Below are 72089 nucleotides of genomic sequence, written 5' to 3'. Positions count from 1 at the left end.
AATAACTTTTCTTTATAATGATTCGGAAAAGTAAAAATCTATCGAAATTTTATTTATGCAGCATTATGCACCATTATCCCAAATGAGAATTAATACTTATGTAAGTATATGGGTCCGCTAAAGCTAAATCAGCATTTCTGATGAAAAAATCGTACTAGCTCTAAACACCTATAAATAAATGTAAAGATCTGAAAAACAACCAGAAGCCGAGTAAATTTATGCGAAAAGAACTTTTTCTCGCTAATTTCAAACTGTTAAAGCTTATGACTTTATTATGGAATAAAAAACGATAAAATAATTATTTTTTACACCTCTCTCACTGTTTTTGAAGCACGCATAAAAACAAATTTAAAATTAGGTTTTTATTTGGTTGTAAAGAAAATATTTTTTGTTTTTCCACCTACCCCGATGGTTCCATTAAGCTCATTAAAAAAATAATTATTAGTGGTCCCATGTTTATAATTATTCAGCACATCATTTAAGAAAAAAACATAAATTACTGTTGTGTCAACTTCGTTCATTTCTATTAATAATTATTCGAATGTATTTTTTATACAAATTCATTGTTATAATATTTTATAAATGTTTCACCCAGTACAATCAGTAACAACTGCTGAGTAATTGAAAGAAAAGTGCGTACTTTTTCCTGCGGATCATTTTACTTTATCGAGCGATATTCGGTCAAGAGAACAGAACGGAAACTTGTCGTCTAAATGGTTGAAATCTCAAACTTTTTGCTCGAAATAGAAATTTTCAATATGATCGATGTTTATCGTCAGTATCCTTGAGAATTTCACGGCCGTTTCTAGTCATTAACGCACCAACAGGTAGTTGTTATTGCAGTAGAAAGTTTAATAAAAGCGTGGTCACTAATAGACTATTGGTGAGTAATTTTAATATGCTCTTACCGATGTCCAATAGAACAAAATTAATATCTTAGGTGATATTCTGGCATTTCTTGCACCTTAAAGAGCCATTTATTGAGAAAAGTTAGTAAAATATATATTTACAAATATATTTTCTATGATTTTCTACAACATTTTCCTATTTTTCTGGCAACATGATGATACGGTGTTTGAAAGAATGATTTTGGTTTGAAAATAATTCAATCATTAATCCATTTTCACACTTATACTTTTCACAGTATGTCTAAACCGTGTGCCAGTCAATCATTGCTGCATTGGTCGGGACAAAAGATAGTCAGAAGGCGCTATGTTAGGTGAGTACACTAACCATGGCAGAACTTTTTGTTCCTAGTTAAGCTGAGTTAGTTTACCCTTGAAACTTATTACAAGATGTGGCATAGTCATGCAATAGAATGACTTTGTATCTGTTATTCGCTATTGTGGGTCTTGTGTTGTAACAATGCGTCGTTCTTTTCTTCAAGTCGGTAGACAGGAACAATAACAGTTTAATTCGGTTTTAGCGACTTACACTACCTGTATACACTACACTGTATTGCTGATTTTACCACATGAACAACAAGATTTTATAGTTGATATTTTCGTAGTAAAATAATTTTTTATCGCCAGTCCCAATACGCTACAGAAAGGTGGTGCGAAATGGTATACTCAGTCAATTCATGTGGTAGCCATTTTCTCTCTTTTCGGATATCTGCTACTGTAATACATACAATAAGTTTTGAAATTCATTGTAAATCAACTTTGGTTCCACCTGGCCGTTCTCTCATAAAGTAATAAATGATTTGTTACAAGAAATATAAAGAACCAATACCTTTGCATCCAAATCATATGTTTACAGACGCTTCTTATATGTATTTGGCCAGATATTGTCAGGCTTGGTTGGTGCAGTGGCCGAGTTCGAATTCTGCTGGGACATGGTCATTTGTGATTATATATAAATGTTAAAATGATTCCAGTCATTCCAGTAACCAGGCTGGATAAGACCGGATGTCTTCTGGGATAATTTCTGAATTGCGCACTCGCCAGGCGGTAGATTGTGGTTGGGATTCCACATTAAGCAGTAGATATAGTCTAGATAAATTCTAGTCGGCAAAAAGAATACTCTAAAATATTGCAAAAAAACTATTAATTTAATTTAATCATTGTAATTTCAGTTAGCATAAATCTAGTTTATTATTAGAAAATTCAAAGATTTCAATATGGTAATGAATATTCTGAACTTAAGTTAAATGTTTTCAGTTAAAGAAATATTTATCAAATATAATCTTAAAAAAAGAAAAATATATTATTAATATTCATCATAACTAATAAAAAAATGATAATAATGAAAAAAATAGAAATAAACATAAAAGGAAATAAAAAAAATCAGATATCGGATGTCATCACCCTTAATAAATTGGAACCATAATAACAGAGTGCGTGTCAGCAGGGAAAAAAAGAATATCAAAATAGCTAGACGAAGGAAGCAGGATTTGTATGAACAAATTTAAATAAATTGTTTCTTTAAACAAATATGTTGAGGTTCTGTTGCAAAAGCAAAGTCTTCTTAAGAGGATGGCCAAACGATGGCAAAGTGAAGGATACACTGTTGGGGATCGACTGGGAAATTCTGCAGCATCCAGCATATTCATCAGATATGGTGCATTCCAATTACGACACGTTCAGATCAATGCAGCTTGGCTTACTGGCACACGGTTTTGAAGTGCAAAAATGGTATTGCTGCCATACTAACATGACAATTCTTGGCATGGTATTGACAACATGGCAAAAGATAGGAAAATATTGTGCAAAATATTATAGTTATTACAGATGGTACCAATTTTTCTCAATAAACGTTACTATAATACATAATAAACGTAAAAATATATAATACAGACAGCTAATATCCATTAAAACCTATACCGAGGAAAATTTTTAGGTCTAAAATGTTTGTGTAATATGCGTTACAAATAAATAAATTCCAATAAAACAAAATGCGTCCAAATCAAGTGACAAAATATATAAACAAATATTTTAAGCTCTATTATCTTTGGATTTGGTCGACGCGCTACCAGCTCTAACTTTTATACGGTAGGTTATTCGCCGATTTCGTCATAAATCAACTACGAAAGTGTAACTTTTAAAACCAAAATCTGGCAACGTAGTACCCAAAAATGCAGGCAGGCAATTTTGAATTGGAAATAAATTAACAAAATTCGAGAATAACAAAAATCATATGTCTTCTTTGTTTACAAGATATTTAGAATTTTGAAATCAGCTTTTGATTTAGATTGATATCTGGTGAACAGAGAACAGCTAAGAATAATTGTTCTTTCTTAAGGACTGATAGATTAGATAGATAAATTAGCATCCTATCTAGACTTGTTTATTTATTATTCTTACAATATATGATTAGGTGAGAAACATGGATACAAGATAAAGATTATCTGAATATATAAATCAGGTAATAAAAATAAGCAGCTGTTAAAATGAAACTAACTACATAATTTATATAGACGGAACTCAGGAAAACTAGAAGAAATTACGAAATATTAGCAGTACGTCTTTAAATATTTTAAAGCATTGATAAATAACAAGGTTTTTAACGATGAATGTTATGATATATGTGACTATATGACTATTTATTATTTGAAATTTGTATCAATTAACTTAATTTTTTACTTTATAGGCATACATTTCGAAAAATCAATAGTTAATTGAATGCTTGTAAATAAATTTTAACTTCATAGGATATTTTGGCGAAATCTTTCACGATGTCCAACATGTAGATGATGCTACGTTTAACATAGCATCATGTTTTATTCGCTATGCTAAGAGATAAGGTAAATTGCAGGGGTCAGTTACATTTCTGTACATAATTATTACCATTAATTTCTAAACTGTCTTACTATATTTGTACTGCCTATTTCCATCGTTATAGGTCTAGAACAAGGGTGTTCGAAGCAAGTATCATCGACATTTGAACAAACTTCAGAAAGTAATGGTAAAGTTTGTATTCATTCAGCCAGTATCCCCTTTCTGCTTATTCTTACTGTTAACTACTTGACTCTATAACTTCAGTCCAGATGTTTACATCTCAGGTTATTTAGTAAAACTTTTTAAAAAAGAAATTAAGTGTGATTTTTGTTAACATACAATTATGAATAAATCTTGTATATATACAAATGAATAAAGTACTAACGGAGAGATGGAAGAAATAATTTTGATTTCCAATGAACCAATTTTTTTGCTTATTGTTTTATATATATTTATATTATATTTATATTTTATTATACATATATATTTATGTTTATAATATATTTATATTTTGTAGATATATTTACATTATAAATTTATATTTATTGTTATAGATTATATTTATATTTACTTATTTTTAAATATTATATTTAATTGAATTTAATTTAATAAATTTGTTTCAGAAAAAAATTTATTTGTTTTTATTTAAATTTCATTGGTCAATTAAACATGACGTCAAGGCTGCCAGGTGCCAAACGTAACTAATGAGCCAAACAAATGTCTCCACAGTAAAATATTCTTCTTACAGGTGCCTATAATGGAGACATAAATTCACCAGTCAAATTACTTGAGTGGCCCATTATGGCTCCGTCTGGAAGTTGGGCAAAGAAAAACTTTACGCCAGAGTCTCCTATTGAGTTGCATCTCTATTACTCTATGATTAATATACATTTTTGAATTGTGATAAGTAGATTACCTAATTATGTTCGCTTTTGTTTCAATATTCATGCTAAAGCCAAATATAAATTTCAAAGTTGTTTTATTCGTATATTCTATACGTATATTCTATGTCTGTTTGTAATATACAAACATATATTACTTCATTATTTATTCTAAATTTATGTTTATAACATAAAAGTAAAGAGAGATTATGTATACTTATATTTGGTGCTTTAAAGTGGTTTCAGTTTTGAAAGTATTCTGTCATGTGATACTTTGTTATATTGTTCAGTGGGGTAATAATTTACAGTTTTTATTAAATACCATTTAGAAAAGAATTCGAAAAATTTTCGAGATACTTATTTTAATATATTTTAATACACAGATATTTACTATTTTAATTAATTTTAAATGTTAAATAAATTTATATTGATCTTGTATTGAATATGAATATGAAGAGTTTTAGTAAGATATCATTTAAAAATTATTCTCTTATATACTGTGTGACGAGGTAAATATGATCAACTTAATTTATGATGGAATTTCGATCACAGGGCGATCACGGTATCATACTTCGAGACATTTATGATACATTTATGAATGAATCGTTTACTATCGATACATAAATTGCTACTGTAAAGCTTCGCTGCTAAGATCTGTTATAGAACTTTCTTATACAGAATCAGACGCACAATAAATTTTCATATTTTATGTGGAATTCATATATATATATATATATATATTTATATATATATATATATAAACACAAGTTTTATGATTTCGTTAATTCAATTTAAACTCATAATGGTGTCGATCTTCCATTGACCATCTGCCTGGACTCATTTAGTTTCATTAATAAGGTAATTGAACTGCTGTTATTTGACTGTTTCTTTTCGCGTTTAATTGCAAACGTTCTTTCTATGTTTCAGGAAATGGGTTATACACTATATGATTTCTAATTATGATTTTGCTTCGTATTGATATGCAGATTTGGTGAATTGTGTTTCTGAATAATAAACGTAAGTTAACATTATTAGTCTGTGTATTATTTAATTTTTTATATTAACATTTTAGAATTTCTTTACTATATTAGTTAACTTAAAAAGCTCTATTTTTATTTGATCGTTGAACGTTGGTTCTGTAGGATGTTCTTTGTTATTAACATTACAATCACAAAACCGAAAATTAGGAAATGATGAGGCAGTATTACCATAAGTTTATAAAAGTGTTTGATGAGCTTTGGATGCAGATATCTTCCAATCAAACAACAAAATTGATATTCAATCAATCAATTCAATTCAGTGGTCTGTATATACTGTTACAGAGTTAGCTCTTTATATTGATACTTTGTATTTTCACCAATATATATCATCAGCTGCTCAAAATATCCATAAGTACTTAATAATGTATAATTTAATTTTTACACCGTTCATTCTTGTCTCCTTTATCAATCTGCAAATTTACTTCGTATTCAGTCTTCTTAGCTCACTCTTAAAAACTGACGAAGAGTAATTAACTATGTTCTCATTGGAGCTGCGGAAATGAAAAACATCATCCGAGACGAGTAGTTTGGATTTCGAACCAATCGCTCGATAATCCGTCAAGATGCAAGACTGATAACTAACCGCTCTTTTTATAAAGCTAACCGCACTTTTTATAAAAAGAAACTAGGTCGGTCTCAACCCACATAGAGTAAAGACGTGGTTTCTCTTTCTCAAAAATAATTCTCTAGAAATAATACAAAACGTACATCTGTATTTTATTACGGTCAACTTTTAGTTAACAGCCTAAAAGAGTTCCCAAGTACACGTTACTGCGATATGGTCAACCTAAAGTGACAACCTTACAGCAATAGAACAGTGAGAATAAGAACTCTTGTAAAAATAGATACAAATATTAAAACAAAATGGATCCAATTGCACTTATGTTGCACGTTATTAGCAACTAATAAGCTGTCAAACCAAAATTTATTGGAACTAAGTAATGAGCTTGCAGCTATGCGATTGCATATAGAAGGTCCGTCACAAAACATCCAGCAGACACCGAGAAAATTAAGAGAAGAGTATTTCACCGACGAGGACGAACTAGAACGAGAAGTAGGCGAACAACCTGAATGGGCAGAAGTAAATAATAATAATAAGAGAAAAATGTCCGAGATGACCTTCCCTACTGGTAAGAAAATGTCAAGAAAATTTAGTACTGAACATAAAAAAAGAAGCAAGAAAATAAAATTCCTCTGCCTCCCCCGATTAACGATAGCAATATGCTATATAATAACGTATGCAATAGCTAACTGATCAGAGTTCAAACCTCTGTCAAATAAATAATATTAACAATAATTGTACAAAAAAAAAACCGATTATAGAAGTATAAACATCAACATTCAAATGAGACAAAATAATGAGACGAAGGATAATCCATTCAATAAATTTGAATTTCACAAATATCAATTAAAAAGTGTTAAGTTGTACAGAGTAGTTATCAGGGAACTGCCGTTAAAAAGAAGTCAGGACGATATTAACGATCGAACTAGAGGCTCACGGACATGAAATCGCGTTCGTTACTTCTTTAGTGAAAAAAAAACTATAAACTCGAATAGCAAAAAACTTATTAGGGCTTTCCTGCTGTTTTACGTCGATTTAGTACAAAATGGGAACAACAAAACCATTTATGATGTAACATCACTACATAGTATAAAACAAAGTCGCCTTTTCTGTCCCTATATCCCTATGTGCGCTTAAATCTTTAAAACTACGCAACGGATTTTGATGCGGTTTTCTTCAATAGATAGAGTGATTCAAGAGGAAGGTTTATATGTATAATACATGCATAATATACTAAGGCAACATTGCTAATTTTAGAGGTTTCTAACGTGATGTCGTAAATTAACCTATTTTTTTAGGCTTATTTAGCAATTAGCAAAAACGCTGCCTAACCCTCCGAGTTAGATCAAATTAATGTACTACAGTATTGTACACCATAAAAAGGCCTACAAAAAAGTCCGAGATGGTATATGTTTATCTTTTAGGGATAACCCACATTAACCATTTTTATTGTTTACTTTTTACGTGAGAAAATGGCTTATTTACGAAGCCATTTTAAGCAATATGGCATTAATCCTTATCTAATTAAGTACCTTAAATACAGTGTGCAATTAATATAGATCAATATGGTTCTTAATAAGATAAATCTTCATAGTAAGTATAGGGGAAGAGAAATTGTTTTACTCCAAATTTAATGCGTGCAGGCCAAGGACAGTAATGAATGAACCAAAAATACTGGATCGATTTTAATCATGTTTTCATTGAGTGACATAGGCATATATATTTTATGCCCGTGCAAAGTCGGAGCGGGCCGCTATGTTTTTATATACAACGTTCATATTTTTTCTGTAGTGTATTTAATTTAGTATCAGCATTGCACCCGTGCGAAGCCGGGGCGGGTCCCTAGTATCTAATAAATTATTAAATAAACAAACTGCTAACAGCTTCGACAACGTCTGCAGGGAACTGACATGTATGAAGTGTGCTAGTCAACATCACGTTACTCAACGTAGAAAGCAACGCAATAACGTAGCAACATGAGCATCATGCAACGGAAAAGAACACCCTGCCATTTATAATGGGTGTGTAGTAAACCAGAAATAAATATAAGAACTTCGGCCAAATAAATTGACGGCTGTACAGCTATTAAGACAAGTCATCTGCCTTTGAAACTAAAGAACTGGAAGAACTAGCAATTCCAACGGCAAAATATATCTGCGACTAAAATATAAAGATAAACAAATTAGAGTAAAAAAGCAGGAATCTGTAATCAACAAGCCAACCATTGTCGGCATGATGAAATTGCTGAGTGAATTTCAAACTGAAATGCGACACAATTTCAGCAAACAGGGCAGAAAAACTAGGTGGAATTAGAAAATCTCCAAAAGAAGAAAATCAAAAATAAATATTTCGTTTTAAGAATAATTGAATAGAAGATGAAATAACTACGGAATGAATGAAAAAAGAAAATATGGAACATAAATATGTACTTATGTGTATGTGTAAATACGTAATTAATTCTGAGAATAAAAAACATAAATATAAATATTTTAAAATACAAGGTTATAATGCAAAATGGACAGTACACTCCAGGGAACTTGCCTGAGGTGGAGCAGTCCTAAGTCCTATGGTGCATTATTGAAGAGGACCTTAATGTTAAACGCACAGTCTGGGTTTTACGATTAATAACACCTGGAAAAGAAAACGAATTACTTTCAGCAATAAATATCACTAATTTTATCATTCAGAGCATGAACCCACTTACTGGCCCACCGACAGTAACAAAGTGCCAGACCCACTGGACTCTTAAATTTCGAAAGGCACCTCGTTAAATCAAATAATATGTCCAAGGCTGTAGAAAAAATAGAAAAAGTAGCGGTCAACAAGATCCACAAATGGACTAGAGTCTAGAAAATACAGCTTAATAACTCCAAATCTGCCTGTGTTAATTTTGTGTTGTGGCGAGATGACAAAAAATTACTTCAATCAGAACCAGCCAAATACCTTCGAATATATCTCGATGACAGACTGGTAATCCAACGCACCCAAAACAAAGTTCTACGGTTAATTATCAATGCTTATCGCTACATAAACGAAGAACTGTACGGTGACTTCGAAATCAATTGATCACACGAAGTGATCTAATATTTCACATTAAGACATGAAATAAGTTTGCTAAATCACAGCAAGTGGACAAAACGGAAATCAGAAAATTGAAGAGAACCAAACCACACGAACTTCTTTAGTCTATAAGTGTATTCTTAACTTTAGCTTAAGTCGATTAGTTTTATTTTAATTTACGAAAAACATACTAATGTATTAATCCCGTACTCGTCTTGCTTGTGTATTAATGCAAGTACAACAGAACAGTACTAATAAATTAAATACTAAATTAAAATTATACTAAGCATATCTAAGGTAGGTTGTAATTGATTAAAATAATGAAAAGGACCTCATGTAGGTCGTGTTCTTGGATTTGACTAAGGCCTTCGAGAAAGTGTGGTATTATAGTTTAAAATTCAAGGCCCTAAAGCCTGGCATTCCTAGTACTCTTGGAAATCCGATAGACTCATAGTTCGACAATTGGTTAATCCAAATCAATGTCGGTGATTATTTCTAAAGTAGTAGGTCCTGGCAGTTATACCACAAGTTTCACACTCAGTGCGGTGGAAGTAATTATCTGTTCCAATAGTATCTGAAAATTAATACACTAAAAACCCAAGCGACAGATTTCCACCATAAACGTTCCCTCAGGAAAACTCATTTACTTTTATCGAAGGAGCTCCCATCCGGTGATCACAAAAAGGTACATATCTTGGACTTATATTACGATCGCCGTCTAACCTGGCCCAACCACATCGAAATGTTACGCTGTATCGAGAGCATTGTTTCCTCTCTTGTGTAGATCGGATAAAGTACCAATCTCAATTAAAATCCTTATATAACAGTCTATTTTTTCATCCGTTCCGTTTTTCTGGTTTGGTCCTTATTCTTCAAACTTACCAGATTCAAAATACTGCAAGTGTTCCAAAACAAGATAACGAGGATGATTTTGTTTCGGAATTCGCAAACTCAATAGTTGAGACGTTCCTAAAGGGAACTTCCAACATCAATAATTAGTTAATTCGCTTCACTCCGACAGAGTTACCGTGGTCATGTTACGCTTAACGCGCGTCAAATCTGCCCGTGTTAATTTTGTGTTGTGGCGAAATGACAAAAAATTACTTCAATCAGAATCAGCCAAATACCTTCGAATATATCCCGATGACAGACTGGTAATCCAACGCACCCAAAACAAAGTTTTACTTTTAATTATCAATGCTTATCGCTACATAACAAACGAAGAGCTGTACGATGACCTTGAAATCAATTGGTCACACAAAGTGATCTAATATTTCGCATTAAGACATGAAATCAGTTTGCTAAATCACAGCAAGTGAACAAAACGGAAATCAGAAAATTGAAGCGAATCAAACTACACGAACTTATATAGTGTATAAGTGTATTCTTAACTTTAGCTTAAGTAGATTAGCTTTATTTTAATTTAGGAAAGACATACTAATGTATTAATCCCGTACTCGCCTTGCTTGTGTTTTAGTGCAAGTACAACAGAACAGTAGTAATGCATTAACATGTAAATTAAGATTGTACTAAGCATATCTAAGGTAAGTTGTAGTTGATTAAAATAATGAAAAGGACCCCATGGGGGCAGTGTTCTTGGATTTGACTAAGGCCTTCGAGAAAGTGTGGTATTATGGTTTAATATTCAAGGCCCTAAGGCTTGGCATTCCTAGTGCTCTTGTAAACCCGATGGAATCATAGTTCGATAATTGGTTATTCCAAATCAAAGGCGGTGATTATTTCTAAAGTAGTAGGTCCTGGCAATTATACCACAAGTTTCCCACTCAGTGTGGTGTTAGTGAATATCTATTCCTATAGTATCTGAAAATTGCTCACATTTTAGTATCTGAAAATTAATATATTAAAAACCCAAGCAATAGATTTCCACCGTAAACGTTCCCTCAGGAATACTTAATAACTTTTATCGAAGGAGCTCCCATCCGATGATCACAGAAAGGTACATATCTCGGACTTACATTACGATCGCCGTCTAACCTGGCCGAACCACATTGAAAGGTCACGCTGTATCGAGAGCACTGTTTCCTCTCTTGTGTAGATCGGATAAAATACCAATCTCATTTAATATCCCTATATAACAGGCAATTTTTCAATCCGTTCCGTTTTTCTGGCTTGGTCCTTATTCTTCAAACTTACCAGGATCAAAATACTGCAAGTGTTCCAAAATAAGATAACGAGGATAATTTTGAATATCCATATATATGTCATAGATTGAGAAAACTGGGATAACATTTGTTTCTGAATTCGCAAACTCAATAGTTGAGACGCTCCTAAAGGGAACTTTCAACATCAATAATTAGTTAATTCGCTTCACTCCGACAGAGTTACCGTGGTCATGTTACACTTAACAAGCGCCAAATCTGCCCGTGTCTTCGAGAAAGTGTGGTATTATAGTTTAAAATTCAAGGCCCTAAAGCCTGGCATTCCTAGTACTCTTGGAAACTCGATAGAATCATAGTTCGATAATTGGTTAATCCAAATCAAAGTCGATGATTATTTCTAAAGTAGTAGGTCCTGGCAGTTATACCACATGTTTCCCACTCAGTGCGGTGGTGTTGAATATCTATTCCAATAGTATCTGAAAATTGCTCAGATTTTAGTATCTGAAAATTAATACACTAAAAACCCAAGCGATAGATTTCCACCATAAACGTTCCCTCAGGAAAACCTATTTACTTTTATCGAAGGAGCTCCCATCCGGTGATCACAAAAACACTTGGACTTACATTACGATCGCCGTCTAACCTGGCCGAACCATATCGAAAGGTTACGCTGTATCGAGAGCACAGTCGTCCTCTCTTCTGTAGATTGGATAAAAGACCAATCTCAATTAAAATCCTTATATAACAGTCTATTTTTTCATCCGTTCCGTTTTTCTACTATATTCCTTGCCCTTGTTAAGTGTAACATTTGTTTCAGAATTCACAAACTCAATAAATGAAACGTTCCTAAAGGGAACTTCAATAATAAGTTAATTTGCCTCATTCCGATTGACCTACCGTGGTCATGTTACGCCATTTTGTAACAGTATACTGATTTGTAAATAAGAAATTGGGTTGGGTTTCCTACCAAAGTCCCGATTCCAAACCAACCCTAACAACAAGACTAAATAAATCAATATTCACACTATTTTATCCATATTTTTAGGAATTTTTTTATAAATATGTTGTCGATCAAATCAATAAGTCCTTCAAATAATCTGACATAAGTATAAAAAACAAATTTCCTACATGAAACAATTTGTCTTGCCTCGATTCATCATCAAACTTCGATCTAATAAAGCTTTCGGTAAAAACTCCCATCCTAACAGGTAAATTTCCGTTCGAAATGAAGTGGATCCTTTATTTGCGTATGATACAAATTTTCCGTGTAAACCTCATCAGTTTTTCGTCAATCGATGTTAATTGGTTTACGTCAAATTTTCCAATTTATTGCCAGCTTAATATTACGATAATTAAGGCAAGAAGTACGGATATTCCTTTAATTTTTGAAGAAAATAATTCAAAAAATTATTACTTTTTGTTAAACTGTGGAAAGCTATTAGCCTAATGAAATTTTTGGGGGAAAGAGTTAAAATATACATTAGATTTATAAATTAATTTTAACACTTGGTGTTACTCTGTATTAAATCGCAACCAACTCCATGTTGAAGTCTCACTAATAGTCTTCACTTTTAAGTATGTGTTATTCCGTCGAAATTTTTTTTTATTACTCTTCGTGAGTCCACAATCTGCCCTATTGGCAATAAGTATTTCTTCTGTCTATATTATATATACATGGCATGTAGAAAATCACCTCATTAAGCAATCTTCTGTATAAAATATTATCTTAATTAATTAGTTTTATTCTAAAGCTTATTCTAAAGTCTACATATGTCCAGTAATCAGATCAGGTGGTGTTAAACGTTTTAGTCTACGCACTTCACTATCACGTCGCATATTTAGCTGATTAGCGAGTACAATGGAATTCACTGACACTCTTTCGAAGTACTTCACACAAACATGTTGAATTACACTCGTTATATGTTCTAGAGGAATATCGCTTTGTATCACTTTATTTGAAATATAGTACGGAGCATCAACAATGGCACGCAACACCTTATTTTGGAACCGTTGAATGATGGATATATTAGATTTGCTAGCGGTACCCCATAGTTGGATTCTATATGTCCAAATGGGCTTGAGTATAGACTCATAGAGCAATACCTTGTTATCTAATGATAACATGGATTTGCGCCCCATGAGCCAATACATTTGATATAATTTTAATCCCAGTTGTTTCCGTTTAGCGAGTATGTGCTTCTTCCAGGTTAGGCGTCGATCTAAATGCATACCAAGATATTTAACATGCTCTGCTTGGGGGAGTTGACGATGATTGATATTCACTGGTGGACTTCTACGCAGGATAAACGTTATATGCGTGGATTTTGATTCATTGGCTTTAATGCGTTATATCTTCAACCATAATTGTATTTGCTCCAGGTGGGTTTGTAGGCTTATTGATGCTGTGACTGGATCTTCATGGGATGCTAAATTCCGTCGAAATGTGAATAATTTTTTTTCATTACGTTGGAAATATCTGTATTTGTTAGAAGTTTTACTTTTTATTTTAGATTGAATAAGAAGGTGGCTGAAGGTTAACGAATGCTATGTGAGGCTTATCTCAACCGTGGTCCATCGATTTCAACACGCGAATACTGGTGTCGGTGTTTTAAGTATGATGGTTTTGATACCGAAGATCCAGAATATCGGATTTAACATCTTCGATATTTTGTGCCCTATGAATTGAAACCAAGAGACATTGATAAGCGTTTGGTGATGTGCGAAATGCGTCAACGAAAAAATCGTAAAGATTTTTGCATCGTATTGTTACTCGTAATCCATCAGCTTCAATAACGAAGACGAATATATATGGCTCTGAATCAGTTAATGCTCTGTATTATGGGGTTGGCTTGGTAGGATATAATATGAGCTAAAACCTAGATAAAACTATTAATTGGAATTCTTTTATATACCTTTATTATAACTTAAAAAATTGCAGAGCCTAATGCAATAATATTTTAAATAATTGAAACACATGTGTAATAGAGTAACTTTAGGGGGGATGATGTATAAAATGGGCATCATATTTGTTTCAACGGTTAATTAGTTGACATGAAAACTGGTAATCTTATTGAGCAACCTCATATTAAATTGAAATATTAGTATTTTAAATAAAATAAATGAGAGTACGGCAACAAAGGCCAAAATCTAAAAAAAAAATTTAGAAATCTCCCTATACAGAAAAAGTAATTTCGGTGTTCATGTCATGTTCAATATTCTCAAAGCACATTTATTCGTAATATATTTCAAACACAAATATATATATATATATATATATATATATATAATACAGTACTATATATACCCGAACTATTTTCAATCATACGGATCGATCATATTTTATACACTAAACTTGAATAATAACTAATTGTGGTTGTACACAGTATTTTCGAGGTCCTACCTGAAATGTATACATTATATAATTAAAACAATAAGTGTCGGTATATTAGTCTGAAAACTAAGACTTTTTAATAAAATTTCGTTGTTCTATGTTTATTTATTTCACTCTTCGATCTCGTCCTTGCAGATAGCTCATGTTTGTTTCTCTTATATGGCATTCATTTACCTGTTGCTTTCCACTTTGCCTTATGTCCCATTATATACAAGCTACAATAGTTAGCATTGAAAAAACGACGCTGAAATAAACATAGGAACTGTATACTGTCCACCAAGATACAAAATAACACAAGAACAATGGAGAGATTTATTTTTTAAATTAGGCTCAACATTTATTATTGAAGGAGACTTTGGTATTAAACACTACAGCCTGGGGTTTACTACTCATAACACCTGGAAAATGAGACAAATTGCTTGCAGTAATAAATATTACTAATCATTTCTATTACTTAATTTTTTAATAAATTTTCATTGTTCTTTGCTTATTTATTTCACCCTTATATGGTTTTCATTTGTCCATTTCTTTCTACTTTTTCTTTTGTCCCATGTGGCCAATTAAAATTCCATGAATGAATACCTGAATTCCATTCCATGAAACATGTTAATATTCTTTGCAATATTAAAGTTAAATGCTAATTTACAAATTAACGTACTTATTACCTGCTATATTCGGTTAGTGCCTTGTTAAGAAATGCATTTACTAATAAAATCTGAAATTAATCATACGTAAATATCACTAGAATCTACAGAAAACTCTTAACAACCTTTAGAATTACCTATTTGCACAATGATATGCTATGTCTTCAGAACCATAACAATTAATAACAGTCCTTAAGCAAGAACACTTTTTCTTGTTTTCACCAGACATCGAATTAAATCATAAGCTGATTGCGAAAATCCAAAAGAAAATCTCTTGTAAGCAAAGAAAACTGACGTTTCTTGTTATTCTCGGATTTTGTTAATGTACGTTGGAATAGAATTTTTATATATGCCGAGTTTTTCTTTCACAGCAACCTTCCGATAAAACGGACACATGAATTTGTTTTCACTGCAAGAAATGTAAAATATAACTTTACGTAACCATACTGCTCCTAATAGTTTTTAATCGAAATTTGCCAAAACCTTTTAATAATTTCAATAATACGAGAATAATCGAAACTAACAATATTAAATTACAATACTTAAAATTAAATAACTCCCTTTAATAATGTTTTAGTCACCAGCTTTCCGTTTTAACATCGTTTCAAATGTGATATTTAAGAATATGTCTTCCGATTCTAAATTTCCTGCCGGCATTTAGCGGTAGATTAATAGATTCTGATTTTAAAAACTGCGCGTCCGTGGTTGGTTTACGTACAACAGAGACGGTGAATGTTCCACTATACCAGGTCAATTGGAAAGTCCCCGGCCTACCATAGTAAAACAATTTTTTTGCCAAAATTACTTTTTTTATTCAACATAATACCCTTCAAGGGTGATACACTAATTATAGCGACCCTCCAACTTTTCGATACCATTTTTGTAGTACGCTTTGTTATTGGCTTTAAAATAGGCCTCAGTTTCGACGACGACCTTTCATTCATTCTTCATTCGAGGAAAATTTCTTCCCAGTGAGCATTCTTTTAAGATCTGAGAACAGGAAATAGTCGATCACTGACTTGTGACACTGTGCATTGTCTTGGTGAAGAAACACTTTTTTTTCTTCAAATGTGCTGGTTTTTCGGGTATTTCGTCCTTCAAACGCTCTAATAACGCTACGAAATAGTCGGTGTTGATGGTCCTTCCTTTTTCAAGGTAGTCAATGAAAATTATTCCATGCGCATCCCAAAATATAGACGCTATAACCTTGCCAGCCGACTGTTATGTTTTCCCACGTTTTTTTTTTCATACTATTGGACTTAGGAGGGCCATGTTTCATCCATTGTCACATATCTATGCAAAAACTCGGGTTTATTACATTTGAGCATCTTCAAACACTGTTCCGAATCATCAACCCGTCGTTGTTTTTGGCCAAAAGTAAGCTCGCGCGGTACCCACTTTGCACAGAACTTTCTCATACTCAAATATTCATGAATGATATGATGTACACGTTCAGCTGATATCTTTAGAGTGTCTGCTCTTTTATTAAATTTCAATTTACGGTCATTCAAAATCATTTTGTGGATGTTTTCGTCGGTAACAACCTGTTTTGGGCGTCCACTGCGTTCACAATCTTCGGTGCTCATTTCACCACGTCTAAACTTAGCATACCAATCCTTGATGGATTCCAGTATCCGGAAACTCGGTATCAAGCCAAGTTTTTGCTTCAACTGTATTTTTTCCCATCAGAAATCAATATTTTACCAACACGCGAAATTCCTTTTTATCCATTTTTTTTCACAATAACAAAAGTTGCTTCACTAAAAATGCTATAATTCACAAACTAATAAAACGACAGGAAAAAATATATGGATCTAATTCTAGTAGCGCCATCTATATCAGGCCGGGGACTTTTCAATTGACCTCAAAGTGTCGGAGCTGGCAGCACGTTGTCCAGAGCCTAACATATTTATTTAATAATTTTTTATAAATGTATTTATTTATAGTCTTTTTTTAGCCATTTTCGCGGCATTTTCTGCCTCCGATCTGACGTCTATTCCTGGTTGCTTGATTTAAGCGTTTTTTTTTTTATTGGAATGTATTTATCTGTAGCGCATATTACACAAAAATATTAGGCCTAAAAATTCTTCCTCCGTATAAGCTTTAACTGTGCCAAATTTCAAGCCCCACGTTGCTCAGGTTTTCCTTTAAAAGGGAGGCCAAATTTTCGCTAAGTCGATTAATATATAGATTAATGTGGAACCCAAATATCAAGTTCTTTTTTGGCTTTAAAATATGACAGTCTATCTCGAATGAAAATAAGTATACTTGATTCTTACACTAACGTACACTCATACTTATCATCATGAACATCACAATTTTATTATTGTTATTATTATTATTAGATAGTTATATTATTTCATTTCCATACTGTGATAATATTTATTCGAAGAAGAACACTTACGAAAAAGACTTGCCTATCTCAACATCTCAGAAAGTAAATTTAATTTATATTAAGTCGTCTTGTACATTAACATATTTTCATTTACCTTTTAGGCCTAGGTTTTTTTCCATATTTACTTAAAAAACATCTTTTACGTAACAATAAAAATCACGAATGTCCCAATTAAGTTATTTCTTTTTTTGTTAAAGATATTTTAAAAGGTTTTACTTTAAAAGGTCCATTTCAGTGATTGGTGTAATAGATTTTTCCCCTAATGGAAACCACTTTAGTTTTTCGTTAGTCCAACATTAATTTCGTCGAGTCTGGTTTTGTTATTATTGCTAGCAAACATAAAAGATATTTAAAGCCAGATCTCTTTCTATCTCTCTGGTTTATTAGGATATATTGTTGTTTGTTTTTAGGCTATTATTTCGGTAATCAAACTGGCCGTATAGTTTTTATTAGTGGTCATTTATGGTAGTCATATTGAGGGTGTGGAGATATAGAAGTTAGATATAAAATTTAGACTCATAACTAATTAATAGTAGTATTTCTGTTTACATTTCTATATAATAATCGGCTTATCTTTTTTATCCAAAAGTATAAACTTATGCTGAAAAAAAATCCGACATATGCGAAAATTGCATACCAACGTAAATTAACAAAATTGGAGAACAAAAAGAATCGTCCATCTTCTGTGTTTACAAAATATTTAGAATTTTGAAATTTGCTTTCAATTTTATTAGATGTGTGGTGAACAGAGAAGAGTTAAGAAAATTTTTTTTTACTTGGGGACTAATAGAAATTAATATGATTCTGGAGAAAGTTTATTATAATATTAGAGGTAATTCTAAAAGTTATCATTAATAAAGTATATAAATAATTCAAGTTTCAAAGAATATCAATAACTACAAAATAGCTTCATAGAATTTTAATTCCTCATTTGTTGTTGAATTGTTAATTCCCACATGGTATATAAGAAAAAGTAGAAAGCAGTAGATTAACGAATGCCATATAAGGCAAATTTAAGATGCAAGGACAATATTCCAGATTTACATAAATTACATAATATAATAGCTTGAAATATATAAATCTGACCAGAAAAAATACAGGTATGATTTTAAACACCCAAGAGATTGTATATTGAATAAATAAGTAAAAAATAATGCAATTTTATTTAAAAATTTAGCTAACAAAATTATTCTTTAATCAACCTGCTGTATTTATTGTTTCCGCGATATGTATTTTAGGTAAGATATATAGATAAAGATAAAGACGATATGAAAATATAAATGAAGTAATTAAAACTTGCAGCTGTTAGAATGAAACTAACCACAAAATTTGCATAGATAGTATATATAGAATAACTAGAAGAAATTAAGAATTATGATAGTAAATTTGTAAACATTTTAGAGAATTGAATATTGAATTTTGTATCAATTATTTATATCAACGTATCAATTTTTTTCTTTAGTTACTTTATAGAGCTGTATTTTGAAAAAAACTATAATTAATTTATTAGTTGAAAATACATTCCTATAATATAAATAATTTGTGAAAAATAAATTACCTAATTTTGTTCATTATTGTTTTAATGTACATCTTAAAGTCAAATATCAAGTTCAAAATTATTTTATTCTTATATTCTCTATTCTAATATACAAATACGTATTACTTAAATTTTTATTTCATATTTTTATTTATAACATAAATGTGCATAAAGATCATGTTGGTGGTCTGAAGTTGTTACAGTACTAACAATTTTCTTACTTTTACTGATACTATACGATAATGGTAAATAGTGTAGTAATTTAAATTTATCAATACTTTCTTGATAATTGAAACTTAATGGAAACTGAATTTAATTAAATACCATAAAAAAAGTTAGTCAATGATAGTTCTTGATATGGTTATTTTAATATGTTTTAAAATACAGACATTTATTATTTTAATTAATGCATCATTAATGTAACAAATATATTTCTGATCTTATATTGATAATATTGCGAAAACAAGTTTTAGTAACATATCATTTTTATACGATTCATTTTGCTCTATTATGAGATAAACATTATTAACCTAATAGAAAAGACAAATGGAAAAAAACAATAGTTAACCAATAAAGAATTTTTGTGCAGATTTTTCTAAATTTTCACATATTATTGAATATGCTCGTTCTCGTTTAAAAGGTATGATTCATATGATAACATTTAAATATTATGATTGTTTTGATATGTTTAAATTTTAATACGCTCTCAGTCGCTTAGTTTTTTTCACAATCGATGTCATGTAATCACTTCCATTAATTCTTTCTCTTAAGTCAGAATAACCCGATGCTTTTAAAAATTAATAGATTTGCATCATCCCTAAATTCCTTAAAATTAAATAACTAAAATAGAATTGTCTTAATTGCCTCAAATCTCACACAGAAAAATTGAAAAAAATTATGCCTGTACAAAATCGCCAATATTTCATTTTAACTTACAATATTCGTCTTAAATTATCTTACTTGACTGAACTAATCTTCTTTTACTAAGAAATAGAGGCTTATATATCATGTACATCCTTATTTGGAGATACTGAAAATTCTACTATAAAACTGCAGTTGACTGCAGTTGAGGCTGAAATTATTTAAACAAAACCATGTAAAAGCTAATGTGGAGCAGGCAGCCAAAGGTTGTTCCTCCTCATGCCTTCGTATTATTTTATATTATTCAGGAGAGGTTGCAAGCTAATTGACCAAGAAACTACTCAAGGTATATGCATCCTCCTCTGAATCCCTGTCAAACTTTGTTATTCTAATTATACCTTTTCTGTACGCTTGTCTGTACGCAGCATTATGCAGCATGCTGCGAAACAAAAAAGAAAGAAATAACAACAAAAGAATAAAACGAATAACGAAGGAAGAATGAAAGACAACGAATGGGTTTGTTGGGATATTTTTAGTTCTCTTTGGATGGTTTGACAACGGCCAACAAATATTTCTTGGCATTGTAAAAGATATGAATGGAACCGACGAATGCGGTGTGGACGATAGGTAATAGAATATCAACAGCCAACGAATGAACGGATGCTAAAGACAGTGAAGGTAGTGTAAAGTGAAGGCCGTGTTGTTGTTTTTGAGTAGTTAAACATGACTTTGTTAAACAGTTGTTTTTATTAATGGACTCATATAGAGAAAAGCCTCGTCACTGGAATATTAACTTAAAACAAAAACGAATGATAATTGGGTAGAAATTGATATAAAAGAAAAACAGATATAAAAAAGAAGATGGAATCTTTATGGACTTCATTTAGAACAGAAATACAAATATGTGAAGATAGCAACAGGTCAGGTTCGAGTATTGAGGAGATCTATAGATCAAAATGGTTCGCTTTTGCAAAAATGATCTTCGCGACAAGTTTACTACTCGTGTAAATCCACGATATTATGGTAAGAACACATACCATTTGAGTTGTTTTTAAACATAGCAACAAATTGGTATTTATTTAGAGTATAAATATATTTTCAAAAATTAATAAATAATATAGTTCTGTACTAAGGCATAACATAAATAAAATCGAACTTAAAGTATATATGGTTACGCATACATATTTTGCCAAGCACTTGGCTTATTGCTGCAAAATATCCTGCAAATTCAGTTCGTACTTTTTCATTAGCAGGGACACTTCTTCGTAATACGTTCCTTAATAGTAACTATGACGTTAAAGGTTCCGTTAAGTCTTCTATGTGCCAAGTGCTTTGTGTGACAATTCCAATATTATCTCGATCAAAACTACCTCGAGGTGAACACATATCTCTAGATATTTTGTTTTTTCCTTACGAAATTGTGTAAATACGCACATTTCATTATAACCGTACTGGCTTGTTCTGGCTGGTGAGACATCGTTTTCCTCAATACCCTGAAGACTGATGATACAATTATAATACATTTTCCACGATTATTCTCGCCCAATCGGTAATTAAAAACTCGTTTTTCTTACACAGATTCGTGATTTCCTGGGTACGGTTTCATAATGTGCTTTTGAAGGGGAAATGCATTATCGGCCACAATTACGAAAGGAAAATTTATTTTGGGGTAGGGAAGCACAGTATCTTTTATCAAATGTAATTCTTTATCTTGTAATTGTTTGTAATATGGAGTATTTCTAGAGACACCACCCTCGGAAATTCTCCCTTGGCATCCTGCATTAACATATATAAAACAGTAGTCTGCATCTACCATCCCTACTAGGACAATATTATAATGAGATTTACATTTGAAGTAGTCACTACCCCCTTGTATTGGATTTTGTCCAACACAATGTTTTCCATTCAACACGCCAATGTATTACTAAAAATTCCAATTCGTATTAAATGTTTCTGCAATTCGTCTCAATTGCGTCGTATCTGAATGAACGTGAAATCACAAAATATTTAACAATTACATTATATACATTAAACAATTAATGGAGTAGTCACTTTGCAAGTAAAGGAAGTTGGAAAATATGTTAAGAATAAACATAGATGTTATAGATCATATGCGAAGAGCATTGTTGAACATTTAATTAGCAATATTTTCTTTGAGGCAGATACGTGAATATACGAAAAATGTTAATCTAATTGCCAACGTTTTACAACGCCAACGCATTCACAATTTTCACGTTCTGCTTTCACGTCACCATTATTTCATTTTAACTTTCTTGATTGGTTTTAAATTATCTTACTTGACTGGCATAATCTTCTTTTACTGAAGAAAAGAGTCTTATACATCATGTATATCATTATTTGGAGATAGTGAATATTCTACTATAAAACTGCAGTTGAACTGTAGTAGAGGCTAAAATTATTACGTCATGCCTTCGTATTTTTTATATTCTTCTGGGAGAGATTGCGTGCTAATTGACCAAGACCCTCCTTCTAGGTATATGTATCTTCCTCTGAATCTCCATTAAACTTACTATTATTTTAATTATATCTTTTCTGTACGCTTGTCTCTACGCAGCATTATGCATTATGCTGCGAAAGAAAAAAGAAAGAAATAACAACGAAAGAATAAAACAAAGAACGAATAAAGAATGAAACACAACGAATGGGTTTGTTGGGATATTTTTTGTTCTGTTTGGACGGTTTGACAACGACCAACAAAGGTTTGTTAGCATTGCAAAAGAAATGAGTGTAATCGACGAATGCGGTGTGGACGGTAGGTAATAGATAAAAAGCCGTGTTGTTGTTTTTGAGTAGTTAAACACGGCTTTGTTAAACAGTTGATTATTGTTTTATTGATAAACTTATATAGAGAAAAGCCTCGTTACTGTAATATTAACTTAAAACAGAAACGAATGATAATTGGGCAGAAATTTGTATAAAGGAAAAACAGATACAAAAAAGAAGATAGAAGACTTCACTTAGAAGAGAATTACAAACATGTGAAGATAGTAACAGATCAGGTACGAGTACTGAGGAGATTTATAAATCAAAGAGTTGTTTTTAAACTTAGCAACAAATGTATTTGTATTTATTTAGAATATAAATATATTTTTAAAAATTAATAATTGATAGTATTGTATACATACATATTTTGCCAAGGCCTTTTGACCTATTGTTGCAAAATATTCTGCAAATTTAGTTCGTACTTGTTCATTGTCAATGGCTTCTTCCTGGTATGTTTCTTAATGGCAAATATGACGTTCAAGGTTCCGTTAAATCTTCTATACGCCTAGTACCTTGTGTGACAATTCCATTATTATCTCGATCAAAACTACCTCGAGGTGAATACATATCTCTAGACATTTTATTTTTCCTGGCTTGTTCTGGCTGATGAAGCATCGTTTTGCTCAATACTTTGGAGACTGATGAAATAATTCCAAATGCATTTTCCACGATTATTCTCGCCCTATTCAATCGGTAATTAAAAATTCGTTTTTCTGATCTAGATTCATGATTTCCTGGGTATGGTTTCATAATATGCTCTTGAAGGGGAAATGCATTAGCGGCCACCATTACGAAAGGAAATTTCATTTTGCGGTAGAGAAGCACATCATTTATTAGCAATGTAATTCTTTATATTGTAGTTGTTTGTAATATGGAGTATTTATAGAAATACAACCGTCGGAAATTCAGTCAGTAGTCTGCGTCTACTATCCCTATTAGGACGATATTATAATGGGATTTACAATTGAACTAGTCACTACCCCCTTGTTGGATTTTGTACAACACAATGTTTTCCATTCAACGCGCCAATGCATTACCAAAAATTCCATTTCGTATTATATTTTAGGGTAAATGATGTGGCTCGGTGAATGGAGGTAAATCGAAATGAAACAGTGGTGTTTACATGATGTGACCGTTATTTATTGACAATATAAAAAATGAGAAAAATACAAAGATAAAAAGGATGGCAGCGGAGTTACCTGTTGACGAGGCTTGGGCAGTCGATGGTGGCACGTCTTAACCGAACGAGGGTTGAGTACTGAATGACCGAAATACCCTTCAGTAATATCCCAGATAAACGTCTCGGGGTTGCCGCCAGCTATTCGGTGTCGGGTTCCAATTGGCACCCCGCCCGTGTTCAACATCTGGGATTATATTTCTGGGTATTTTCTAGACCGTTATTCCACGATGTAAAATTCGACATGCCTCAATTCGCTACAATACTCCCCTGCCAGAATTTTACATAAAATTACTTCAACAAAAATACAAAAATGTTTGCAAAAAATATCAAATACAAAAAAAAACATATACCAAACAAAATGTGCTGTGTAAACTGGGCTTTGAAAAAATATGATAGTTCGAAACGGTTGTGATCTGGTACGGCTGTTGATATCTTCCGGTCCTACAGATACCGTTGCATCATCGTCGCTTTGGCACTTGAATGTGGTCCATCGACGACGTTGAAAACAAGCTATTCTTCAGACAGGGCTCCCGTAATCGACGCTGTGGGAGGATCGACTGTTCGACGACGTGGTAGCTTATTTTCTTCGACGACGAGACGTTAGCAATTCTGGTACTTCGGCGAAGACATGACGAGTCTACGGTGACTGCAATCGGTACCTAGCTTCTGGAGCTGCTCTGTGACTAATCCGTAGTCACATACGTTAGGTTAATTCATAAAAAACAAATAACGACGGTATCCGACCGAAGCTGCCCAAAGCCTTTTAAATCAAAATATCTGCCATTATGACGGAGACGGCGAGCGAAGGAAGACATTATGATTTAAACATAGCGCCGAAAGAAATGTTTAGCCGAGACGCTGATGATTAAGCAGTGACGTAAAAATATTCCAAAAGATTGTGAAATAAAATTTTGACAAAAAAAAATTTAAAAAAACGAATTGGAAATAATGAAATTAATCGGAATAAAATGAAAATGAATCTAGAAGGTAAAATTGAAAAGGAATCGAATTAAAAATATTTAAAATTTTGAAACAAAAAAAAATATAACGGCCACGTAAAATACATACCAAACACCATGTTCCACGTACCCTCCATTCACGAGTCCAAACCCAATTTTCCGAAAGATCACGTCGGGGTCACCACTTTAGGGTAAAATGATGTGGCTCGGTGAATGGAGGTAAATCGAAATGAAACAGTGGTGTTTACATGATGTGACCGTTATTTATTGACAATATAAAAAATGAGAAAAATACAAAGATAAAAAGGATGGCAGCGGAGTTACCTGAAGACGAGGCTTGGGCAGTCGATGGTGGCACGTCTTAACCAAACGAGGGTTGAGCACTGAATGACCGAAATACCCTTCAGTAATATCCCAGATAAACGTCTCGGGGTTGCCGCCAGCTATTCGGTGTCGGGTTCCAATTGGCACCCCGCCCGTGTTCAACATCTGGGATTATATTTCTGGGTATTTTCTAGACCGTTATTCCACGATGTAAAATTCGACATGCCTCAATTCGCTACAATATGTTTCTGCAATTTGTCTCTATTGCGGCGTATCTGAATGAACCTGAAATGAAAAATTAAGTTACAATTACATTATATACATTAAACAATTAATGGAATAGTCACTTTACAAGTAAATCTTTGTATTAACTCCTATTCACACTTCATCACCGAAATATATTAATATTAGTGTACCATGGTTAATATGTTTTTTTAATACTTGACGTTTCCTTAGGATTCTTCAACTGGGGACATGATGATTGAAGCTGAAATTAATAGTGGCACTCAAGAAAGCGCCCCCAATGAAACGAAACCAAGTACAAGAAAAAAATTTAAATCGTCGAAGAAGGCAAAGAGAAACAAAATCTTCCAATACGGAGATCTAAGGAAACATAAAATATTCTACAAGAAACTTTAAAAAGAAGAAATCAAAAGTATATTAGCTCTCCACATTTGGAGAATATGTTGCCAATAAACATAGATGTTATGGTTCATATGCGAAGAGCATTTTTGAATATTTAATTAGCAATATTATGTTTGGGGCAGATACGGGAATATATAAAACATATTAATCTAATTGCCAATGTTTTACCACTCCAACGCATTCAACATTTTCACGTTTTGCTTTCACGTCACCAACGTGTTCGAGTACAACATCTCCTATTCAACAATGGATTTCCTCAATAACTCCAACTCCAATTTTGTATTGATAAATGAACAAATTCTCAACAAATCGACTATTGTTCATAATAATCAATACACGCCCATTCTAAATCGCACATTACGGGACTCCGCTCAGAAATTATCAAGCCATCAAACATGTCTCAATATTTTTCATTTCTCAATATAATCCTATAGTTCAAATCATGAGGACGAATGAGGAAGAATATTTATCTAAACTGTATGCCCTAAACTGTATTTTGTTATAAATTCATTTACGATAAATTCTTACATAATTCGTACAATAATATTTTTAAAACGTGTTTTTTTTCCTAACATCATTAACAAAAAAATAAATCGTTTGTGTTAATAGTCCCCATCATCGGTCAATAAATAGCATGCGACTAATTATTTCTAACTCTTCTCTAATTTTTATACTTACTTTGATGAGTCTCCAGACTGTAAAAATCGTAGGGTGATGGCTAATCGCTCCTTCGTTGAAATAGCTTCACCATAATTTGTATTTTGTTTAGCTATTTCAGGTCCATTATCATTTAATAACCATTCAAATTATTTTGCAGGCATTCTACAAAAGTTATCGAACAAAACATGTTCCGTTTCTACTTGTAAATCGGGCATCCACTCGAGATATTTCTATTTTTAAATAATATCGTCGTTTACTACCTTCGTTAGCGTTTTAGTTTCTTTCTTGTTTCTTCTTCATTGATAATTATCATTGTAGCACTAGCAATAACAACGTCCATTCGCACATTGTTAGTTGTTACAAGCTACACAATAATCGCCGCCACCGTTAATAACTACGGATCAAGCCCAACCAACGTTCGCTTCTAACAGTTAATGCAATATGTACGTTTCATCGAAGGCCAACGAATGTTTGGTAACACTAATTAAAAAGCAATTTATGATATTCATTAATTATACTTAACTTATTATATTTCCAAATTTTACGTTATATACGATAATATAAGTTCGGCCTATTTTTAACTTTTTGTTTATTGGTTACTAAAATTGATTGGAGAAAATGTTATTTCAGATTTTTTGCATGTTCTTAAAAGCAATTTGTTTTAATTTATTTTAAACACTACTTTGATCAATGGCCTTTGATCAGTGACTAACTCTAGATCATCATTACTATAAAACATCTGAGATTTCTGCGTGAAAATCTGAACCAAGAGATTTTTCCATAGACCCTACCAGGGCTGCATCAAAACCTTTATCTAGTGTTGTGATCTAGTAGCGCAATGATGGAATTATATTATTATTGACCAATTATCTACTGTATTTCTGTGCTTTTTTCTTTTTGGAATTAAAAAAAATATATGACAAAAATTACCTTCTGGAATCTTCACTTTCTTCGACCTGCATCATTATATCTACAGTGCTCTGAAACTGTTACCTTTCAAAGCCTTAAAGTTTTTTTAACGTTACTCTGAATGTAAAAACTGTAAATGTAAACCTGTACTTTAAATTTTAAAATAACAAACAAAATAGCTTTTTAATAAACAAAATTAAAAATAGATTTAATGTAAAAATTCTATTTTAAAGGCCACCTAACGTTTGTGAAATAATAATTTCATTATAAAAGCGTCAAAGATAGTCATAGATAAAGGTTTTTGTGCAAATCGATAATCAGAGTAAATATGGTATCTTGTCGAAGACATTATTGGTGTTTTGCCTTTTTTTTTTGTTTAATGTTGAATGTTAACAAATTCGCGTTAAGGTATGCTAAATTTTCAGTGCCAGTTTTACACATTTATCTTAAAAGAGGATTGCTTCATTTTACAAGAACGAAGTATATAATATCGTAATTGTAATGACCGCCAATATATGGCAACGTTACGTATGTAGTGGAAGTGCAAATAAAATGTAATTCCATTAATTTTCTTTACTTTCTTTTGTTTCACATTTCGAAGGCATCCTCGAATTGCTTGAATATAACACTAATTGCTTGAAAATTGCTTGATTTTAAAGTTGCTTCCTCTTATTCGAGGGACTCTTAATACTAGTACGCCAAGTCTTTTATACAGAAAATTCTTCAATTTCCAGACATCAGAATTAAGTAAATGTAGATAAAATTAATTAAATCTCTTTGTAAAGCATTTTTAAGTTTTTTTGTTATCCACTGTCATTCTGGGTATTAAAGTTTATTGAAATCGGATTATAATACTTTCTTAAGACCCGTTTTAGATAAAAATTGACATAAATTATATTAACTGAAATACTCCAATTATTAAAGAAATGAAATTTTATTATTTAATATTTTTAATCTTAAAATATAATCTCAATTTATTTAATATCATTCAAAAGTTTAATTTGTGTGGCTCTATATTCTCTATATTAATCGACTTAGCAAAAATATTACCTCACTTTTTGAGGAAAACAGAAATTTGGTACGGTTAGAGCTTATATGGAAGAAGAATTTTTGGGTAATATGCGCTACAAATAAGAATATTCCAATAGAACGAAAATTGCCCAAATCAAGCAACCAGGAATAGCCGTCCGATCAGTACCACAAAATATATAATCGAATATTGCGATAGCCGCGGGTTCGAATCCTGCTGGTGCATGGTCGTAAATGTATGTTTGTGATTGTTTAAAATTTGTGATTGTCCTAGGCAAGGATGTAAAATCCAACAAGCAAAATGATCCAAGTCACGCCAGTAACCAGGCTGGGTAAGACCGGATGTCTTCTGGGGTGATTTAACCACGTTAAATAGAAGGTCCAGTCCAAATAAACCCATAGTTGGTAAAAGGAGACTTTAAAATATGTAAAAAAAATTATAAAAAAATCAAATATTTTGGCCTTTATTTTCATTGGCCTTGGTCAGCTCCAACTTTTATACCTTAAATTATTCGCCGTTTCTGTTATTGCAATTCGACCACGGACGTGTAATGCGGACGTTCAAAAAATGGCAACGCTGTACCGCCATGTGCCGGTAAAGCAAATTCAAATCAGAGGGCGAGTACGTTTTGTATTTGAAATGATATTTAAACGGAAAGTGAGTGAGTTAAATGAGTACGAAAAATTTTTGTTTCATTTTAAGCAGTTTTATTTATGATTTTATCTTATTTTATGCTATTCCTGTATTGTTGGAACTATTAATGCTTTATGGCAAGTTTGTATAAAAAACAATTAAGAATAGTATGATCACGTAAAATTATATTTAACTTTTTTGTACAGAGAACTAACTAATATTTCCGCTTTATCGAAAGGTATAATCAGCTCTGAAAGAAAAATCTAACATATGCGAAAATTGTATACCAACACAGATTAACAACATTCTAGAATACCAAGAACTGTCTGTCCTCTTTGTTTAAGAGATATTTAGAATTTGTAAATCAGTGTTTGATTAAATGTGATGTCTGGTGACCAGAGCAGCTATGGAAAATTGTTGCTTAACAACTGATACAAATTGATATGGTTCCGAAGACATAGTATAAAATTGTACTAGAGGTAATTCTAAAGGTCATAAAGATTGCTTTTATAAGTTTTAGTTGCATTAACTTATACATTTCAGGTTTGTTTAGTATATTAATTTCTTAAGAAAGCACTAACCGAACATTGCTGGTAAAAAATTCATTAATTTGTGCGTCAAGAGTTAAATCGTATGTTGAAAATATTGTTAAAAAATATAAAATAGCTTCATAGAAATGTTATTCCTCATTTGTTGTTAAGTTGTCTATTAAACGAGAGCCATAGAAAGCGAACTAAAATTGAACTATATGCAAGGGTGAGATCGAAGAGTCGAATAAATGAAGAACGATGCAATTTTATTTAAAAATTTAGGCAAGGAAATAATTTTTTCAATCAGCTTGGTATATTTGTTGTTTTGTAATATATATTATAATATCTTAGGCGGTAAAAATGGATAAAATATAGGCTATATGAATACATAAATGAAGTAATGGAATTATGCAGAAGTTACATTGAAATTAACTTTGTAATTGGCTTAGATGGAACAAATAGGACAAATAGAACAAATAATGAATTATTATTTATACTATACTTTATAATAATTTATCATTAATTATTTATACAATAAAGTTAAGTATACAGTAAGTTTGTAAATATTTTAAAGCATATTAAGGTGTTTATCGATTAACGTGTTATGATGTGTGACTATATTACCATTTAATGTTTGTCGACTTGATATGAATTATTTTGATTATTTACTTATAGACGAAGAATAATTAGTTATTTTAAGAATTGTAAATATGTTCCTTTAATATATCTTTCTAAATTTAAATTGTAAAAGATAATTTATCTAGTTGTGTTCATTATTGTTTAAATATACATGCTAGAGTCATATAGCAATTTTAAAATTGGTTTATACATATATTATATTCTCTATTTTAAGAGACAAACATGTATTACTTTATTTATTATTCCATACTTATGGTTATAACATAATAGTAAAGGAAGATCACGTGTAGTTATATTTAAAGCCCTGAGGTTGTTACAATTCTTAAAACAATCTTATTTACGATATATTGTTATAATGTTCAGTGGTGTAGTATTTTAATTTAATCTATACTTTGTTGATTATTGAAAGTTAATGGATATTATATTTAATTAAATATCATTGAAGATATAGTTAGTAAGTATTATTTCTTCAGATAGTTATTTTAATATGTTTTAATATACAACCAGTTATTATTATAATTAAGGTTATATGTCAAAAAAAAAATCTTATCTGGTATTGAAAACACTATGAAAACATGTTTTAGCCACATATAATTTTTGAATTATGCCGTTAACTCTCTTATGAGAAAAACATCATTAATTTAAGAAATTATAGTCCACAATTAACCACATAAATAAAACAAGGTCATACACAGATTTACCCGGTTTAAAAGTATGCTCTGATGGAATTCAAATCCTCTGCATCAAGAAATGTTGTTTGAGTCAAATATCACACTTAGTAGACATGTACAATGCAAACTGGACTACGAAATTCTCATCATAATTTTGGAATCAGTTCATAATTATGTCGATCCAGTAGGAGATATTTTCCCAGTGGCTAATATACCCATTCCTTTACAGACTATCAAAAGATATTAGAAAAATTATAGATAACAGCATAACTTTCTTCATACATGGACTTTTATGCACTTATCGGATCATTTAACTAGACCTTTTTCCATTTTAAATCACCTTATTGGATTTTACAATGACACTATGCATATTATATGCATGTTAAACAATTTTTGTTGCGTTAGTTTTATAAAAAAACTTTATTCGTTTGATTAATAAAAATGACTTATTTGAAATTACTTATTATTTAATCAATACTTAATACAATAAAATAATACAATTATTATGTGTTATGCACGAAGGCTAAGGTTGAACTACTCATTAGAAATTTAGAAGTTGTCTGTTTGTCGGCTCGCAGGTCTATTTATATGGTAATGTTTATCCTTGCAATCCTTGTTTTAGTTTTTACGTCAGTTTGTCTGAGGATTGCGTCAGATAGATGCAATCCTTGTTTACGTTTACATACGGTGTTTACTTGATCTGGCATCTGGGCATTGGCTTTGTTCTTTGTTTGCTGATGTGCTTTACACTGGTACGTGGTCTTGGGTGGAATTGACTGTTGTTTGGCCTGGCTGAAGAAAACAGGTAAATTGAAAAGTTCCTGGCCTACCGCAGTAAAACATATTTTTTGGAAAAATTATTTTTTTTATTCAACATAATTTCCCTCAAGGGTGATATACTGATTATTGCGACTCTCCAACCTTTCGATACCATTTTTGTTGTATGATTTGTCCTTTGCTTTAAAATAGACCTCAGTTTCGGTGATCACCTGTTCATTCGAAGAAAATGTCTTCCCAGGAGGAAATAGTCGTTGAGGGCCAGATGTGGAGAATACGGTGGATGGGGAAGGAACTCGAAGCCCAACTAATGGATTTTTGTCATCATTTTCACTGAATTGTGACACGGTGCATTGTCTTGGTGAAGAAGCACTTCCTTTTTCTTCAAATTAGGCTATTTTTCGGCGATTTCGTTCTTCAAACGGTCCAATAACGCTACGTAATAATCGCTCTTGATGGTCCTCTCTTTTTCAATGTAGTCAATGAATATTATTCAATGCGCAGCCCAAAATATAGACGCCAAATTGCCAGCCGACTGTTGCGTTTTCTCACACTTTGGAGCAGGTTCATTGTGCACAGCCTACTCGGATGACTGTTAATTTGATTTCGGAGTGAAATTATGGATCCATGTTTCATCCATTGTCACATATCGACGCAAAAACTCGGGTTAATTGCGCTTGATCTTCTTCAAGCACTGTTCCGAATCATCAACTTGTCGTCGTTTTTGGTCATAAGTCAGCTTGCGCAACACCCACTTTGCACAGGGTAGGCACTGTTCTCATACTCAAATATTCGTGAATAATATAAGGTACGCATTCAGTTAATATCTTTAGAGTGTCTGCTATTTCAGTCCATTTCAATTTACGGTCACACAAAATCATTTGTGAATTTTTTAAATCCTTTTGACGGTAACAACCTCTTTTGGGCCACCACTGCATTGACGGTCTTCGGTGCTCATTTCACCACGTCTAAACTTAGCAAACCAATCCTTGATGGTTGAATTTCGTGGGGCAGTGTCCGGAAACTGGGCATTAAGCCAAGTTTCTCCATCAACTGTATTTTTTCCTTCAAAAAGGAATATTTTATCAATACGCAAAATTCCTTTTTATCGATTTTTTCACAATAACAAAAGTTGATTCACTCAAAATACTATAATTCACAAACTAATGACCCGACAGCTGTCAAATTTATACACTCATCTTTTGAGAGTTAGGGCTAACTAAAAGACATATGGATTTAATTCTAGTAGCGCCATCTCTGTGTCAAAACGGGGACTTTTTAATTGATCGGTTACGTCTAGAATCAGATTGCGTTTTATTTGAATACAGGTTTTAGATTTATATAACATACTAGCTGACCCGGTAGACCTTGTACTGCCTCAGTCGATAAATAAAAGACCTAACAATCCGTAGTTAATAAAGAAAATGCTCAGTATGAATGAATTTTTATTATTACTTTCAATTAATTACACATGATGTTTTATACTTAAAAAACAGTGTTTTCCTGAAATACTGGCTATTTATAAGGTTTCAATTAGATATTTACAGACACACAAAGTTATGATACAGTTTGTTAATCAATTTAAAGCTTTCTGATAAAGTATATTTTTTGTTCTGTTTCGTGGAGCGTAAACAAACAAATATGACGATTTTCCGGCGCGCGAACACGCGATGTTTAATTGTCCATGCGCGAAACAGGGAAACTCCAAGTTGATTCCGCAAACTTCCATCGACTGGCCTTGAGAATTATTTATGGTCATCTCAAAAGGCCATGATGTACTGAAAATTGTAAACGTTTAAAATCGAATGGTAAATCCGTTGCAAACATCGGTATACGCGAGATCAAGACATCCTCTCCTTTATATTTTCTCTTTATGCTTGTTGCCTCAATGACGTTATTCATCATCTTTTTCATAGCCAGTCTTGTTCCATTGCAAAGTCGAGGTTGATTTATGTTACGCTGCATGATGACAACTGATTCTACTTTTAACTGCAAATTGTGAGGTGGTAATCCAGACAATTCCAGTGAATTTAAAAACTCCATGGTATAGTTGACTACGTCGTCCTGGTTCATAACGGTGTCGACTGATTTGAAGGAAATCTACTGTCCCGGAAAAAAATTCTGAATGGTCGTATTGAGATACTCGACAATCTTGAATATTCGAGTTTTTTACTCTTTTACCATTTTCTAAATGGACGTCAAATTGCTTCGTTGCTACTTACATAGCGGCCCATCTGATACTGTGATATTTCGTCATTTGCATTGGTTACAGCGAAGATGGCCATATCACTACCTTTCTTAACATATTTCCATATGTACTTTATCAAGTTCACAGGGTTACAATATTCTACATTGATGTGAGTCTCAAAAGCTTTGGAAAATATTGGCGAGTATTGCCCGATCCACCGTTTGTCTACATCAACATTTTGTCCTCTTACCTTCACAACTACCGATCGCTCATTTTCCGCAACTGATCGCGGACGATACAATGGGTATCCGTCATTTCCCGTTATGGTTTCAGCAATGAGGGCTCTTGGGCATCGCTTGGAGTACTTGCCGTCAACCATAGAGGGTGAATTATAGTCGAAAACTCCGCAAGGTCCATGTATCATGTGTTTGGTAACTACTGCATGCAATTTTGGGTCAAATGTGGGAAAATGGGCATGAAATTGTCCCGTATAATATGTGTAGCGTCAAACGATGTCATGTGGAAACAGCTATTATATTTCTGAATGTTGGCCAAGAAGTGCTTAGAATAATTTCCAATACCAGAAACTAAGGAGTGTAAAGGTTCTGGTAGATTCACCACTGTATTTTAACGCCTTGTAATATTTACAAATTATTGTCATATCCGCAATTGATACCCATTTGTCGGCACAATAATCTATTGCCGCATCATAGTGGAATGGAGTTTGTTCCAGGATCACAGGAGTACTCTGTCTGCGGAATCGCTCTATTTAATTATGTCGTGCTCGTTGTTGTTGTGTTTGATGTGCACGAACTCGTTGCATTCTAAGCCTATCTACTTCATTGTTACTCTCTAAAGAATGCAATTCTGACATAGCAACACGACTCTTTTCTTCATCTGTCTCTCTGTGATTATCAGTGCGGTTAGCACGTGAGGTAGCCCTTCGCACACTTGATCAACTGGGACGACCTAAGTCAAGTCGTCTTCTCCGCATCATAAATTTTAATAAATCAAAGTGAGAAAAGTTCTCCCGCACTTAGCAGTAAAGTGTCACTATCACAAAATATCAACAAAAAAATAGCACATAATTTGAAATGCCACTATTACAAAGGATCACCAAAGTTAAGAATGTTCCCGCGCATGTAGATGGTCGGATTCGATCATCCACATTTTAGCAGGACTAATATATATATATATATATATATATATATATATATATATATATAATTTAAAAAAATACCACTACATTATTTTGGTCACAAACAAGGTTTTTAACTCAATCAATACATCCATTTCTAACAACTTTGAATACATCTAGAAAGTCCCATGGTTGTTTGGGCGTTAATCAATAAAATAAACAAAATCAATAAAGAATGAGAGACAACCATTTTGATCATCAAAATGCAGAGATATCTCTACACAGTTATTAGGTTGTAGCCGCCTTGAGGCATGTCGAATTTTACATCTTAGAATAGCGGCCCAGATCCTGAACCTATGCAGGGTACCAGCAGCGACATGCATTAAATTATAACGAAGATCGTTCAATCCCGAGACGTTTATCTGTGATAATATTAAAGAGTATTTTGGTTCATTCAGACACTGGCCGGCGTTTAGTTCAGACGTGCCACCATCGACTGCCGAAGCCTCGTATTCAGGCAACAACAGCGCCGCTCAATTTTATCTATTATTTACTGTATTTTTGATATTTCTATTTTTCAATAAATAACGGTCACATAATTTAACCATAATTGTTTCTTTTCATTCACCGATTCTGTCTAACCGAACCGAAATGTCTAATGAGGTGACATCCCGAAGATTTTCGCAAAATGGGGTTTGGTCTCGTGAATGGAGGTTCGTTCCATACATTTTTTCCAAATAATTTTTATTTCAATATTTACAATATTACATAAAGTAGTTCCTCATTAAATTTAGTTTTAGTGCTGGAGCTTTCATAAATTTCATTTCATTTCATCCATTATTCCATATAATCCATATTTCTCTTCCAAATTTTCTTTTTTTAACATTCAAGTGAAATCTTGGAGCTTTTATCATCACTGTCACTATTTCCACCATCTAATCATCAGCATTTCTCCTAGACATATCTTTCGGTGCCATGTTTAAATCAGAATGTCTTTCTTCGCTCTCAGTAACCGCCTTATTGGCAGACGTCTTGATATGAAAGGCTTTAAGCAGTTTCCGCAGTAATACCGTAACATATGTGACTACGGATTTGTCACAGAGCAGCCCCAGAACCTAGGTACTCATAGCAGTCACCGTAGACTAGTCATGTCTTCGCCGCGGTACCACAATGGTCAGCATGTTTTCATCGAAAAAAATAATCGTCAACAAAATAATCACGTCATCAAAACATCCTATCCCACAGCGTTAGTTGCGGGAGTTCTGTTCGAAAAACTCACACGTCAGTATATTTCGTTTATTCAGCCGTTTGTTCAACCAATTCTTGATTAATTTTATTTCCATACTTTTTTTGTATTTTTTGTTTACAAAGATATGCAAAATTCTGACAGGGGAGCATTGTAGAGGCCTTGAGGCATATAATATTTTTCATCTTAAAATGGTAGCCTACAATATACCCAGGAAATATTATCCCAGATATTGAACAAGTACAGGGTGGCAGAAGCGACGTCCACTAAACGATAACGAAGATCTGGCAATCCCGAGACGTTTATCTGGGATATTATTAAAGGGTACTTTAGTTCATTCAGACACTGACCAGCGTTTAATTTAAACGTGCCTTGACTGCCCAAGCCTCGCGTTCAGATAAAGTCCCGCTCCGTTTTATATCTTTTCTACTGTATTGTCGATATTTTATTAGCCAATAAATAACGATCACATCATGTAAACCATCACCGTTTTATTTCATCTTACCTCCAATCACCGATCCATATAATATCTAAAAGTTAAAATTATGAAACTGTACAACAAGTTTAAACTGTACATTTTCATCTTCAGAAGGTGCATAATTATTATTTACTATTAATCTAGTAGAATTTGAAATATTAAGCCAACCGTCTCAAAAAAAATAGTTTAGAAAAAAGAACACGTTCAAAATTTCGTTTTTTTGGTGATAAATCAATGGAACAAATATATCTCCAAATATAATTTAAATTATGAAAAATCTCCCTAAAAACCTATTTTTAAAAGTTCGGGCTTTAGAAATGTGAAAAAATGATATTCCTTTCTAGATGAATATACCTTATAACCAATAATAAATTCCTAAATATCAAAAACATCCAAAATTAATACTTTAGTGGCTATATTCTTTATGTCTTTTCGAGGATCATCGGCATCTTCGGAAGCATCATTTTATAGTTCGTAAAATACAGGCCATGCAGATTGGATCTACTCTATTAACAAAATAATTTAATATAGTTAGTAAATTCACAAACAGGTAGCAATTAACTATTGCATGTTTCCATCACGCACGATATGTCGTTAATCACGCAATCATTTTAGGGTTGGCTACCATCTGGAAACAAATATAAAGGTGTTGTCTACGCTCTAACCACCTGTTTAGTTCGGCTTTTCAATTACGTTTACAAAAACAGTATTCTCCATGTCCGACGGCATTTTACCGGCATCGTCAAAATTGTTTAATATAGGAATGTTTTTCTACGTTTTTAATGTCGTTAATTCGAATAGCGAGGGACTGATGCGTCTTATACCGTACAGTGGCTTGGATTTAGGAGATGGGGTTATATTAAAAATTAATTACAGCAGGAGTGGTCGAGATTTGGCTCTACTGGATCGATTGTTGGTTGATTATAGTTTTAGTGAGCGTGCCGGTGTAACATTTCGAGATATTAACAAGGATAATGTCATTTTGGACTTTTATTTGAAAACACTGGATGATGGACAGAGCAAAGGTAAATAAAATAAGTCAGTCTACTAAGTTTTTCAATTGGTTTTGTTGTTCGATGAATAACAACAACTATTTACAATCAGCGTTAATCAATACAATGTTCCATTCAATATTTATTATTTTAACAATTATTTCTATTTTAGTCCTGTTCAATTATTTATGGATTCCATTTATGAAGAGTTAATCCTTGTTTCATGTATATGAAATATTTTTTTCACGAATTGTTCATTACCAATGAAATTATTTTATATCTCAAAAAATCCAAATGCTAAAAATTTTTAACATATCTTGAAAGCTCCTCCCCTTGCTTTGAAACCCAAGAAATGAATTCGCACTAGTTCTGATCTTGTTTTTCCTACAATTTGTACTTTGTTTTGGGTATGTTGGTTTACTAGTTGGTTTGATGTTTTAGTGCAACCCCATATTTTCACTCCAGAGGTAACATAGGCTTTACGATTAACTGATAAACCAATCTCTTCAGATTTCTTCAGATTTGCAGTTGAGAGTATCTTCCGTTTAATTAGTACAGTTGCTTGACTTTGAGTCTAATCTGCTCTGCTTTTTGTCTAACAATATGTTTCCAATTTAACTTAACATCGAGATATATTCCTAGATATTTAGCTGATTTTGCTTGAGGAATTGGGCATCCGTCAAGTGATATAAATAATTTCTTGTCATTTCGCCTCAATACAAAATTAGTATGAACAGATTTGGAGCTATATATATATATATATATATATATATATATATATATATATATATATATATATATATATATATATATATATATATATATATATATATATATATATATATTGCCATTATAACTGTGCTGTCAGCAAATGTTTCAAGTATTCTTTCTTGTGTTGTTGGGATATCAGCAGTATAGCAGACATAGGAGTGGTCCCAAGACACACTACCCGGTGGAAGTGCAGCAGAAATAGGTGTACGTGTTGAGAATGTCCCTTCATGTGAGAGACATTCAGGAATATTGCAGGGCAAAAATTATATTCTTTGAACGCATTTTCAACAACTACTGTTACTCTGTGCAATTGGTCGATTGTCGAATGGTAATTCCGAAATCCAAACCGGAAATCCGGTATTTCTACAAATGATTTAATACATTTCAATATCAGTTTATTAAATAATTTTTGAGCAGCGAAATAGGTCTACTAGTAAGATCCAACTACTTCTGCCAGTCTGTCATATCTGTTTTCTATTAAAAGCAATAATCAATATTTATACTTTATTTTGAGATAAATTATTATTTTGCATATATTAAATATACACAAAGTATTAAAATTTTATTGATAAATTAAAATCAATATTTGTATGTTATTTTTATGTAAATTATTATTTTTTATATCGTAAAAATGCACAAAGAATTAAAAGGGAAAAACATAATTAATATTATTCAGCTATTAAAGAAGCTACTAAAATTTTAAGATAGTTATAGTATTTTGTACCTAAATAAATTCTCATCTTTCGGAGTTTAATTGATTCAGTAAACCTGCTAAACGTGAGTTTTGAACTACAGAGCTAAATTTAAGGGCTCCCAGTGCATTGTTTTTGACGCGCTGTATTATTTCTCAAATAACAAGTAGGTGGAGGATGATGAACTATATAGAAACCAGCTGCCACCTGTAAGAGTTTGATACTGATTATAGATTTTTATTCATTTAAATCAAGGTATCAAGCTGTTAAATATCATCCTAATAACATCTCCCAGTAGATCACTAGCTGTCCTTGATGAAAGGTTTTTAATATGTTCTGTCCACGAGAGATAGTAGTTCATTTTGAGGTCCAAGAGATTTACAGATGGTTTTACGGATTATTACGACCCCAAATGAGGAAATGATGTGGTGGACACTTGTTAATTCTAAAGAGGTGAAGAGCAGATGATTTTGAAATTGAATTTTAATTTCTTAATAGACGGGCCATTGAGAAAATATAAATAATTAAGATCGTATAAAATGTATTAAATAAAACAGAAATTATCAATTCAAAATACTAATTTAATGATTATCATCCTTATTAAATAACACAAGTAAAATTAAAATTTAGTAAAAGGAAGTATATAATTGATATTGTCAACTCAGTTATATACGAAAAGCTTCAAATTTAAGAAAATGAAAAAAGTAAAAAAAATTATTTCCTTTTCTTTTGATAAGGCATACTGTGCCAAGTGGCAAACATTTTTATATGCCTTCGAGGTGTTCTAAGCGGACTTGTTTACATGTTTTCTTCGATTCTCCAACATTTAAACAGTTTACACATCATTTCTTATTCTTCCAAAAAAATTAGTAACAAATAATCTAAAACGAAAATGTACTTTATAATGAGTTTAGAAGAAAACTTATTATAACGTACGTTTTCGTTTTTTTGTGAAAATTTCCAAAAAACTTTTATCAATATTATAAAAATTCCATTTAGTTAAATTATTTATCACAATATTAAACATTATTTGATTTGTGATATGTCAAATTTACCAAATTATAATTTATTGCTGTTCCAGCACGCAGAAAAACAGATGGTGTTAAATATCTTATACCAATAGTACTTGGATTTAAAACAGCCTTAATATCAGCACTTATACTAGGATTCATAAAGCTGATTTCAGTGAAAGCACTTTCAGTGGCCAATACAGCTCTTTTAATATCATCGGTAATTTATTATTTAAAAAACAAGAAGGACCAAAGTAAAGAATCGGTAAAACTGATGCAACAAAATGTTGGTTCCTACACACAAACAGAAAGTTCAGGTATGTTAAGGAGATTATTAAAAGATTAAAACATTATTTTTCTTACGAATTGATATCTATGTCATTCTAGATGCCAATATTAATATTTACCACCAGTCTCCATATAAGGATTTCACACGAGGACCCTCAAATATGGCTCAACTCGGTTCTAATTCCGGGTACTTGGCAGAGTTTTCATATAATCATATACCTTCATACAGAAGAAGAGCACAACACTTTGAACGAAGAAATGACAATAAAGCAACCAATTTGGCATCAAGTGGAAGTAAAATCCCCATTAAGAGATATTCATAAAAGAGAAAGTAAAGCTGTTAAAAACATATTTGTTTAATTATTTCCTGATCCATTCAGTACCAAAGAATTCAATATTCAAAGAAAAATATAACTTGATTATTTCTGGAATGTTCAGAATGCCACGTTATATCTTGCTTAACATTTTGATCATGTTAGATGATTATATATATTTCTTAATGGCACATTAAGGTCAACACAAATGATCTTTCTGTGTCGCTATAATTTTGGAATCCAATACATGACATACAGTTACATTAAAGTTCTCTTGTTTCTAATTTTATTTAGATAGCATAGGGTTTCTATTTTATACCAGAAAACACTCGAATTTATAGGATATATTTCTCCACAACATCTCCGGATTGGGCGCATGCGCATCCCGCATAGAATAATAGGTACATTCTTTTCGAGTCGATAGGTACGGTCGATCAGGTCAAAACAACAGCAAAATCTATAATATTTAGATTTTGTATAACACTAATAATGCTAGAGTAATAATAAATAAAATGGTTGTGTTAATCTTGGTGGTCTAACATATATTGGTTTTAAAATATGGAAGAACAAAGGCGCAAAATGTAAGATTAAATTTTATAATGTTATAAAATCCAAACAGCATCAATTTTATTAATAGTAGGACTGTTAGCTGCCAAATTTACAACACATCATTTTCAACCTGTAATAGGTATCAACATATGCCAAAATGTAATGAAAACAAGAACAGAGAAGAAAATGATTCTTGTTTTGTTGGAAGTAGTCAAGTCATTAATGAGGTTTATCCATCAAGAATAGTAGCAAAAACTGTAGTAACTGGTAATAATTAAACATTTATTTTAAACATAATATATTTGAGTAACGATTTAAATTTTATTTTATAACTGTAGATGTAGCCAGAATTTGTTGAGAGTAAAAGTTGAAGAATGTGAAATTCAGAGAATCAAAGAAAAAGAACTAAGCTAAGAAATAAGAACAGTGTACAATGATACTTTAAAATAATTAAATTTTCTAGCAAATGTAGACCTGAATCAAATAAACAAAATATAAAACTATCAACGACACCCAAAATACAATGCATTATTATATAAGAGTATAGGTAAATAAATTATTGTTTTGTGAATATAATAATGTTTTGACTGAGATGTCTTTCAGCTTTACACTACGATCATCCATTCGTTTTAGGCTAGTAAATGTACAATATGTTAATCGAAAGTTCGAGGTAGACAGTTCATTAATGGGGTTTGTGATACAAGAATAGTAGCGATAATATTTGGAGCTAAATACCTCCAAAAAAATTTTACTGCTATTTTCATATATAGTGGTGGCTTTTTCATTTGGTTTTAACTATATTGGCTGTGTTTGATCCAAACGATTTTAGTCTTTTTTATGGAAATGTTTATTTATATGGTTTTTAGAGTTCTTGTTAATTATTCAAATATGTAAATTTATTTAAATATGGTGTTTTTATAAAAATAGACAGTGTTATGTCAAAAAATTTTCAATAATTATTTCTCTCCTTGTATATAGCTTCAACATTAAATCAAATTATTTATCATATATGGGTATTTTTATTTATAAAAAATAATGATGATGTGTAACATGATGATTTTATAAAAATAGATTAGCTGGACATATATTAATTATATTTTTATTATTTCGTTTTATTCAATACTTTTTAAAACAAAATGTGTTATTTCCAAAATTTTAACATTTTTATTTACTTCCTGAACTTATTTACCTGCTTTATATATTCGACATTAAATCTAATCGCGATAAAAAATAAGTAAATAAAGCTATATATACGCATGCGCCAAACTCTGATTATTCGCTGTTTTAAAATTAAATGGAGCCAATATGCGCCTGCGCCAAGTCCGGAAATGTTGTGGAGCAATGTATCCTCGAATTTATTTATCTCCATATAATTTCAATATGGTTTCTATGTTTAACATAATGGTCTCCGTATTGAGAGTAAGATACCGAACAAACTAGAATATTTTATCAATTTTTGTGTTATGTCATTTTTAGTTTATAAAAATTTTATGTTGAAATGTTCATAAAAAACTTATGATCATCAGACCATTTTGTGTCAAATATGTCAAAGCACGAAGACTGCAAGAAGAAACGTTTTAAAAGCATCTAATGACAGAAAAACACGAATGATGAGGAATATGAGTACGTTACATGGTCACGATTAATGCCAAAGTCAAGAGAGGCTTGACGAAGCTTCGAAAGTACATACAACGTGAACTCGTAAAAGCAAGGAAATTGCGTTCCTTGCGAATTACCGTAAAGTATATGTAAAGAGGAATATAGGAGCTGGGCATTAATTATCAGGACTTAAAAAAACTTGTCTAGAGTCATCAACAAAGACTCACCATGTCAATATTAAGACAGACCGGTGACTGGACAATATGAGAAGAGGTCTAATCCTTTTGTGTTGGTAGTGTATCGACCTTGAGGCATGTCGAATTTTGCATCGTGGACTGGCGGTCTGCAAGATACCCAGAAATATAATCCCAGATGTTGAACACGGGCGGGGTGCCAGCAGCGCCAACTAGAACCCGATAACGAATAGCTGGCGGCAACCCCGAGACGTTTATCTGGGATGTTATTGAAGGGTATTACGATTCATTCAGTACTCGCCTAGCGTTTGGTTTAGACGTACCACCATCGACTGCCCAAGCCTCGTCTCCAGGTAACACCGCTGCCATCGTGTTTATCATTTGTATTTTTCACATTTTTTTATATAGCCAGTAAATAACGGTCACATAATGTAAACACCACTGTTTCATTTCGTTTGACCTCCATTCATCGAGCCACATCTTTTACCCTAAAGTAGTATAGTGTTAATGTAATTGTATATACCTTAATATTATGTTTCTGCAGTGAGAAGTGCATTTTTGGTAGGGTTTTCTAGCTTAATAATTTATTGTTTATTATTAATTCATTTTTATTTTCATGTAATTTTCACGAATAAATTCTGAAAGTAAATAGAAACAATGACATAAAATAAATTTCCCAAAATTGAGTATAATGGAGGAAAATTAAATAATAAAGTCATATTTATCTGCATTATAGTGCTAGTTACTTAAAGTACCGTCGTTAATAACTAATGCGATAGTTATTACTCGAAAAGGCGGGGAAACAAAAAACCCTGTCTAAATTCTTTCGCTTTAAAAGACGTAGCGGTAATTTAACTTAATATAAGTCGTTTTTCCGGAAAAATAAGATAAAATAGCGTCTGGTGTATAAGAAGGAAACTGTGAAGTGTAAAATTTAATAAATTTCCCTTTCCGGAAGAGCGTTCCTACTTTAACGCGCTTAGACCGAAAGATAATTTTCCGGCAAGGTACAGAAGAATAAAATTTACAAAAAACTCCTTGCACTTTTTTGCTTCCAACATTATAATTTGATATTATGCGGTTTTATTTTAGGGATTTATTTAAAAAATTACGATTGCTTAGAGTGATTGAATTTATTTCAAATTTAAATAGAGTTATTTAAATAGCGTTATTATTTAAGGGGGTTAAATTTATCAGAAGTCGGAATTTGTTTATGAATAAGTGATATAAGATATTCTTATGTTTTAGGGGCTTGCATGTATTTCAATCCGTCATATCTGTCGGTGAAAATGCGAAGGATCAATTTAAACGACCTATTCATTAATAAATAGAGATTTTAGTTTATAGGAAATTTCGGGCAAATGTTTCACGAGGTCCAACATCTAGATAACGCTGTTAACTTATTACTTGCCTTAATCGCTATGCTAAGAGCCGCGACGGAATCGGATTGGCTCACTTAGTTATTAGTTCACTAGTATGTATACGTCGGTAGTACAACAAGTAAAGTGAATTCTCGATCCAGAAAGTGCTGTGTACCCGGAAGCAGAGTTAGCAAAGAAATGCTCTGTTTTACTCCAAAGAAGTATTCGGCTGCCTTTAAAAAATGGTTGATAATGTTAAAAATCGCAAACTCACTGGATTATGTTTATATTTATATATAATTTAAATATATATTTATTTATATAAATATTTATTTTTTAATATTCGAAATTACGAAAGAAGCTATGCAAACGGCGATATATTTTTATTCTTGGATGTATTATCTAATAGTTCAACAACCACTGAAATACTAGCTATCGAAAGCAAATCTTTTAAGAGAGGGTTAATCAAAGTTCAGTGTTAATTACAAATTTAATAACCACCTTGAACCCCCTCATTGCATTAAGCAAATAAAAATTGTGTAATTATTCGAATAAATGTATTGGCTTAAGACTAGTTAACCAAGATAGTTTAATTTTTTTTGGATCCATTGGAGCTCCTGGATTCAGGAATATACATCTTTCCCTAGTATGTTCGTGAAATCATTTAGAGTACTCATCATCACTACCTTCAATAGTATCGTGGGGTGTATTACCAGGAGTTGAGAAATTCCAACTTGACTCTATACTTACAAACGAGGCAAGGCAATATCTCATTCCCCAGAAAATTATTTTATTATGCTGTCAGTAGGTCTTAGAGCTACCTGTTTTATTTAACCCCGCGATATTGCCACGTCGATAAATTATATAACATATTTTTTATTAAATGTCTTTAAAAAATGTAAATTTAAAACGTTTTAGTTATACATTACTTAATGATGTTCCTGATAAAATATTAAAAATAATAACAAAGCCATATACTTTTGGATAAAACAGGTTATCAGAATTTTAATAGGGAAAGACTCATAGTTTGCTTAGAGCATAAGAAAATAAAAAGACAGAAATCTAATAGATCGTATTAAATTGATGGAAACTAAACAAATATGAAAATGAGAAAAGCTAGAAGAAGTAATTTTGCTCTGTTCCAAAGTTCTTAGTTTGTGTTCACGTCACTCTTTCTTTCCTCATAATTGCTCTGAGAGTTTGTCTGATGTTTATGTCGTCATTGTTTCCGTATCCCACGTTTTAATTAAATGATACTGATAACTGATCAACTTGATAATTATATACGACTCAAAATCAATATAAAATATCTGATTTAGAAGGAGTATTATCTTATAATAAAATCTGCGTAAATTATTTGACTTCCTCAGAGAAATCGGCTTTAATTTTTTTTTGGATTTTATCTATAAACAACAATATATTTATATATTAAATTGTTTATTTGTTGTTCTTTATTTATATTGTCTGTTTTGTCGACCTGTTAAAAGATTGGTGTCTTATTATTTCATTATCCTCTTGATTTTGGTTGTATATATCTTTAGCTTTACATGGCGAGTATTGAACAAATTTAAATATCTTTAGAAGGCTTTACTCTACAATATTTAACTAACTTCTATTGTATACTATATAATATATTTAATACTTTAAAATATTAGTCAGTCAATATACTAATACTACGCCCATAATATAATTAAATAAGGGCCAATCTAAATACGTACACATAATAATATACGTATCTTAATCATTCAGTGGTTTTTTAAATCACAATCGTGATAAATTTAATTATGTTTTTCCTTTTAACACTTTTTTTCTTTTTAACTCTTTTTAAAATATAAATATAAATTTTTTATATTACTAAAAAAACAGTGGGTTATTCACTAAAAAAATTAGATGCGAATTAGATTAGTGTAGAACAATTTGTAGTTAAAACAATATCTGAAATCGTGTGAGTCCATTACATATATTTTAAAGCGATGTCCCAAAATCTGTTAAAAATGTTAGCATTATAATTTTTTGAGTCATAAAATAATTTTATTAGTAATTTTCACTCAAAGTATCTAAAAAAATTAGAATTTCTCCGGATTACTGATTCTTGAGAAAAAATATTTGATATATATATATATATATATATATATATATATATACAGAGCAGGGACTATGTCTTCACAGGTGGAATGCACAAATTGAACAGGAGCAAAATAAGAATGATTGTTGAAATTGTAATAATTATTGAATAGGTCACGAACATTCTATTGAGTAGTACTAGATGTTAATACTTGATTCGTTATTCATCAAACTACAAAATCTATTGAAAAACCTAGTTAATTGACGTACTTTATTTACCTTTGCTTTGTCCATCATACAATGCGTTCAATTGAAAATCCTAAACGACATTATCCTTGTTAATATCTCGAAATGTTACACCAGTACCCTCACTAAAACTATAATAAACCAACAATCGATATAGTAGGACCAAGTCCCGACCACTCCTGGTGTGGTTAAATTTTAATATTACCCCGTCACCTAAATCCAAGCCCCTGTAAGGTATCAGACGCATCAGTCCGTCGCTATTCGATCTGACGACAGCACGAACGTAGAAGTGTATTCTTATATTAAATAATTTTATGATGATTCCGGTGAAATGCCTTCGGACATGGAGAATAATGACACCAGTTTTCGCAACTGATACATTATAAAGTGAAACCATAGTCAGAATACATTCAAACATCTATTATAAATAAAATTCATCAATAAATAAATCATCAACACTGTGATAGAATTTTTCTCATGATAATGATGCGGAATTGGCCGATATATTTCTACTTCCACAATTCTAATTACCCTTTTTTAGCACCTATTCGCAGTAGATAATCACAAATTAACATCAGGAATTTATTTATTGGATAAATTAATGGATAGTATTATTTTGGAGTATTTACCACTTCGTAATAGGCCTACTTTGAAGAGGATATATTAAATTTTATTTTATTAGCCAATTCCTAGCCCTGAAAACTCATATTAGTAGCTATATTATTTCTATTTATATCTCTGTAAGAACAGCAAATTTATTTGATACTAAAAATAAAATGGACTTTTTGTAATACGTTCGAAATGAAAAATTTTATCAGAAATGTTCCCAGTGGAGAATATTCGAAAATAACATATATCTGAAAAATAATATGCATCTTCATGCATTTCCCTGTTGGGTATATTATATATTGGAATATCAATATTTTCTAGTTATTTAATAGTTTTAAAGTTCAAAATATATAAAAGTTTTACAATTTCGTTTTTGAAAGGGTAAAACGAATCATGCTAGGGAGATCAAAGTGAGAGAAAAAAAGTTTAGTCATTTTGTGTTATGGTATAATAACAGGTCAATTGAAAAGTCCCCGGCCTGACATATAGATGGCGCTACCTGAATTAAATCCATTTTTTTTTTGTTAGCCCTAACTCTCAAGAGATGCGTATATAAATTTGACAGCTGTCGGACCATTAGTTTGTAAATTATAGCATTTTGAGTGAAAAAACTTTATTATTGAGAAAAAATTGCTAAAAACGAATTTCGCGTGTTTACAAAAGGCTTGATGCCGAGCTTCCGGTTTTCTCTAGGAAAATCAACCATCAAGTATCGGTATACTAAGTTTAGACGTGGTGAAATGAACACCGAAAACGGTGAACGAAGTAGACGCTCAAAAGGGGTTGTTACCGATGAAAACATTAAAAAAATCCACAAAATGATTTTGAATGACCGTAAATTGAAATTGAATGAAATGGCAGACATTCTAAAGACATCAACTGATCGTGTACATCATATCATTCAAAAATATTTGGGAATGAGAAAGCTATGTGCAAAATGGATGCCGCGCGAGCTCACTTTTGACCAAAAACAACGACGAGTCGATTCAAAGCAGTATTTGAAGATGATCAAGCATAATAAACCCGAGTGCTTGCGTCCATATGTGATAATGGATAAAACCTGGCTTCATCATTTCACTCCGAAGTCCACTCGACAATCATCCGAGTGGACTGCATAAGATGAACATGCTCCAAAGCATGGGAAAGCGCAACAGTCGGCTGGCAAGTTTATGGCGTCTGTATTTTGGCATGCGCATGGAATAATATTCATTGACTACCTTGAAAAACGAAGGACTATCAACAGCGACTATTACATAGCGTTATTGGACCGCTTGAGGAATAAAATCACAGAATAACGGCCGCATTTGAAGAAAAAGAAAGTGCTGCTTCACCAAGACAATATACCATGTCACAAGTCAGTGAGAGCTGTGGCAAAAATCCATCAAATTAGCTTCGAATTGCTTCCTCATCCACCGTATTCTGCAGATCTGGCCCGCAGCGACTATTTCCTGTTCTCAGATCTCAAAGGAATGCTCACTGGGAAGGAATTTCCTTCGAATGAAGAGGTGATCGATGAAACTGAGGCCTATTTTCAAGCAAAGGATAAATCATACTACAAAAATGGTATTGAAAAGTTGGAGGATCGCTCTAATCAGTGTATCACCCTTGAAGGGAATTATGTTGAATAAAAAACTAATTTAGCCAAAAAAATGGGCTTTACTATGATAGGCCGGAGACCTTTCAATTGACCTGTTGGGTTGTACAATATGCGCTTGTTTTTTAAAGTGGACATATTCATATAAATTTGGCATACTAATCAACGTGCCGTTTTGATCAATGATCTTCACTCATTCTTCTGATAAAACGGTGAAATATTGAAGCTACTGAATTTCAGAAGCCTTTTTGTGCTAGTTATTGGTAACACTGAATTTTTGGAAACAGAAATAAGCAAACGCACAAGAGCTACACAGATCAAGGACTACACACCCTTGCCTAAAAAAGCAACCTATGGTGAAAATTACCCTCCGATATTCTTTTCAAAAACACAATAGCATTTGAATGCGGAAAGGAATAAAAACTACCTTTCTTTATATCCAGTATGTTCAATGTACTGTTAAATATCAAATATTATAAAAAATATAATTTATTTTTTATTATATAAATAAATATAATTTACCTTTACATTTTAATGTAACTGCAATACACTCAAATCAACAATTATTACTGATCATCTCAATGAAAAAAGTCTGAACTAATTTTTTAAGATGTGATAAAGGCCAGAAGTAGTCGAAACCTGACGAATAAGCCGGATATTATGAAAAAACATATTTTATGTACTGATTTTTGCAATCATTTTTCTGTTGCGTTAGATCTTGATGGAACAGACGTTTAGTTCTGAATATCGAAAACCAGCTTCGGAACCATAAAGTTCCTGTTCCTGTTTCATCAGTAGTCGTAGAAAGATGCACAGAATCCTACCTTATAAATATTCCTCGAACTTGTTGTACAACCTACTAAGCAGCAACAAAATTTTTTGCAAAAGAAACATTTGTTTTTTTAAAAACCTTTATTAATAAAAAGCAAATATTTGAAACAGAAATAAATTAAAATAGTATAAATAAATAAAAAATAAATTACACTGTACACCAATATGGTGTTAATGTCATGGCATTTGCGACTTTCTCCACTTAGTTAGGTGGAATTTGGGCACTGTAGGCCAAATTCTGAGCCGCTTCTTTGGTCTCGAAGTTTCTGGCGTAACCGCCTCCCCAGCTGTCGTGCCCACCGCCGCTCACGTGGTGTTCATGGTGATCATGGTGAGGCTGAGCCACAACTTCGTATGTTACGTGTTTTTCGTTGCTCAGCAATTTCTTGAGTCCAATAATGACGGCAAGTACGAGAGCCAACTGAAATTATAAAAACGTATTAATTTAAAAATATTATCAAATATTTGATTGGGTCAAATATTTTTTGATGTAATATATTTGTGAATAAGATTGCTAGCTTAACATCAACTTTATTTAACAAGAAACCTTCGTTCTGTTTCACAGATAATTTACGAAAAATTATTAGGCTAAACGGTGCAATATTTTCACCCAATACTTCATTTTAATAGTATATTATTAAGTAAATATTGTTGAAAATGTTTAACGAATACTCAGAAAACTATAAGTCTTAGGTTTGGCTTGTAATTGTCATAGCTATGGTGCCATAATGCACGTTATGATTGCCGAGTAAAATATTCTTAGCTTTTCGTATGAATGTATAAATTCGGATTCTTATATTTATATATTTACAAAACTAGAGAACTGACTGATGGACTGACAAGAATTTCGAACATCGGATTCTATACTAAATATATTCTATATATATATAAACATGAGTTGATGTGTAGTAGATACACCGATGATGCAGAACGCAGTGGACGCCCAAGTGCGATGGTAACACCAAAAAAACATCAAAAAAATTCACAAAATCTTTTTGAATGATCGATGTTACTTGAATTATGTAACATCATAAAAATATCAAAAGAAAGTGTTGGTTTTATACTGCATGAAGATTTGACTATTAGAAAGCTGTGTTCAAAGTGGGTGCCGCATTTTCTCACTGTTGGCTTTTGGTCAATAAGTCACAAGAACGTGTTGATGATTCTGAGCATCGTTTGACTATGTTTAAACCTTATAAAGCAAATTTTTTTGCATCCATATGTCACAATGAATGACACATAGATCCATCACTTCACTCTGGAATCAAAATAATCGTTATCAGAGTGGACAGCAACTGATGAACCTCGTCCAAAGCGCACGAAAGCACAACAATCAGCTGGAAAGGTTTTGGCCTCGGTATTTTAGGATGTGCATGATGTAATATTCATCGAAGATCTTGAGAAGGGAAATATCATCAACAATGAATATTTTATATCGTTTATTGGGGTGTTTGAAGGCCGAAATTGCAAAGAAACGACCGCATTTGTCAAAGAAAATAAATTTGTTTCATCAAGACAACATATCGTGCCATAAGTCAATCAAAACAAGGGCAAAACTACACGAATTGAATTTCGAATTGCTTCCGCATCCACCGTGTTCGCCAGATTTGGCAACTAGCGATTACTCGCTGTTCGCAAACCTAAAAAAACTCCCTGTAAGAAATTCCGCTCGACTAAAGAGGTTATTACTGAAGTTGAGGCAAACTATAAATCGTTCTACAAAAGATTATGAAGAAAGACTATGATCCGGCAATAGATTATGATGCCAACAAATCAGTTACAATTGGAGAAGTGGTAATCGTTTGTCCACATTGTAAGACATTAAAATACAGCAGTAAAACTGCTGGGTCATGCCGATGGAAAAGTAAATTGACATAATTGGTCACACCATCAGTCCATTACACCCATTAACTTCTGGTATGGCAAATGTTTCACTGATTAATACACTTCTTGGCTATCATAAAAAAATATAATAGTTTTTTCCAAAAGATGTCATTTGGTGCCATACATATTGTAAAGGACATTTTCATACCCACTTTCAACCATCAAATTTTCTTCAATCATGACATTCAAATTTCTATTAGAAATAAGTTGATAAAATCTTATACAGTTGCAAATAGAAAGACACTTTTATCACTTACTAGGAACTGCTACAGCTACCAAATGCAGATTAACAAGCACATCAGATAATTATTGCCCATTAGGCAGATTGTGGAATGCTCAGATAATCATAATAAAACAATATTTTATGAGTAATGCGGATGCGAAAATTTATAGACAAACAGCGAAGCGAACTATTGTGCAAGAACTACAAACATTTCTTCATCAGAACATAGATTGAGTTAAAATAATCAAAATAGTATTGGATTGGATTGTATCTGACAGCCATGATATCGTCAGCAGACCTTTCCAACCACTTGTCGGCTACACAAGAAATGAGTATTATTATTGTAGGAAATAATTTGCAAGATAGAAGTGATAGGTGATATGAAGTTCATCGAGTCATCTAGTGTTGTCTTTATGGCAAAAACAATTTTGAAATAGAAGAGGATTCCCTAGAGACAACATCCATGGAGATGAAGATAGAATAATAGTCAAACTGAATCTAAAAAATCAGTCAACAAATGCATAATTGTTTTTCTTTTTCTATTTTCATAAATTAATATTCGCAATAAAATATGGTATATGTTTAGCACCTACGATGGAAGAATTACGATTAGAACTTAATTCATTAACATCAACCATGGATCTATGCAGAGCATTGCATAAATTTTGGATAATAAATATTTATTTAATTTAAGCTTAATTGAACCGAAATATATAATCTCGATTATTGCGTATGACCTAATAATTTATTAAATAGCCATGCCGCAACTTTTATCATATTGAAAACACCCTCTTAAAAATGAAACGACTGCTCGAGTAAGGAGGAAGAAGCACCCTCTTATGCACACTTTGGAAATTTAAATTGTGCTTTTAAAAAAGGCCGACGACTTTGCGATATCTGCCGACAAAAGAAAGGCCGGAAAAATAAAAATATGTCCCACAGGGTAAAGTTTTCACGCTGATCCGTTCAAGCTTTTACTGGGAAAGCGTAAAAGAGTGTTGCGGAGGCCACTAAAGGATAGAGACGTGAAAAGCGGAGCTGGCTGTGAAAACTTTCTACCGCCTTGAACTATTGTCAAGGTAAGAGAGAAACGGCGTAAGAGAGTCAAGATCACTAGGTCAACAAGATACGCAGAAAACTTTCTACGGCTACGCGATTGGATTAACTGAACCATACGCCTATCAGTGATCTTGAAGACATTCATTATAAATGGAAAAGTTAACTATTATTATTAAAAGATAGATATAAAAATTTTAAAATGTTAAAGCATTTAACATTCAAAATATTTAATTAAATGCAAAACATTATAAATCATAGATGTTAAATATATAAACCAATGAATGTCTTATAAACATCAAACGGATCACGTAAACAAACATCTGAAGATATGTAACATATTATAGGTCTCTCATTGTTTAAAGATAATTTTTAAGAAATTGATCTTATCTTCAAATGCATTCATTTTAAGCAGATTTTTAAAATTTTATTGCTACCCTACTTATGACACCATATGTTTCTTAATAGGTGCATTTTCTATATTATTAAACAATAATAAATGGTTTTAGATTAACTGAATATTTCATAAAAAAAATTTAAAAAAGTTATATTCGACTTCAAACTTTTTGGTGAATGTAACCTCAAGAAAAATATGAATATAAAAATCCATCCTATGAAATACTCTTAATAAAATTATAGTTATTTCTTTTCAGAAGGAAAATGAAAGTGCAACTTTGAGTAAATTAGTGACGTAGTAGAGAACAAGTAGAGGCTGAATAGACGAGAAATATAGGTAATTTATTTATTCCAATACTGTACGAAAATATATTCTAAACTAGTACGTATAGGATGAACTGAAGTTTTTAATATATGAAGTATAATCATTATTACTATTTTAATTAAATATAATTTTTTATCTGTTATCAAATGTTCTAAACTTTCAAAAAATTCAATGTTATAGTTTGAAAAAAATTCAACTTGCAAACATTGAAAGGGCAGATTTATTAAACTAAAAAAGCCAATTAAATATATATTGGATGTCAAAATTTCAAATCTTCTGGTATGAGTAAAGCACTCTCCCAGATATTCCAAATAATTGTTGATTTATTATATATTTTAAATAAATGATAAGCAAGTGTAAGGTAATTTCATACCTGAATTATATTTAGTGGTTTAAAATCAACTTTGTGAATTTTGAATTACGAAAATATTGAATAGGAACCAAATGTTCATTATAAAAAAATTGAAATTTAAAATATACAATATTGGATATTTGATTTGAATTATAATATGTTTTACATACAATATTAATTAAGATTACATTGTATACATGAATATCGCCTTCTTCAAACTGGTTGTACATAATTGCAATATAATTTTAAATATTTGCAACTGAAAGTACAATAAGATTGCTAATATTGTGACATAACAAGTTAACCGGGGTCCAATATTTTTTCTGAAGGAGGAAACTCTCGATAAAACTTTTATCTACTATTATCTACTAGTAGTATATCAATCACAACATGGCAAATACTAAGTATTACTTTAATCAATGCTTTTCCGATGAGAAACTATCTCAAAGTAGGCTTTATAAGAAAATTAATTAAACCATATTATTCATAAATAATAATTGTACCCAAAATTACACTTTTACTGGCCTTTAAAGGGAGAACAACTTTCTCTCATATTTTTTATTATCAACGTAAATAATGTTGTTATTATTATTTTAATACAAAAATAACTTGAAACTTTCACTAAAAATTTGACCACGAATCAGCGTCATCTAATAACAGTGGTTAAAACTAATGTTTCTACCAGATTGAAGATAGTCAAGGCCATCTAGTTCTTCGTTTCGTTAGTAGTGTCACTTCACTCTAATAGCTTAACGTAGCACAAAATGTATAATAGGTTGCCTAGAGTTAACGCTTCTTGTTGTTTATATTAAGAATTAATCGCAAATATCGTAACATAAATCGCAAGAAATAACGAGTTATAAAGATTTTTTTTCCATTCCAAATATACTATAAAAAAAGTGTAATGATAAAACGGTGATGATAAAATTTTCCTCATTTTTTTAAATATGATATTCTTAAAAATGCCTTAACAATGCGTTTAATTATGTAAATTCCCAGACTCGTTCTTTATTTATATTCAAGTAGTGTTAGAAATATGTGTCATTCCCTATTTGGATAATAGCGAACATTTGTTGGATATGATAATGCATGTACTACTATTAAATTTACCTTGCTAACTAACACTGCCTTTCCAACTAGAATGATTAGTGCCTTAAAAGCTAACGCTTTGAGTATGCCAACTTTCATCATGGCGGCGGCAATTAAACCACTCATGTTGCCTTGGTCTTTCTTTTTACGTCCTTCTTCGGTAGCACCATTGGGTTGCAAGGAAATTCCAACATTTAATCCACCATTCTGGTCACTGCGTCCGGCAATCACTAAATCAGCACCATCAGTAACCTAAAACAACAAATATCACTTAGAATACAATAGGGGCAATAAAATTTTTAATGGTGTGTCAAACATGATACGACTATGTTAATGACAAACCTCTAATAAGTAGAAAACAACAGTTTTATAGTGCTTTAAAAAACTTTAAACTTTAAAAGCTTTAACTTTAAAAAATGTTTCAAGTACTAGTATTTGAATACGGAATGTGGAATTCAAATAAAACGAGGCGATTCAATAATTAGGAGATATTTTTCCGTTAATTGCATGTAATACGCTTAGATGGTTAACGTGAAATATCTTAAGAATCATATGGTATGCGTATGTCTCAATAAGATGCACATAATTAACAACTGTGTAAACATATGTTATGTATGTATTATGCACATAGTCAGTAATTTAATTAGATGACTTAAATGCTACATAACGTAAAAAAAAACCTAATTAATGTTACGACAATGATATATGATATAGATACGAATGAAATTCTTGCCATATTATAGGATCAAACAAGCTTCTTCAAAGAAAAATATGATATGCATTTCTAGAGATTTCAGGTCAACAATCTTAACATGAAAATTTGGGGTATTCCGAATTTTTAGGAGTACAAATCGAATATATAACACAATTAAGTAGTGAGTGTAACTAATTGATTAGGAATAGGCAAAAAAGACACTACGAGTTATTAGAACAAGGAATACTGCAATATCAATTTCTAATTGGCTATAAACAGCAAACTCATTAATAAAAAGCAAAACTAAACTGTTAAATGTGTATAAAACAAATTACAGACCAACATACATATTGTCAAAGAGAGATAATAATAAACAAAAGTTAAATACCTCATCAAGCCATAAAAATGAACAAGATGAGAAGAAAGAAATATGAAAATAAATCAACCGTGAATCAGTACAATCATTGTATATAGAAACAAGAAAGGTACATATGGGAATATGGGAAGCGCCTAAAAGAATGGAGAGGAGAAAAATCAGAGGGCAATCTAAGCGAATCTGGGATTAATTTATCAAACATAACAGGTCAATTTAAAAGTCAGCGGCCTGACACATAGATGGCGCTACTAGAATTAAGTCCACATGTTTTTTAGTTAACGCTAACCCTCAAAAGATGCGAGTATAAATTTGACAGCTGTTGGATCATTAGTTTGTGAATTATAGCATTTTGAGTGAAGCAACTTTTCTAATTGCCAAAAAAATGGATAAAATGGAATTTCGCTTGTTGATAAAATAGTGCTTTTTGAAGGGAAAAATACAGATGAACCAAAAACTTGGCTTGATGCCGACTTTTCGGATACTGCCCCAGGAAAATTAACCATCAATAATTGGTATGCTAAGTTTAGACGTGGTGAAATGAACACCGAAGACGGTGAACGCAGTGGACGTCCAATAGTGGTTGTTACGACGAAAACAGTTAAAAAATCCACAAAATCATTTTCAGTAGCCGTAAATTGAAATTGAATGAAATAGTAGACACTCTAAAGATATCAACTGAATATGTACATCAGATCATTTGCGAATATTTGGGTATCAGAAAGCTCTGTGCAAAATGGGTGCCGCGCGAGCTAATTTTTAAAACAACGACGAGTTGATGATTCGGAGCAGTGTTTGAAGTTTATCAAGCATGATAAACCCGAGTTTTTGCGTCGATATACGATGATGGATGAAACATGGCTCTGAATCCAATCGAGAGTCATCTGAGTGGACTGCACACAATGAACCCGCTGCAAAAAAAAGGGAAAACAGTCGGCTGGCAGGGTCATGAGGCCTATTATGAAACAAAGGGCAAATCGTACTGTAAAAATGGTATCGAAAAGTGGGTGGGTCGTGTATCACCAAAGTGAAGTGAACTATGTTGAATAAGAAAAAATTTGTCAAAAAAATGTGTTTTACTATGGTAGGCCGGGAACTTTTCAATTAAACTGCTTCACTTCACAAGAGAGGGAGAACCCCAACCGAAGCAAGGAGACTGCACAGAAACCGAAAAATTCAGCGCATCAACCAAATGTAAGAAGTATAACAACCAACGTAACAACAGTTTACAGATTATAGAGTTCCTAACACACAAAATGTTACAGAGCTCTAAAAAAAGGTTACAGATATTCACAGACCCAGCACATGAAAAATAAAACGCCATATTGGGTTGTACATATAATTTTTATATATTATTCGATATTTGGATACAAATTGTTGCTTCACAGGCTCACTTATATTTGGAAGGTTATTTCTATCCGAAATTTATCAAAGAGAGAAATCGGACGCCCAAATTTATCATGGCAAATTATTTCTGTTTATGTAGCAATTCAAAACATCCAAATATGAATTTATAGGGAGATTTCTCAGCACGAATATAATATTTTTCTTTTTTTCTGTTATTCGTATTTTATCGCCTTCTCTTGTTTTTATTAAGAAGACAAGTGAAATATTTCTCTGGGAGTAAAGATTTACGATGCACATTAAAGTGCTATGAAACAGGAAGTATTGTTTTAGTGGAAATGAGAACGCAAAAAAAACGATGGATGTTAAAGTTTGTCTTGCGAGCCAAAAAAAGGAATATATATGGTTGTTTACAGCATTCAAAGAATATGATAAGAATTATTTCCAAACAACTTTTTGTGCACTGAATAATAAAAAAGCAAAAGCTGACATGAACATACGCACTGTCTCGTACAAAACAGTTTTAAACAAATATATTAGAACATGCAACGACAATTTCTTCACTCTAGTACTCAAAATATGAAATTATTTAATAAGCGGAAAATGATTACGTACGTGCCACTTCATCGATCTTGTTTTAACGTAGTCGTACAGTTTATCGGCCATAAGCTGAGTTAATTGAGCTTCATCAGAAAGATTCTCCATATCCTTAAGACTCCTGGAGGTTTCTGGGAAGATGGAGTTCGTATTTTTGGTGATTTCTACAGCCCCAAAATCGGCCTGCGGTTTCTTTAACATGTCGTTAAAATAGTTAACAGCCAAAAAGACCATGCAGGGGGAGAAGTCGCCGTTGTAACATTTTGCCTTCAGTTTTCTCAACAAATTTTCCTCCATAACGACGTCATTTGAATGAATCTGTAAAATTAATGGTTAATATTTGTTAACGGAATGGATATCGTAGCATTTTTATAAAGGATCAAGTATAGAACATAACCCTATATATTAAATTTACTTTATATTGTTAATAGCATTATGTAATAACATATTAAAGCGTTAATAGTTGATAAGTACATTTAGTATCAGATATCCTTATCTCTGTCACCGAAAATTGAATATTATTAATTATTCATCTCGGTCAATTTGAAACGCATTTCTTTTTATAAAAACATCTGTTCAAGATCTTCTTAAGGTCAAGATCGGAGAAAAATCGAGGTTACGCTTCGCTAGAAGTATGACTATATGACAGAAACAGTAAGAGAATATTTAAATAATTTTTCGATATAATGAACCAATTGACATATTTAAGATCTGTGTTTATTGTTTTTTATATATAATATATTTTTTGTGAATAGGTTCTAAAACGACTTTAATAAACCAATCTTATGTATTTTATTTGTATTCAATTTCTAAAAGAATTTTTATTTGTAGTAATTATTCTACTTTTTAGACAATTAGTATTACGATTGTAAAACATTTTTAATTTGTGCCATTTTAACATACAATTGTTTAATTAAAATAGAAAATGTCTACTTTTTTATTTATTTTTTATCAGAATAAGATTTAAAATTTAATGTTTTGATGTAATAAATGACAAAAATTGTTTCTACTATAGTAATGCTGTAAAAACATAATAAATGATATTCTCCATAGCGTCTCAATTAAAACTATGTTTTTTTTTGATGTAATGTCTGGTTTTATAGAGTATTATAATCTATTAATTAGTGGAATGCTAATGATATTAGAAAAAAATGTTAGAAATTAAATACATTTTTGGTCGTCCAAATTATTTGTACGAAACGATTTTGGGATCTCATTTCTTGAGGGTAAGGCGACAAATCCAATATTGTAAACTTACTGAGTTAATATGAGATGCCTTATGGTCGTCAATAGCTGGTCCAGCTTCAACCAAAGCGAAGGCAATTAAAAACACAACACAAAACACTCGACAGTTCATTTTGGCACTGTATATATGTTTCTACACAAGACAAAAAAATCGATATGTGTGTAAACCAATGGGTACTAGTACATGACCAAAGAAGCGTGTGAAATGAAGAATGAAACCGCGGGGGGATCGTTTTATATCATTTTGACTAGAGCTCTACTATGCGGATGGGAAGTGTGTCATATGGACCAGCTGTAGAAATTAGGGTTATCGGCGACGGACCCATCATCGTCCGACCGAGACCTTGATTGGGCGACTGGATTTTACGTGCCCCGTGAGAATGTTTCTTCGAGGGAAAACGGAGACAGTGAAATTTTCACTCGCCAGGAAGAATCAGGATACGTTCGGCTGGGATTGCACCTGACGCTTGATTTTTTTCGCGTCAGATTTAACGTAGCATGTGAAATCGCGAGAGCGCTTATTACTTATTGTTACAGCGATATATATAACTGGTTTGTTCAATTGATAGCGTGTGATTTGTTACGGTAACGTTCCTATTGTTGCTTTTGTTTTGTTTCTAATTAAGTTAAAGTAATTAATTTTTAATTTTCATATAAATTCTATATCTATGTAGATATTTCTATTTAAATCTTATTGAGTTATTTTTTAAATTTTTTGTCTTAATATTCTAACAAATAAAAACCGTCCGAAAAGATCGATGTGTTACCGCATCCACTCTCAGTTTTAGTTCATATTGGCCTTGACGTATAACAAAATTCTGATGTATAAAAATAATGAAACTAAAAAAATGTTACCAAATAAAATTTGTTTTAACATTATAGTATATCTGATGCAGATATTATCTAAGAACTTAAATTTAGAGTCAAAATAATTTATAGGTTAGAGTTGTTTTATTATATTTACATTGAACTTATTTCCACACCACCCATGAGTTAGAGTTCTTTGTTCAATTTTTATGTAGTGGTAACCCCTGGACTACCTGATTAATACTTGTATATTCAAAGAGTGTATTTTACATTCATTAGAGAGGATATATACCTTTTTAATTTTAGTTTTTGTTTGTTTCGATGCTGTGCCTTTAGATTCTTCTATTATTATATGTGTAACAGGTGAATTGAAAAGTACCCGGCCTACCATAGTAAAATAAAATTATTTGGCAAAATTAGTTTTTTTTATTTAACATAATTCCCCTCAAGGGTGATACACTGATTATACTGAAACTCCAACTTTTCGATACCATTTTTGTAGTACGATTTGTTCTTTGCTTCAAAATAGGCCTCAGTTTTGGCAACCACCCCTTCATTCGTCACAAGTTTCTTCCCAGCTAGCATTCCTTTAAGATCTGAGAACAAGAAATAGTCGCTGGGGGACAGATCTGGAGAAAACTGTGGATGAAAGAACTAATTTGAAGCCCAATTCGTTTTCACTGACTTTTGATATGGTGTATTGTCTTGGTGAAGCAGCGCTTTCATTTCCTTCAAATGTGGCCCTTTTTCGGCGATTTCTTTCTACAAACTGTCCGATAACGCAAAACGATTAACGTGTAATAGTCGCTGTTGATGGTTCTTCTTTTTTCAAGGTAGTTAATGAAAATTTCTCCATGCGCATCCCAAAATACAAACACCATAACCTTGCCAACCTACTGTTGTATTTTTCCACGCTTTGGAGCGGCTTCATCGTGTCCAGTCCACTCGGATGACTGTCGATTGGACTTTGGAGTGAAATGATGGAGCCATTTTTATCCATTGTCACATATCGACGCAAAAACCCGGGTTTATTACGCTTGATCATCTTCAAACACTACTTCGAATCATTAACTCTTCGTTGTTTTTGGTCAAAAGTGAGCTCGCGCGGCACCCACTTTGCACAGAACTTTCTCAAATGCAAATATTCAGAATGATATCATCTACACGTTCATTTGATATCTTTAGAGTGCCTACTATTTCATTCAATTTCAATTTACGGTCATTCAAAATCATTTTGTGGATTTTTTGAATGCTCTCGTCGGTAACAACTTCTTTTGGGCGTCCATTGCGTTCACCGTCTTTTCTGCTCATGTCACCACCACGTCTAAACTTAGCATACCAATCCTTGATGGTTGAGTTTCCTGGGGCAGTGCCCGGAAACTCGGCATCAAGTCAAGTTTTTGCTTCAACTGTATTTTTTTCGTTCAAAAAGCAATATTTTATCAACACGAGATATTCCTTTTTATCAATTTTTTTTCACAATAAGAAAAGTTGCTTTACTCCAAATGCTATAATTTACAAACTAATGATCCGACAGCCGTCAAATTTATACACGCATCTTTTGAGGGTTTTGGCTAATAAAAATATATGGATTTAATTATATTAGCGCCATCTATGTGTCAGACCGGATACTTTTCAATTGACCTGTTACACTATTCTTAATAAAATTAGATTTAATCACTGCATTCGCCTTAATGCATTTACCGTATCTACGAAACCGTTGATATACATTCTCTTCTCATATATTCTAACCTAACGCTCATGTATATTTATGAACTATTACATACATATCTATGCACACAATTAATTATACACCTTTAGTTGTTTCCAGTTTCATCACCCTCTCTTAGTAGTTGTCAGCATTGCAACATAATCAATATCCCGAGAATTTCATCAGTAGCCTCTTTAATTTCCAATCTCTCTAAAACTTGTTCACAATTTCACCATTTGTCAATTTCTTCCTCTGTGTGCCTGATGCAGTTCATCCACATCCACACATCTAAATACACTTACCCAAACAGTTCTTGCTTGCATATTATTTCCGACCTATATGCCCATTCTAATAAGTATTTGACACTCGCCATATCAACTTAATTGGATTGAATATGTCGTGATAGGGAGGAGATATTGTTCAGTCATCTAATCTACACTGTGTATATTTTTTGGGCTTATTTCTAATAACATAAACTGCAGGAAGCCCAATATTTCATTATTAAATAAATATTTCATTTATATTTACCGAGTAACAATTTTAAATATTTCACTTGTAACATAGTCTCGGAAAAACTATAGTCATGTTTTACAAGCTATTGCTTCATTACAGTCTTTGTCGAGGCACTTGTTGGGATCTCTTCCACCAGTGTGCTATGACATGGTTCATTGTCCATAACAATAACTGATGGTTTCCTCTAGGTTCTTTAACAATTGATTTTCAAAACAGGATCAAAACCATGTTATAGTTCAATTCACCATAATAATAGCCCTTGAACTTGGAGGAAAACACTATCCTTATTTCAGGATTAAAATAATTCCTGTTTCCAGGATGAAGAACAATATATCTACAATGAATTAGTAAAAAATTATCACGACTAACCTTTTTCGATTTACGATTTTAATCCTTTTTCGATTAATACATGTTTTCTTTACACTCTTTTTATTAGGATCTTGTCAAGAGGAGCCCAATGTTCTATTGTGAAATATCCAAGTCTCCTCAGCATATACAAACATAAATAACAAATGTTTGTGTTAAAAATTGAATTACTTTCAAAGCAATGCCTGGATGTTCCATTAGACCTCTTCGATGGTTTTCTTTACACCATTAAAATTCTATGTCCCAACAGTGTATCCGGGGATGACATATCTCTCAAAGAGCTTCATAACCCTATATTTTCTTTAAATACTTTCCAGACTAACAATTCGTTGTAAAATATTTGAATTAAATTATGTTTATATCTAAAATACTGTTTATCTACTAACTGTTTAAATAAATTTCATAAATTTGATCTCGAATTGTGTTAACGATCAAGAAGATCTTAATTCGTCACCCACTTCGAGTTTGGATGGTTTGTCTTTGATGAATCTAACATTACTTCGTTCATAATTTTTTTAGAGATTTTAGTCACAGTGTCCATACTAAGCGCAACATCAAAACGTTAAAGAAAATTTCTAATAAAATCACAGCCAGAGACGCAATGAGTTCCAACCCTGACTATGAATTACCTTCCGCATTTTCAATCAGAGTAATGTAAGTTTTCAAGGATTTTGCAAACATTTGATAACCGGCCAACTTTTCTAGGATGATTCAGTGACATGTTCGAGTTTATCAGGAAGAATTTAATTTCTTTTTAATTACAATCAAATAAAAGGGAAGCATTGTCTGGTGTTAAAAGGAATATACAAACTGCAATAAACTGCTCATGCCAGTAAAATACGTTGGAGAGATAAACATTTTTTACTGTTAAATATTAATCTGCTGTCATTTTTATTGGAAATATTTTTTGGCGTATTGCAGCTGCACTGAACGTATGATTGAATAGTATGGACACGGTTACTGAGATATTTCTAAAATTAAAAATATAATCTTGTATTCACCGAAAAGGAACTGTCTTCATATGAAGCGGGCAACGATCAGTTTCAGCTTGATGTTTGTTCTATCATAGATAAAATATATTCAAAATATAGAAATAATTCTTTCAATTGACACATAATTTACTACAATTATTTCAGCGGAAACTGTTAGTCTGAAAAGCATCGAACAGGTCTAATGGATCTTCCAGGCATTCTTTTAATAGAATACAATTGTTAAAAGCATATAATGAAATTTGTGTATCTAGATGGGACATGGATATTTTAAAATGGGACCAATATATCCAATAGTCACTCATGTCAAGGTGATAATAAAACTAGTGATAGGAAAACAAAATTTCATGAAATATATTAACATTATAATAACAATTGATTAGCTTTTGTTAGTCATAACATTTATTATTAATTCATTGCAAATATATTGTTTTTCATGTTAGAAACAGGAATAGTTAATAATACCTTCGGATTGGATGTAATCGATCAGACCCTTTGACGAAGAAACTGACAATTGACGGAATCCTTAACAAATGTTAAATATATTGGAAATTGACAGCTTAGTTTTTGACTTCAATGAAACTTTCTGAATATAGTATTATGATGCAATGCTGACGATTTCCAAGACAGGGTGATGAGAGTCAAAACAACTAACTTCCTAACTGTAGGAAATCTTATTTTAGAATATGAAAGATTTTATGAACAGATACGTGTGCACATATTTAGAATCTACACCAACTTTTGGTCAAAATGTATAAGAAGAGAAATAATTTTAACTGTTTTACAGATATTTCTAATGCATTAGCGTAATACAGTGTTAAATTTAGTTTTATCACGAAACATATATATGATAATAATACAACAAACTAAAAAGTACAGTGATATGTGAGTGTGAGTGACAAAATAAATTTACACGGAAACACTGTACCTCTCTGCTCTCTAATAGAACTCTAACATATAGGTGGTAGAGAAAAGAGTTCAATATAAATATAATAAAATACAACACTAACCTACAAACTATTATAACTGTATAATTATTTGTAGTTTCAATTCCTGCGATAATATATGCGTTAGATGTATTATAATGTTAAAAAATTATATTTGATAACAATATTTTTGTTTTATTATTTTATTTAGATTAGAATTATGTTGTATAGTAAAGCCAAAATGAACTAAAATTCAGAATTGATGCAGCAACATTGCGACGTTTTGACGTCCTCTAATCAGATGACATGGGTTCACTGTTTTATTGAACGAATTTTATTATTTAATTGAATATTAGAGTTAAATTTTTAAATAAATTAATTGAGTTTTTAAAATTATTTTGTAATAATTTCAAACTATTTTCACCTAAGCCGTGTATTATTCCGTGCATATCTAAGTAAATAATCCGAACAAATTGTCTAAAAATATACTAGCGATCAATAATAAATAAGCTATTATTTTCCAAATAATTCTCGCAATTTATACGATATTTTATTTAATTTAAATCAAATACGATTTCAAATAAACCAATAAACTGGGATATGATTTTTGGGTTTATTTCCCAATGGAGCCGTTGCTGCTCGTGCATATGTTAATAGCGTTTTAATTTTATAAATATTTATAAGATTCTATAATTCTATAAATAGCAAATTTTGGATTGTTACTAAGGCAGTCAGTTATACTCCTATAGAAAGACATTATAATTGCCATATTTCCTGATGGGCTCCAGAAGCAGATTTATTCAGATCAACAAAAAAAATGAATAGCGAAAATTTTATTTTGATTATCCATGATTATCGAGAAATATCCAATATATCGAATTTAACAGCGGTGTTGCCATCTTGTGAGGTATTACGCAATATTAGGGGAATCTAATTATGATTAGGGAGTTAGGCCAATGATATCCGGGTCGGAACTACGTGAATTCCAAACACCAACATAATTATTTCAAAGCGATTTCTAGGATTAGAAGAAATATAATTTAGATCGTGCTGCTATTGCAGATTTTGGTACACCATGCCGAGAATGTTATAATACATTGACTTCATTACATTAAGCCATTGGATTTCAGCCTTCCTTTTTCTATATCCGCTGTAGATCAATCAAAAAAGCAGCAGATACAAATTAAGTAACTGATGCCAGTGTCAAAATGATTTCCAACACGTCATAAATCTGTTACTGTATAAAAGTTACGCTACGTTGGATATTGATGAATATAGGATTGAACCTAAGAAAAAAAATATAATTCATCTCATTATACTTTATTTCATGTTATGAAGAGATAAAAATTTATATTATTTAAACGGTTGAGACTTAAAAAAAAAATTGGCATATATATATATATATATATATATATATATATATATATATATATATATATATATATATTCCAATATATATATATACAAACCAAACGGTAGGATCGAATCTAGCTGGGCAATTTTAAGCAGTGTTATTTTCGGTTATTCCCGTATTGTAGATATCATTAAAGAGTTATCGCAATTATTATATATTACATTTTTATTTTGTAGAGAAAACAACTTGATGTGCCCGCTTAATAAAAACATTAAAATAAAACTCGTTTGTTTTCTTTGCTTACAAGACATTTAGATTTTTGAAATCACAATATTGATTTAACTTGATGCCTCTTGAAAAAAAAAAATTATTCTTGCTTAAGGACTGTTATTAATCAATATGGTTCTGGAGACATAGTATATCATTGAACTAAAGGTAATTCTAAATTAATTGTTAAGATTTTCCTGTAAATACTGGTGATTTTGACTTCAGATTCATTTCAGGTTTCATTAGTAAATGCATTTCTTAACATAGCACTAATCGAATATTACAGATAATAAATAAGTTAATTTGTGTATCCACAGTTAAAATGAATATTGCATATAATATTAAGAGTTTACGGAATTGTAATGTAATAACATATGGGATATAAGATAAAATAGAAAGCAATAGATAAATGAAAGTCATAGAAGACAAACTAAAAATCAACTATCTGCAAAGGCGAGATCGAAAAGTGAAATAAATATGGAAAGAATAATGCAATTTTATTTTAATAGGTAAAGAAATTATTCCTTTAATCAGCCTGATGCATTTATTGTTCTTGTAATATATATTTTAAGTGAGAGAAATTGATAAAAGGTAAAGATTATATAAATATATAGATGAAGTAATGAAGATATGCAAGATTAAAAATGAAACTAACTACATAATTTGCTTAGAAATTATTAATTATTATGAGTAAATTTGTAACATTTTAAAGCATCGATAAATATTAAGGAGTTTAATGATTAATGCAATAAGACATGTGATTATATGACATTTTACTATTTGAAATTTGTATCAATTATTTTGATTATTTATTTTACAGACCTAAGTTTCGAAAAATCATTAGTTAATAGATTGATGGTAAATAGTTTCCTTTAATATACATTTCTAAACTGTGTTCGTTATTATTTAAATATATATACCAAAGTCAAATATCAATTTCAAAACAGTTTTATTAATATATTCTCTCTTTTAATATACAAACATGTATTACTTCATTTATTATTACATTCTTATGTTTACAACATAAAAGTAAAGGAAGTTCATGATCAAGATATATTTGATGCTCTGAAGTTCTGAAAATAATTCTGAAGTTATCTATAGTACTTTGTTATAATGTTCAGTGGAGTCGTAATTTACACTTATTAATACTTTGTTGGTTATTGAAAGTTAATTGAAATTAGCTTTAATTAAATAAAATTTAAATAATGTTGTTGAGTATCAGATCTTGAGATAGTTTGCTTATATGCTTAATAATATGTTTTAATATAGAGACATTTATTATTTTTATAATTGTTATATATCAAATTCATGTCTGATCTTATATTGACAATACTTTGAAAACATGTATTAGTGAAAACATGTATTAGTAACATATCATTTTTAAATTAATCTCTTTACTTTATTCTGAGAAAAACATGATTATTTTAATACATTTTTCATACATATTTCAACAACAGGGCGATCAGTAGTAGATATTAGTGCATTTAAGAAATTTTTATTTTAGAATTTTCATTATTACTGGCTTGGTTTCTTGTAGTATTGGGAACAATCGACTGAAATCGACTATCAACTGTTTAGTAATTGACTACTTTTTACAATCGACTTCCTCAGTCGCTAGTTTTGGTTCGATTGTTTTTACTACTTTTTACCAGTGACTGTTTCAGTCGCGATTTTCGGACCGACTGATTTTATTACTATTTGCTATTGACTGTTTCAGTCGTGCACTTTTAGTTACTATTTTTGGTTCTACTAGTTTCATTCGACTGATTTTTAACGTTCGGGCTCTGTCGACCTTGACAAAAATGTACCCAATGTATGCATACATAGATTTATATCTAATATTATAGATTTATGATTTTTTTGGTAGTTTGCTTGTAAATATTTATATATTGTTTATTAAAATAGCAGCATTTTGGAGCCATTTTTTCAAGATTGTTAATGTAATATGGTAAAATAATTATAATTGTGAATTATAAATAGTAAAATACTTTTGACTGTTTATGTGGCAATAATACGTAATATTTGGATTACTATTTCGATTTTTGTTAAAAAATATTTCCGTTCAATAATAAACAAAGCATTTACTTTATTTTTAATAGTTATTGCTTTAATACTTATTGTGCGATCATTTTTAATTATGTCGTGAATTAGCTTTTTTTTTCTATGATTAGGTATATATTTAATTTTTATTTAGTATTTATGGTTATTGTGCATCTTTAGTTTTTAGGTTTTGTTTAAGTTCTATTATATTGTCTATATTTATTATAGTATATTCTTAAAAATAGCAATTGACATGTTAAAATACAATAAAACATTTGTGGGGTATTATTCCATTCCACAGAAAAATTCCATTCCTTTTTACAGATCCATAGAACACACAAATATAAAAGTAGTTCTAATTCATTTAAAATGAAATATTAATTGCATGTTAACAGTATTCAGTAACTATTTTTTCAGTTAGTACGTTAAGGAATATGTACATCTTCGTCTCGCTTATTCTACCGTTGGAAAATATAAGAACATATAATTATATTAAGTTAACTGCTCCAACCAATTATCTCCGTCTTCCTCTCTCTCGCAATTTATACAGGAAGGGGTTCCTACATCTTCATCTGACCAAAAAAAAACAGTGAGCGTTACATTTGATAGTAATTATTATTTTCAGTCGCTAGTTTTTTGACTATCGACTGTTTCGAGTGTTTTTAGTCGATAGTTCCCAGCGCTAGTTTTTTGTAAAAGTTAAGTCGTCATATTGTCGAAAATGTCAACAGTATTTACATTAAAATTTTATTCAAAACAATATTTTCGAATATGTTAAATTAAAAAAAATTATCCTAAAGAAAGTGTGACGCCGTGCAGCACACAGGACCAGATTCACAAAATTTTCGACGAGTTCAAGACAAAATTATGATAATGAGGTAAAAGTGAATCGGCCCGACTAACCGTCCATAAAAATTTCACCGTAGGAATTATGAATCGGCGAGCAGGACGAACGAATAAAAAAATAGCGGTCGCGCCTCGAATTCGAAGACTAAACGGACGGGAAATTTATTTCGATACGAACGAAGTAGAAATTTTCGTATTTGGCGGTTTTACTCGTCTCGTTTGTATGTAAAACGGAAAATGGTCGGCTGGCGAAAGGAAACGACCCGATGAAAATGTCGTTTTATTTCCACGCTATTCTTCAAATTGGATTTCGTACTGTTTTTTCTTTTTTTCACTTGGTAAGGACCCGTCCTGCCCTTTCTTGCGACTTGTGATTACATCAGTTACATAATGTATTCGAGATCGTTTGGATGGAACTTTGTAGAGGGAACACATTTTTTAAATAAAGCGTACGGGGAAAAACCATTTTGTTTTCATGTGAAAAGAATGAGAAAATGTTTACATAGATTGATTTCTATTTTTAACATTGTCCGATTCTAATTTTTGCAGTTGTCTGGAATACCCACTCACATTAACTCCATAAAGGTATTATGTTTGAAATTATTATCTCGGTTACGGTTACACAGTACAGTCATTATCGACGAATGGATCGCGAACAAATTTAGATTATTTGCCTTGATAAATCCCTTTTTTCATTTATCTTTCCTCCCCGTTAGTTCCACACAACCAATATTTTAACTGTGACAACTAATCCAAATAAAATCGAAGTGCGCTGAAAAATTAAAATGTTGAAATGCCTAAATGATAGTTAGGAAACGGTGACGTCGATGTTTTGTAGCGTTTCTGATAGGTTTTTAACTTAAAATGGCGAATTTTGAAATGTGTTTTAATTTGTAGTAAGATCTTAGTAATACCACTCTATATTTTAAAATAAATGTATATTTAAGTTTGAAAGAAGTGTTTTCTATAGCATATAGTCACGCTCGTACAAAAGTGGAGTTACTGCGACAACTACTAATTCCAAATTCAAAATGTCATAGATTAGTCCAAAAGAGCCATTCGTATCAACATTGGAGCGTAATATTTACAGCAGGTCATTATTATTATTTTTTGTTCTGGCCTAAAATTAGGCGATGGAATGCATGCATACCTCGTCGCGAGACTTATGCCTCTGAGCTTACCAATACACTAAACCTAAACAACCTCACAGTTGGCCCTTGTGGGTTGCTACTGCTACTGCATTGAATTTGGGAGAGAATTTGGCGAAAAAATAGATAGTGAAACTAACTCTAGATTCGCGAACTTGAGTTAACACACTGACTGAATGCTGTCCCATGGGGCAAAAATTACTGCAATGACGGATGAGGCCGTTCCAGCATGGAACAGGGGAGGTTAGCGGTGACGCGGGGCTAAGTTCCCAGCATATCCACCGGCTCGCGAACAAGCGCGTTTTCAGAAGAACTTGAGCTGAGTTGTTGTTTGTGGAAAGATTGAGATATGAACTGCTTGATTTCTGGAGTTTCAGTTTCTCTGTGAATATGATTATTTCTGACAAACCATGGAGCATTTGGGATTCTCCCGAGGAGCTTATTTTGGAAAACTTAAAGCCGTTTCACCTGGTTGAGTGTAACAAACTTGAAGTAGACATTATATCCGTAGATGAGTACGGACCGAATAAATATCTTGTAAAATAAGCATTTCATGGAGATGGGTAGTCTGCTAAAGGAAGATTAGGGAAAATAGCAGGTTTGGAAATGCCAACCGAACCGTCGATCGAGCTGGATACCTAAGAGAAGAGCGTGATGGATGTGTCCGGCCAGATAGGTGGCTTGATGGATGGATAAATGGTGAGTACTAAAGCCGAATCGTTCATCAGGAATGATGTTGTTTTCCTTTGTGAAAGAGTTCAGAGCGTAGAGTTTTACTCTCTCGGCAGGTTTTGAAATAGCACTGAGAATGTTGATGAACCTATAGTCACGAGATGATTTTGCTCCTTTCTTGAGCACAAGCCGCTAAAACTGTATGAATATTTTGCTACTGCATATGCCTACGAACGTCTTAAACGTCAAATAAATCAATACTGTTCTATGTGACAATCGGTATGTGAACCTCTCGGTGCAAGTAATTAGTTCTGTAGTATCTGGATGCACCTATATAACAACCCCATAATTGAATTCCGTATGTGGATATAGATTACAATACTTGCATGTATAATAGCAATTTAAGTCCTATTATTTCCTTTTCTTTTTCACATGTTTTGCATCTAGATTCATTTCGAGATACTTAGCGTTGTTGTTATAACGAATCATTTATAAATAATATTATTGTTGTTGGTGTTTGTGCGCTCTGATTATAGGTGAACTGCATATGCACAGATGTACTTTCGTTAATTTATATTTTTCAGATTTGGGTCCTATTAATTATATTGTCATTTACCTGTTGTAATTTTCGTGTGGCTCACTAGATATGGTAATACATTTTCTTAAGTAAAGGTTTAGATTAAAGAAAACTCTATGTACATATGATGCGAAATTATCTAACAACTGGTCAAAAACATATCCGAAAGCTAAATAAGAA

The 72089-nt window shown here is 31.8% G+C and overlaps 2 protein-coding genes across 2 annotated transcripts; one reads left to right on the top strand and one right to left on the bottom strand.

The window, feature by feature from the left end:
- The first annotated feature begins 37654 nt into the window (after positions 1-37654).
- On the top strand, positions 37655-41103 carry LOC143200372 (uncharacterized). Its single transcript, XM_076410848.1, has 3 exons — positions 37655-38026; positions 40538-40783; positions 40854-41103. Exons 1-3 carry the CDS (start codon positions 37717-37719, stop codon positions 41075-41077), a joined length of 780 nt encoding a protein of 259 aa, XP_076266963.1. The 5' UTR covers positions 37655-37716; the 3' UTR covers positions 41078-41103.
- Positions 41104-50204: 9101 nt separating this feature from the next.
- Positions 50205-59912, bottom strand: LOC143200375 (uncharacterized). Its single transcript, XM_076410850.1, has 4 exons — positions 59707-59912; positions 58467-58766; positions 55462-55692; positions 50205-50536 (listed from the first exon to the last, which is right to left on the bottom strand). The coding sequence occupies exons 1-4, from the start codon at positions 59803-59805 to the stop codon at positions 50318-50320; spliced, it is 849 nt and encodes a 282-aa protein (XP_076266965.1). The 5' UTR covers positions 59806-59912; the 3' UTR covers positions 50205-50317.
- Between the last annotated feature and the right edge of the window lie 12177 nt (positions 59913-72089).

Source organism: Rhynchophorus ferrugineus, unplaced genomic scaffold (assembly GCF_030347505.1).
Source record: "Rhynchophorus ferrugineus isolate W39M unplaced genomic scaffold, kcgeb_rfMv2 rfM7, whole genome shotgun sequence".
Classification (NCBI taxonomy): Eukaryota; Metazoa; Arthropoda; class Insecta; order Coleoptera; family Curculionidae; genus Rhynchophorus; species Rhynchophorus ferrugineus.
Note: the sequence above shows the minus strand (reverse complement) of the source record. Positions and strands in the feature narration are given on the sequence as shown.

Excerpts from the sequence above, each read along its gene's own strand:
- LOC143200372 (XM_076410848.1), top strand. The coding sequence starts at position 37,717 with ATGTCCGACGGCATTTTACCGGCATCGTCAAAATTGTTTAATATAGGA. Across the intron at positions 38,027-40,537 it reads GGATGATGGACAGAGCAAAG|CACGCAGAAAAACAGATGGT; the intron begins GTAAATAAAATA and ends TTGCTGTTCCAG. Across the intron at positions 40,784-40,853 it reads CACACAAACAGAAAGTTCAG|ATGCCAATATTAATATTTAC; the intron begins GTATGTTAAGGA and ends ATGTCATTCTAG.
- LOC143200375 (XM_076410850.1), bottom strand. The coding sequence starts at position 59,805 with ATGAACTGTCGAGTGTTTTGTGTTGTGTTTTTAATTGCCTTCGCTTTG. Across the intron at positions 58,767-59,706 it reads AGGCATCTCATATTAACTCA|ATTCATTCAAATGACGTCGT; the intron begins GTAAGTTTACAA and ends TTAATTTTACAG. Across the intron at positions 50,537-55,461 it reads AGGCAGTGTTAGTTAGCAAG|TTGGCTCTCGTACTTGCCGT; the intron begins GTAAATTTAATA and ends TTATAATTTCAG.